The 60,948-nt window shown below is 37.2% G+C and overlaps 16 protein-coding genes across 21 annotated transcripts; 9 read left to right on the top strand and 7 right to left on the bottom strand.

Moving 5' to 3' along the window:
• Positions 1-354: 354 nt before the first annotated feature.
• LOC17890274 (polyamine-modulated factor 1-binding protein 1) lies at positions 355-5,169 on the bottom strand. 2 transcript variants are annotated; one of them, XM_006296168.2, is made up of 19 exons: positions 4,849-5,169; positions 4,518-4,754; positions 4,333-4,428; positions 4,140-4,192; positions 3,942-4,038; positions 3,681-3,754; positions 3,426-3,546; positions 2,982-3,092; positions 2,738-2,814; positions 2,589-2,655; positions 2,409-2,474; positions 2,205-2,312; positions 1,981-2,111; positions 1,800-1,866; positions 1,636-1,700; positions 1,440-1,533; positions 1,199-1,269; positions 704-1,074; positions 355-577 (listed from the first exon to the last, which is right to left on the bottom strand). In XM_006296168.2, exons 1-18 carry the CDS (start codon positions 4,996-4,998, stop codon positions 720-722), a joined length of 2,040 nt encoding a protein of 679 aa, XP_006296230.1. In that variant the 5' UTR covers positions 4,999-5,169; the 3' UTR covers positions 355-577; positions 704-719. The 2 variants fall into 2 exon arrangements, with proteins under 2 accessions (XP_006296230.1, XP_023640448.1); XM_023784680.1 differs by lacking the exons at positions 355-577; positions 704-1,074 and having other exon boundaries at positions 1,195-1,278.
• A 3,244-nt stretch (positions 5,170-8,413) lies between these two features.
• On the top strand, positions 8,414-11,230 carry LOC17889347 (ABC transporter G family member 2). Its single transcript, XM_006295525.2, has one exon. It carries the CDS (start codon positions 8,798-8,800, stop codon positions 11,057-11,059), a length of 2,262 nt encoding a protein of 753 aa, XP_006295587.1. The 5' UTR covers positions 8,414-8,797; the 3' UTR covers positions 11,060-11,230.
• Positions 11,231-11,500: 270 nt separating this feature from the next.
• On the top strand, positions 11,501-13,966 carry LOC17887938 (serine/arginine-rich splicing factor RS2Z33). 2 transcript variants are annotated; one of them, XM_006293444.2, is made up of 7 exons: positions 11,501-11,608; positions 11,904-12,017; positions 12,518-12,557; positions 12,697-12,792; positions 12,886-13,073; positions 13,152-13,244; positions 13,418-13,966. In XM_006293444.2, exons 2-7 carry the CDS (start codon positions 11,911-11,913, stop codon positions 13,767-13,769), a joined length of 876 nt encoding a protein of 291 aa, XP_006293506.1. In that variant the 5' UTR covers positions 11,501-11,608; positions 11,904-11,910; the 3' UTR covers positions 13,770-13,966. The 2 variants fall into 2 exon arrangements, with proteins under 2 accessions (XP_006293506.1, XP_023640087.1); XM_023784319.1 differs by lacking the exon at positions 11,501-11,608 and adding an exon at positions 11,768-11,787.
• On the bottom strand, positions 13,911-15,183 carry LOC17888417 (protein ALUMINUM SENSITIVE 3). The gene is made up of 3 exons (XM_006294577.2): positions 14,699-15,183; positions 14,377-14,622; positions 13,911-14,298 (listed from the first exon to the last, which is right to left on the bottom strand). Exons 1-3 carry the CDS (start codon positions 14,957-14,959, stop codon positions 13,984-13,986), a joined length of 822 nt encoding a protein of 273 aa, XP_006294639.2. The 5' UTR covers positions 14,960-15,183; the 3' UTR covers positions 13,911-13,983.
• Positions 15,184-15,395: 212 nt separating this feature from the next.
• Positions 15,396-17,010, bottom strand: LOC17887917 (pentatricopeptide repeat-containing protein At2g37320). The gene has a single exon (XM_006293968.2). It carries the CDS (start codon positions 17,008-17,010, stop codon positions 15,493-15,495), a length of 1,518 nt encoding a protein of 505 aa, XP_006294030.2. The 3' UTR covers positions 15,396-15,492.
• Positions 17,011-17,182: 172 nt separating this feature from the next.
• Positions 17,183-19,604, top strand: LOC17888306 (pentatricopeptide repeat-containing protein At2g37310). The gene is made up of 2 exons (XM_006293395.2): positions 17,183-19,243; positions 19,331-19,604. Exon 1 carries the CDS (start codon positions 17,210-17,212, stop codon positions 19,178-19,180), a length of 1,971 nt encoding a protein of 656 aa, XP_006293457.1. The 5' UTR covers positions 17,183-17,209; the 3' UTR covers positions 19,181-19,243; positions 19,331-19,604.
• Positions 19,605-19,687: 83 nt separating this feature from the next.
• LOC17888535 lies at positions 19,688-22,111 on the top strand. Its single transcript, XM_006294980.2, has 4 exons — positions 19,688-20,466; positions 20,572-20,646; positions 20,757-20,898; positions 21,129-22,111. The coding sequence occupies exons 2-4, from the start codon at positions 20,603-20,605 to the stop codon at positions 21,525-21,527; spliced, it is 585 nt and encodes a 194-aa protein (XP_006295042.1). The 5' UTR covers positions 19,688-20,466; positions 20,572-20,602; the 3' UTR covers positions 21,528-22,111.
• A 694-nt stretch (positions 22,112-22,805) lies between these two features.
• LOC17887575 (TBC1 domain family member 8B) lies at positions 22,806-28,585 on the top strand. The gene is made up of 19 exons (XM_006295802.2): positions 22,806-22,909; positions 22,990-23,059; positions 23,225-24,100; positions 24,188-24,319; positions 24,410-24,523; positions 24,813-24,871; positions 24,964-25,030; positions 25,117-25,168; positions 25,278-25,370; positions 25,457-25,540; positions 25,643-26,052; positions 26,263-26,324; positions 26,466-26,535; positions 26,827-26,907; positions 26,997-27,098; positions 27,268-27,392; positions 27,680-27,761; positions 27,951-28,099; positions 28,271-28,585. The coding sequence occupies exons 1-18, from the start codon at positions 22,863-22,865 to the stop codon at positions 28,065-28,067; spliced, it is 2,643 nt and encodes an 880-aa protein (XP_006295864.1). The 5' UTR covers positions 22,806-22,862; the 3' UTR covers positions 28,068-28,099; positions 28,271-28,585.
• LOC17887725 (ABC transporter G family member 33) lies at positions 28,548-34,787 on the bottom strand. Its single transcript, XM_006293379.2, has 23 exons — positions 34,415-34,787; positions 34,221-34,344; positions 34,045-34,130; positions 33,883-33,967; positions 33,633-33,792; positions 33,472-33,548; positions 33,333-33,386; positions 33,164-33,254; positions 32,780-33,081; positions 32,426-32,707; positions 32,002-32,315; positions 31,745-31,905; positions 31,559-31,662; positions 31,310-31,463; positions 31,120-31,233; positions 30,959-31,032; positions 30,535-30,867; positions 30,163-30,453; positions 29,983-30,066; positions 29,756-29,889; positions 29,435-29,662; positions 28,918-29,344; positions 28,548-28,837 (listed from the first exon to the last, which is right to left on the bottom strand). The coding sequence occupies exons 1-23, from the start codon at positions 34,768-34,770 to the stop codon at positions 28,571-28,573; spliced, it is 4,302 nt and encodes a 1,433-aa protein (XP_006293441.1). The 5' UTR covers positions 34,771-34,787; the 3' UTR covers positions 28,548-28,570.
• Positions 34,788-36,565: 1,778 nt separating this feature from the next.
• On the top strand, positions 36,566-38,164 carry LOC17889637 (40S ribosomal protein S5-1). Its single transcript, XM_006294836.2, has 4 exons — positions 36,566-36,738; positions 37,265-37,536; positions 37,636-37,839; positions 37,928-38,164. Exons 1-4 carry the CDS (start codon positions 36,646-36,648, stop codon positions 37,980-37,982), a joined length of 624 nt encoding a protein of 207 aa, XP_006294898.2. The 5' UTR covers positions 36,566-36,645; the 3' UTR covers positions 37,983-38,164.
• Positions 38,165-38,820: 656 nt separating this feature from the next.
• LOC17889803 (WRKY transcription factor 44) lies at positions 38,821-41,272 on the bottom strand. 4 transcript variants are annotated; one of them, XM_023784377.1, is made up of 5 exons: positions 41,059-41,272; positions 40,473-40,739; positions 40,256-40,378; positions 39,527-40,173; positions 38,821-39,441 (listed from the first exon to the last, which is right to left on the bottom strand). In XM_023784377.1, the coding sequence occupies exons 2-5, from the start codon at positions 40,674-40,676 to the stop codon at positions 39,141-39,143; spliced, it is 1,275 nt and encodes a 424-aa protein (XP_023640145.1). In that variant the 5' UTR covers positions 40,677-40,739; positions 41,059-41,272; the 3' UTR covers positions 38,821-39,140. The 4 variants fall into 4 exon arrangements, with proteins under 4 accessions (XP_023640145.1, XP_006294277.1, XP_023640144.1 ...); XM_006294215.2 differs by having other exon boundaries at positions 39,527-40,179; positions 40,473-40,735; positions 41,059-41,271; XM_023784376.1 differs by having other exon boundaries at positions 39,527-40,179; positions 41,099-41,271.
• A 1,314-nt stretch (positions 41,273-42,586) lies between these two features.
• LOC17890363 (adenylate kinase 1, chloroplastic) lies at positions 42,587-44,334 on the bottom strand. Its single transcript, XM_006294681.2, has 4 exons — positions 43,971-44,334; positions 43,460-43,600; positions 43,086-43,358; positions 42,587-42,992 (listed from the first exon to the last, which is right to left on the bottom strand). Exons 1-4 carry the CDS (start codon positions 44,268-44,270, stop codon positions 42,849-42,851), a joined length of 858 nt encoding a protein of 285 aa, XP_006294743.1. The 5' UTR covers positions 44,271-44,334; the 3' UTR covers positions 42,587-42,848.
• Positions 44,335-44,509: 175 nt separating this feature from the next.
• Positions 44,510-46,266, top strand: LOC17888083 (thioredoxin-like protein AAED1, chloroplastic). Its single transcript, XM_006294808.2, has 9 exons — positions 44,510-44,751; positions 44,848-44,980; positions 45,068-45,113; positions 45,199-45,258; positions 45,343-45,379; positions 45,482-45,561; positions 45,651-45,742; positions 45,835-45,895; positions 46,080-46,266. The coding sequence occupies exons 1-9, from the start codon at positions 44,574-44,576 to the stop codon at positions 46,137-46,139; spliced, it is 747 nt and encodes a 248-aa protein (XP_006294870.1). The 5' UTR covers positions 44,510-44,573; the 3' UTR covers positions 46,140-46,266.
• On the bottom strand, positions 46,157-48,053 carry LOC17887601 (flavonol synthase/flavanone 3-hydroxylase). Its single transcript, XM_006294622.2, has 3 exons — positions 47,627-48,053; positions 46,661-46,979; positions 46,157-46,586 (listed from the first exon to the last, which is right to left on the bottom strand). The coding sequence occupies exons 1-3, from the start codon at positions 48,010-48,012 to the stop codon at positions 46,359-46,361; spliced, it is 933 nt and encodes a 310-aa protein (XP_006294684.2). The 5' UTR covers positions 48,013-48,053; the 3' UTR covers positions 46,157-46,358.
• Positions 48,054-48,387: 334 nt separating this feature from the next.
• Positions 48,388-50,977, top strand: LOC17889874 (pentatricopeptide repeat-containing protein At2g37230). Its single transcript, XM_006296134.2, has one exon. It carries the CDS (start codon positions 48,496-48,498, stop codon positions 50,767-50,769), a length of 2,274 nt encoding a protein of 757 aa, XP_006296196.1. The 5' UTR covers positions 48,388-48,495; the 3' UTR covers positions 50,770-50,977.
• Positions 50,978-51,644: 667 nt separating this feature from the next.
• LOC17888774 (RNA-binding protein CP29B, chloroplastic) lies at positions 51,645-53,530 on the top strand. The gene is made up of 5 exons (XM_006294683.2): positions 51,645-52,060; positions 52,234-52,335; positions 52,658-52,984; positions 53,085-53,196; positions 53,275-53,530. Exons 1-4 carry the CDS (start codon positions 51,701-51,703, stop codon positions 53,148-53,150), a joined length of 855 nt encoding a protein of 284 aa, XP_006294745.1. The 5' UTR covers positions 51,645-51,700; the 3' UTR covers positions 53,151-53,196; positions 53,275-53,530.
• Positions 53,531-60,948: the final 7,418 nt, after the last annotated feature.

The following is a 60,948-nucleotide window of genomic DNA, read 5'->3' as shown; positions in this document are numbered from 1 at the left end:
CAAAAAAAAAAAAGTGTTGAAACTTTTTTGTTAGTGCGTTCAATAAGAAGCAATAAACACATTGTTTTGTGTGAGGTAACAAAATGCATTTATATCCCATTGAACGTACTGACACGGTGAATGCATTTCCCATTCAAATTTCGAACCAATATATGCCAAGAACACTTACACTTGCACTCATATTTTTTTTCTTTCTTTCTAGTAAAATATTTCAAGGCAAAACATGAATCACCGTCATCATGCATTGATATCCTTTACTTATAAATTATTGTATCAAATAGGAAAATAATTTTAGAAAATGAATATATATAATATGTAATTCTAGTCTCCGGCGAAACGAAAAAAACCAAAAAAAAAAAAACAAAATGTGCCAGAAAAAAGAGTATTTACAAAACTTATTGGGGGGCTATGATATCATTTATCTACACTTGATCATATATCAAATTAGAAATTCGAAAAGAAGGAATGAAACTTACATTGTCCTTTTTTATGGTTTATACTCTCGAAGTTATGGATTCATTTTTGTTTAGATAGTAATTAATTAGATATACTCTCCTCTTCCTCTCTCCATCAGCTCCTACAACAACAACATTATATTATTAAGTTGACATATAATATCCGTGATCAACTGTAATTTATCTTCTGACATATCCACAAATGTATATTTGCATCTTGTAGCTAAGCATGAGCTCATGTGGCTTACCTTTGCAAAATTTGGGTCAGCTACTTGTTTTTGAAGTCAGAGTGTCATCAAGAGCGTCGAATTCCCAGTCATTGATTTCATCTGCCAAGAACTCTTCTCCATCGTCTAGTTCCAGCTCCAGTTGTTTCTTTGCCGGGTCTTCTTCCTTCACTGGGGATCCTTTTTTACTGTCTGGCAAATCATCATCACCAGATTGTTTCAGGACTATATTGGAAAGTGGAGTCTCCTGCGTCATCTTTAGGGACGGTGAGCGTGAAGCAGAAGTTCTAGAAGGAGACTCAATATCCAAGAGCGGACGTTCGATAGCCTCAAACTCTTCTTTCGTTTTGTCTAATGCATCAAATAGTTCTTTAACTCTTTTATCGTCTTTCCTGGGATCCAAAGAACGCCAAGCCAGGTAAGAGTAATGTTTGTTACTTATAACACAAGTACAGTCATAATCTCAACTATAGTTTCTAAGAAAACGAGCGAGCATGTTTTTTTTTGTAACTTTACCTGGAGATACCTTCCGTCTGTGAATAGAATGGCTTTTTCATCGCATCCACCACACTTAGTGTTGTCACAAACTGCTAAAGCTAATAAATAATCAGAAGAGATGTTATGGAAAAGGACAGGCAGAGTAGAAACTTGTGCCACAATTTTCAGGTCTCTGCAGTTGGAATCAAGCTTAGGAATGTTCTGTTTTATTAGGAACGTTCTAGATGTCTAGATGTCTCTATTTAATAAAGCCATTTACCTTAGCTTCGAGGTCCAAATACTCCTTCTCAAGCTGTTTTCTAGTATCCATTGGCTTGGTGTCCTTATTGTCTGTGATTTTCTCTGCTTCTAACCTAATATATTTCCCCATAAGCAGATCAACTAGAGCTATTAGCCTAACTTAGTGTTAAATAAAATTTACAAGAACAGAGAAGTGATCAAACTAGAGCTATTACCCTTTACTTGGCTCCAAGCTTTCCACGACTCTACGGATCTTGGGTATAGAAGGATCCAATTGTTCCTGAATTGATATTAAAAATTTATGATTATGAGATATTTTTACTCTTTGGATTTTTTTAGGCAATTACTGTATCATAAGAAAGTAAAAAATTTGAATTACCTTGTAGAAAGAGAGGAGTTGAACAATCAGGTCGATGAAATGGTCACTATATCTCTCCATCTCACCACTTGAGTATTGAACCATGGTGGAAGGAATGACAACAGACGGATCAAATGCAAAGTAATTAGGGAAGCAACATATATAATTGCTGAGATCTTAGCATAGTTGAGAGAAGACATACCTCACTTGTTTTTCTTTTTGTTGAGAAAATTTAGACTGGAGAATATAGGTATCTTCCAAAAATTTGATCCACTTATTTACAACCTCTGCTTCTACTCGGCATGAGGTTATGGAACGAGTCAGCTCTTCTTCCTACAACGTATGCCATCCAAACATCACAAAACTATGCCCCTGCTTACGTTCCATCGAGCTAATGCAAGGTGGGAAGGACAAGTAGTTAGTTACCTTTGACTTCAGGTGCATAAGAATTTCATTACTTGCATTATCAAACTGCTCTCTTTCTTCTTGAGCATTGCGAAGGCGAGCCCGGGCAGATGTTATTGAGGTGTTGACCTTCAAAATATATGTGAACTCTGTAATATGACCCATAAATCTAAATATCTACCAGTTCAGTAAATTTCTTTGAAATAAACTTCTTGTGAAAGTTACCCTTTTCAGCTCAGCTTCAAGATCATCCTTCAGAATCTCAAGTTTCTTTAGTTCTCCCGCTACATCCTGGGAATCACATTTGTGCTCAGCCCATGATAAGAAATATTGAAACATAAGTCCAAAGTACTGAGCTAGTATCTAATAAAGGCAGACAAAGAGATTTGATTATGGGATGCAAACCTTTTCCAGCTGACTAACTTCATTAGTTTTTGAAACCCTGTAGCTAAGAGCTTCTTCTTTTTGGCTTCTACTTTGTCATATGGAAAAAGATAGGTGTGAACTATGGTAGTAAAGATAACAGATCAAATTTTCATGTTACATTTTCTCACCTATGATCCACGATTCGTTTTTCGGCTTTCGAGGTAGAATTGAGTAAGGATTCCGACAGAACTTTCAGTTTATCGATCTGCAAGAATTAGCGTAGTTAGGTTTTGTGATATAGATCTCTGTATTTCCAACATTTCGAGAAAACAAGATGCTAATAATCTTATATACTGCAAGACAGAATCTAGGAAACTCTTAAGAACAAACCAATAAAAAAGGTGAATGTTCTGGATTGCTGCAGTTTCTCACCTTGTCACTGTGGCTTTGAAGGGAATCACCATTCCCTAATGATTTCTTCCTAAACAAGAGTGCTTCTAGCTTTGAAAAAGTGCGAACTTGCTCAAGAATTTCTCGGAGAGCCTGTAGAGACCCAAGCCTTTCAGTACATCTCATCATAGGGATTGATCCAGGGATGATGTGTCAACAAATTATGAAAATACTGGGAAAACTAAACAATGCAATAGAAGATATCCTAGAAACCTCATGGTACTTCCTTCCAGTGATCATATTCGTAAAATCTAATCTGTGAGTATTACAGCTTAAGAACTCTTCTATACAAGATTAATTGAAACAAAAGTTGGAAGGTTTACAAAAAAAAAAAAAAACAATAGTTTGAAATCTAAGACCAAATCTAATGTGACAAAGGCCTTGAGTGAGAAATATGGCAGTGGAGAGCAGGAGAGAATATCTCACCTCTGTTGATGCAGCAGTGCTTCCACTGGTTTTTAAAGCATCTTCACTTGAAGCCTTCTCCAGAACCTTGAGCTTCGTCTTATCGAGTTTCTCTATCAAAGTATGGGCTTCAGTGTCTATTCTGAGCCAGTTACAAACGAGAACCAAAACAACAGAAGTAAAATTTTAAGACTGAAACATTCTTAAACGACCATAAAAAGCTTCAACAAATGAACATTTGTGTAGCTTATAAAAAAAGGTTCTGCATTAGAATACCTAGCAAGATCAGCACTGATTTTTAGTCCTCCAATAGCACCTTGAACATATTGAAGAAGTTCCTCTCGCTTTGCCTAGAAAAAGACAGAAAAAGGCATTACAAGGTGCAAGACCTTCAACAATCCATTGAGCTTGCTCATCATCTTGCAAGACAAGAATATGTGTGCTATGAGATTATCTGGTCTAATAATCCAAGACTGAAAGAAACAGAGTCTATAGGAGACAGAACACTTTATTTTGCACAATTCAGCACATCCTTACCAGAACTTCATCCTTGTATTTTGAAAACACTGTTGCTAAGTCCTGCACATTTTGAATCACAGCTTCGTGAGCTTCCTTCTCTCCTGACAAACAAAGCCTGTACGTATAAACCATGAACATTTTGAGTTGAGATTCAAAGGTTTCACGTTCAGTCTAAAATAAACTGATACAAAGCTTCAACGGTAGGGAAAACATCACCCAAACAGTTCAAGAAGCAGCTGGACTTCTTCCTCATTAGGTGCTTCCAAAATCTAATTCACACAAAAAGAATTAAACCTGCGGTTAAACTCAGTGTATCAGGAATAAAAAGTCTTTATGATCATTATTACAATGCTAAAACAGCAGAAGCAATACAATGTAGCTTGCCTTACACTGCATAATTCTAACTTACCATAGATAATACCATCCCTTCAAGTGCCTCACTATGAAGAAACACATCACGAAAAGTCATTGGCTCACCAGATAGACCAGGATCAACGTAATAAACCTATCCAGTTTCAAAAAACCAAACATCAATGAACAAAAACTGATGAGCCTTGAGAGGTCAATGAAACAAAGTGCATTATTATAACTCACGGTGCTGAAATTTTTGGGAGAATCCTTGGCTTCTTCAGAAAAAGATTGATTGTGATCATCAGTTTTGTGAACGTTACGTTCGCTATGCTCGAAACAAGAATAAGACAATCTCTCGATCTCTTTGAGAGCAACAAGCCATCTTCTCAACAACTGCACTCTCTCGCCGCCTCTCGAAGAAACCGAAACCTCTTCTAACCTCTTCACCGCGAGACTAAAGCTCTTCACGTTCCTCGATCCCTGAGTGCGATCAAACACAAACAAAACACATCATCTGAGATTAGAATCATCGCAATCTTAAAAATTTTGGAAAACGAGAAATTTAACAACGTACGATGCGATCTTGGATAAGTTTGGCGCCTTCGGAAACGGCATTGCCGGCGGTAAGGACGACGGAATCGGCGTAATTGCGAACGGTGCGGGTGAGATTGTTCTTCCCGCCGACTTCTACTGCTTTGTTCACCGCCGATCTCAACCACGACATCGCCGACAGGTTCTTATTTTGAATTCCGTTTCTTTCTTCCGACAAAATTTCGATCAATGATCGGATTTTCTTTTGAATTTGGCTAAAATTAGGGTCTCCTTCTGGTTTCTAACGATATATATTTTTACTTGGTTGGAGCAAAAAATAAGATCGCATGGAAGAAAAAAAAAGAAAAAAACAAAACAAAACAGAGTGCAACGGAAGAGAGATTGAGAGAACAAGTCAAGACGTGCGTGTTCTTTTCCACATTCTTAATTGGGGGTCTTTTATTTTTATTTAGGACTAAATTTTATAATTATTCACTTACCATATATTTGTTTTTTTTGATAAATACATTTTCTTTCATTTTTTTAAAATAGTTAAAGCAAAATATACAAAATCTGAAGACAAATTAAACCCATCAAAAAATTTCTCAGACAAATAAACTTTATAGTTTTGTTTTCCAACAAAAAAATCCCAAGTATTCTACTTACTAATTACAACAAAACTCATCATGGTTAATTATATTTTGGTGGCCGGCTTTTGTTTGTCATGCATGGCTATAGATGTAGGTTGTGTATGTTATTCACGAATGATCACATACTATACCTTACGTGTTGATATCTAACCACGAAACTATATGTGGGATATAGCACCCAAAAAAAAAAATGCTATAACTCCTCACATGGTTTGATCGATGTCGACCGATGTAGTCGTCAAAGAGTATTTAAGTATTTCGTAGTCATTGAACGTAAAGTCCACCTAAATTAAATTAGAAGAATCAAGCAAGTTTGTCGTACTCATAGCACAAGTAATATATATGTTTCTACGTACGTCTGCGTTCTCATTACACGTACAATTCGAAAGTCTGATAAAAAATTATAGCCTCCATATTATAATTGTCTACCGTAACATGTCTGTGTATTGTATATTGATGTTGGAAGCTTTAAAAAATGAGACATATAGATTGGTGTTGGTCTGTTGGAGATTAGCTATATCGTTCCAATGTTATTAGATGTCGTCGAAGAGAGATCACAGTATTAGTAATGTATTTGTTTAAGGTATATATTTCCGCCAATTAATTATTTTGTAGCATATCGAACCGGTATATGAATTATGATACATTGCATAATGACAAGTCTCTAGCTCTAATCGTATTGTCTTAGTCTTGTCTTAGGCTCTTAGCAACGCTTAGAAGTAACTGTAAATGAAGGAAAAAAAAAGGAAGTAACTGTAATGCATGCATGTGGTTTGGTCTTGACTCGTGAAAATTTGTAGTACCACTTGAAAATTAGAATTTGGGTCGAGAGAAGACTGAAGACCAATCAAAAGAGATAAACTAAATAAAGTCGAAAAATGTTTGCGTACGTGTAGGTGTATTGTTTTGTAAGGTTGATAACCCTTGTCTCTTGATAAAGTTCTAGATCTATTCTATCCCTCGTAAGTCAAAATGACAATATCAAAAATTCGATCAGTTTCTAAATAAAAGACTCAAGCATGTACACACAAACACTTTGCTAAGTAGAATGGTTATCACATGTTTGTCTTTTCGGTAATTGTGTGATTGATCCAACTTCTTAGCATAATTGACTTTTAACTTAAACATCCAATTCTAGAAACTCGCATGAAGAGACCGATCGTATATCTCTGATTTTTTCATATCGAGAGAATATATCAAAATCTTTTTATCAAACTGAACTTTTTCCTTGAGCTTTTATAACATCAACGTACGATTTTAACTTTTATCAAACCTGGATTACAATAATCTTGCAGCCTCAATCTTTCTAATTAAGAACATTACAGTTCGACGACCAACGCATTGACTCTCATTTGAAACATTTGTTCATAAGAATCCATTCAACAACTAGTACATAAGAAAATGGAACGGGACAAGCGTCATAAATAAAACAAATAATGTATAGTATCATCAGATATTTAGTTTTACGTGGGTCATGATGAGATTTCTTGTAAGAATAGGTAAATGAAATCATGTATGTACTCATCGTTTAGGTCAATATATGAATGAAGCGTATAGTATAAAGTCTTGGAAAAACAGATATAACAGCCATACCAAACGTAATTATATGCCTACTTCTCCACGTTAGGCTTATATTACGCATTTTTTTTGGGGGTTATTAACTTATTATTCTAATGCCTAACTTCGTCACATTAGAACTTATATTATGTTTATAACTAGAATTTTGGGGTTTTCGTGTAGCCCACTTCATCATACATACTATTGAAGTCGTATCCACATTTTTGTACCAATGACTTTTTTTTTTCTTTTTCTTTTTGAGTCCTTTTTGGTATCTTCTCAAATAATACTGATGACTATGCCCATGTTACAGATGAGGGCACCTACTGTAATATTGTTAGACATTAAGCTTACTGTTTTTTTTTTTTTGAGAATCCTCTCATAATTTTAGTTGTATTGGCATGTTTTTTAATGTCTAAATCGACCTGGTATACGTAAAATTTTATGGAATTTTCATATACAGCCGACTAGTAACGACTAATGAGAAGAGTATCCATATTTGGTTAAATCCAGTTTTGACTTGTAAATTTTGTTGCTTTTAAATCAGTTTTTTTCCTCACTCTTTGGAACATTTTTAAATTTGAAGGACATGTCTAATTTTTTTTTTTTTTGCCTTCTTTAATAAAATATCTTGCCACGCATGTTTGCGATCGAAACTGAACATGTAATGAAATACATAGATTTTAATACAATAAATGTTACCTTATTACAAAACTAAACTAAAAATAAGTAATGATAGTATTTTATGTTTCAAAAATAAAATAGGTCAAGCAAATTATAACATGTTATTATACGGTCTTTTGATTGAGAAAAGGAATGTGACTTTGGCTAAAATAAAAAACAAAATGAACCAATTTCTCATATCTCAAATATATGATATAGTTTTCGAATGTCAGCTAAAAAGGAGAACATAAGACAGTTTTCTAGAACATAAGATAAAATGAAGCAATACAATTTTTAAATCGTTATTAACATAAGATAGGTACAAGGGTTTGCCTGTTAAACACGATTTGGACATCTACTAACTTATTAACTAGCAGTTAATTTAAAAATGTCCGTGTACATAATTCTCAACCATCAACAACACCATATGTTCTATCTTTTTCCTTTCAATCACATGAAACCCGTGTAACTAAAACCCAAATTGTCAAATAAACTTTAAAATCAATTCTCTAGCTAAAATACAACAAAATCATGTAGATATTTTGAGTAACAGTGGATTTTATCATGAGTTTAAATACACCATTTTTTTTGTTTGGACCACAAATAAATACACCTAATTCTACTAATATATACAATATCCAACACCATATAAAATCCCAAAATCAAATGGATATTTAATAACATTAGATTGTATTTTATCAAATACATAACTAAATTATGATAGATTTCACCGTGACTTTAAACTACATCTAATTCCCACTAAAATACACTCACTGTTCAATATATAACTCCAACTAAAAATAGCAAATTTTTCAAAGTACCTTAAGCTAATAGACATAAACACAATGAGGACGAAAAGTTAAGAAGGGGTTTTCGCACAACTTCTCACCAACCCAAATACTTTTAGATTAACACATTACATCAAAATATACAAAAACCAAAAAGCCTTCGTTAGATACTTAGAGATTACCAACTTAATTGACAATTTCGCATCTCTTTCCATTCTTCTAACGAAAGTTATTGCCTTATATAGTCTCTTCTCATTCATATTCCTTATCTTCTTTGTGGGATGTAAAACCCATTTAACCCGATAAGAAAAAGAAGAAACCAAAAACATAGAAAATGTCTGGCTTGCTTGGTAAATTATCTCCAGCCAAACGTGTAGCTGGCAACAATGATCTTCCTCTGTTTTATGTGAACCAGACGTCCATGGAGCCTCAAAGATGTCCACGAGACACGCCTAGAGCCTCTGTCACATTCGCCGAGCTTCTTATGAATGTGGAGGATGCAAGGAATGACCAAAGTACAACTCGCCGGGGACTGGAAATGGTCTCACCTATCACTTCTTCTGCATCATCTTTCGATACATGGACCTCGGCTCCCGCTTCTTCAATATCATCTTCCCCGTTTGTTCTTTCTTTCAACGACTTGACCTACAGCGTGAAGATCCAAAAGAAGTTTAATCCCCTCGCTTGCTGCGGGAAGTCACGAAATGGTTCCTCGGTGAACACTAAGATACTACTGAATAGTATTTCAGGTGAAGCCCATGAAGGGGAGATGATGGCAGTTCTTGGAGCTAGTGGGTCTGGTAAATCAACACTGATCGATGCATTAGCCAACCGGATCGCTAAAGATAGCCTCAGAGGCTCTATCACCTTGAACGGAGAAGTTCTTGAATCGAGGCTGCAGAAAGTCATATCGGCTTACGTGATGCAAGATGACCTTCTCTTCCCGATGCTTACCGTAGAGGAAACTTTAATGTTCTCTGCAGAGTTCAGGCTCCCGCGTTCTCTCTCCAAGAAGAAAAAAAAGACAAGAGTTCAAGCTCTGATTGACCAACTGGGCCTGAGAAGTGCTGCAAAAACCGTGATTGGTGACGAAGGCCACAGAGGCGTGTCTGGAGGAGAAAGGAGACGGGTTTCAATTGGAATAGACATAATCCATGACCCGATTATCCTCTTTCTCGACGAGCCTACCTCGGGGCTTGACTCTACGAGTGCCTACATGGTTATCAAAGTGCTTCAGAGAATCGCACAGAGTGGCAGCATAGTTATTATGTCAATCCATCAGCCTAGTTACAGAATCATGGGTTTGCTAGATCGGTTAATCTTCCTTTCCAGAGGAAACACGGTCTACAGCGGCTCCCCAGCACATCTCCCACAGTTCTTCTCAGAATTCGAGCACCCGATTCCTGAAAACGAGAACAAAACAGAGTTTGCGCTGGATCTCATCCGGGAGCTTGAAAATTCAGCAGAAGGAACCAAGTCGCTCGTCGAGTTCCACAAGCAATGGCGAGCAAAGCAAGCACCAAGAAACAACAATGGTAACAACAGAAACACAAACGTATCCCTCAAAGAAGCGATAACCGCAAGTATCTCCAGAGGGAAACTGGTCTCCGGAGCAACAAACAACTCATCAAACCTAACAAACTCATTCCAAACTTTCGCCAACCCTTTCTGGATCGAAATGATCGTCATAGGCAAACGTGCTATACTAAACTCAAGAAGACAACCAGAGCTCCTGGGAATGCGACTAGGAGCAGTAATGGTCACAGGAATCATCCTAGCAACAATGTTCACTAACCTAGACAATTCCCCAAAAGGAGTCCAAGAGCGCCTAGGATTCTTCGCATTCGCAATGTCCACAACATTCTACACATGTGCAGAAGCAATCCCAGTGTTTCTACAAGAACGCTACATATTCATGAGAGAAACAGCTTACAACGCTTACCGAAGATCCTCCTACGTCCTCTCCCAATCCATAATCTCAATCCCAGCCTTAATCTTCCTCTCCGCAAGCTTCGCCGCCACAACATTCTGGGCCGTTGGTCTCGCCGGTGGCTCCAGCGGTTTCCTCTTCTTCTTCCTCACAATCCTCGCCTCATTCTGGGCCGGAAGCTCCTTCGTAACATTCCTCTCCGGCGTAGTCTCCAACGTAATGCTCGGATTCACAGTCGTAGTCGCGATCCTCGCCTACTTCCTCCTCTTCTCCGGATTCTTCATCTCCAGAGATCGGATCCCACTCTACTGGATCTGGTTCCATTACCTCTCCTTAGTGAAATACCCTTACGAAGGAGTGTTGCAGAACGAATTCGAAGATCCGACGAAATGCTTCGTCAGAGGAGTTCAGATATTTGACAACTCGCCGTTGGGGCAAGTACCGGAGGCGATGAAACTGACTTTGTTGAAGAGTATGAGCGGTGTTTTAGGGATCAATGTGACGGCGGAGACGTGTGTGACGACGGGGATTGATATATTGAAGCAGCAAGGGATTACGGATATTAGTAAATGGAATTGCTTGTGGATCACTGTTGCTTGGGGTTTCTTCTTTAGGGTTTTGTTTTATTTTACACTCTTGATTGGGAGCAAGAACAAACGGAGGTGATTTTACACAGTTTTTTTTTTTTTTTTGGCCGGGTTGTTTGTGAAAATTCGGAAAGAAAAGACAAGAGGTATGTTGTATCTGTTTTCTTTTTACCAGCTAAATATTTGTATTTCTTCGTATAAAATTTGTAATGAATATGAATAATAACTTATTTTATGTTCTTTCTGTTTATTACTATTCTTATGTTCCTCATTTTTTGATTCAGCCTTTGTACAATGATAACATTTGATTTTCAATAAAGCTTTATGTGTTAAAAAAAAAAAAAAAACTTATTTTATGATTTCAGAAAATTATTATTCTATATGGGCTTAATGCAAGTTTAGGCCCAATATATAGTAAAATGGTAAATATCGGTTAACACCTTTACCGTTGGTGGTTACCATAGAAAAGTTCACGACCGTTGTTGGATCCTAGTCGGTTCTGTCGGAAGCCCATTAATAAACTCTTATGCAAACCAGACTTTTAGTTTGCTTACCAAAAGCTGTTCTTCCCCCTTTCGTTTCGAAATTAGGGTTTCCGGGTTACGCAGTGCTCTCCTTCAATCCCCAGGTATCCAAAATCTGTGTTGAATTTGATGATTCGAATTGAGATTTAGTGATTTCTGAGCTCGATTTTTACGTTTTATTTTTGGTTTGATGAATCTGCGGTGAATGGTTCTATCTTTCCGATTAAATTTCTTCACTGTTCCAGAAAAGAAAAAAAATAATCTTCTCATTCTGAGCGTTTTGGTATTGAGTTATTGAATACGTTCTTTTCATATAGTGGTTATGATAAAAATTTATGGCGTCTTAAATTCAAAAAAAAAAAAAAAATTTATGGCGTCTTTGTCCTTTATGTTTTGTAGTTTGAAAATGCCTCGCTACGATGATCGCTATGGGAACACTCGTCTCTATGTTGGCCGCTTATCATCTCGAACTCGTACCCGAGACCTTGAACGTCTTTTCAACAGATATGGAAGGTAATTATTGACTCTTCTTTATCACTATTTATTATTATAAATGTTATGCATTGTGAAAATTCTCTGTGTTGGGGGTTCAATGAGGGTGTGATTTTTCTAGTTTTCTTCGCAAATAATGAGAATTTGTTTGCTATTGCGTGAGGAACGAAATGCAGAAAGTTGAACGCCTTAAGTATCCAGTGAGATATGATTTGCTGTAACTTGGCATTTGAATCTTTGAGGGGAGATTGTGAATCTAGGTTTAGTGTATGTTTTTAACCTGAATGATCTTATTGAAGGTCTCTGGGATTTTGCCTAACCTGGAGGTGTTTGATGAATGGGTGGACTTGGTGGAATTTCTCGCCAAGTGTATAGGGGGCGGGGGCGCCTCGGTGATTCTGTTTGTTGAATTTTTTGTGTGTGTTGTTTTGATGGAAATGGAGACTCAGTCTCAAAATGGTGTTTACAAGTACCTTAAAGTTATGATGGCCTTACTTTTCTGCCAACAATTTCTTCCGCAGAGTTCGGGATGTGGATATGAAGCGAGATTATGCTTTCGTTGTAAGTGAAATCTCTTTTTACCCTGAGGTTTTCGTTGGTTAAAAAAAAGTTGTGCTGCTTGTTTATTACTGTGAACTATGTATTATTTGGGAAAAGTCACGCTGTGGATGCGGTTTTCGTCCTCACGAATTTGAAACAGGAATTTAGTGATCCCCGTGATGCTGATGATGCGAGACATTACTTGGACGGACGTGACTTTGATGGAAGTCGCATCACTGTGGAGTTTTCAAGAGGGGTGAGTATTTTTGGCTCTCTATGGTCAGGATTTATTGTTTGGTTTATATGTATGATGAATGCTAATGTCATGGATATCATGTTTGTGTGATAGGCACCTCGTGGTTCTCGGGAGTATGATAGCAGAGGCCCACCTCCTGGATCTGGTCGCTGTTTTAACTGTGGTGTTGACGGTCATTGGGCTCGAGATTGCACAGCCGGGGACTGGAAGAACAAGTGTTACCGTTGTGGAGAGAGAGGACACATTGAGAGAAACTGCAAAAACAGCCCCAAGAAGCTAAGGTACTTAATATTGCTTATAAAAAGATGAAATTTTTTTACCCTTCCAGTTTCTCATCACTCTTTCTGGATTGTATGCAGGCGGAGTGGAAGCTACTCCAGGTCACCTGTAAGATCCCGTTCTCCTCCGCGTCGTAGAAGAAGCCCAAGCCGGAGTCTTAGCAGAAGCTACAGGTTAGTGTTTTCCCTCATAAATGCTTGTTATTGTCAACTTCTTAGTGTGTTTAGATGTTTGCAGGCACTAGATTTTTTAATAGTATGTATCCAAATAACTGCTATTCTCTAGCTTCGTGTATGGTTTAAATTTTTTAGCACTCTGATTGACTTCTTATTTTCTCTATGCTCAGCCGATCAAGATCCCCAGTGAGAAGAAGAGAGAGGAGTGTCGAGGAGAGATCACGCAGTCCAAAGCGAATGGATGACTCTCTATCACCAAGAGGCAGAGATCGTAGTCCGATTGTTGATGAAGAAGGCAGCCCAAAGATCATTGATGGGAGCCCGCCACAATCTCCAAAGCTTCAAAAGGAAGATGGATCAGACCGTGATGGTGGTAGCCCCCAAGACAATGGGAATGGCAGAAACTCTGTTGTCAGTCCCGCTGTAGGAGCTGGCGGTGACAGCCCGAGAGAGGACCGTAGCCCCGTTGAAGATGATTACGAGCCAAACCGCTCTTCCCCTAGAGGAAGTGAGTCCCCATAACTTTGATGGCTCGCTCATGGACTCAGGTTGCAGGCGTTGTAGCATGTGTACTATTGAATCGACTGCTGGATACTTCCTTTCTCGTTTAAGTGTGTTTGCTTTGGACCCGTTTAAGTTCATGTTATCGAGAGTTTTTCTATATAGGACACATGTTGACTCTTCTGTTTCAAACGAGTTTTCGAAGATAGTTAAAAATATGGATATTTATAACATTTCAATCTGAGGAGAAGACAGGAGTTTGTAACTGGTAAGCTTTAGTGAAGAAAGCTGGCCAACAAAGATACGTAGACGTGATGCTACTAACCGTGGCTGCTCCAACCATCATGTTCATGACTACGATCTGAAGCTGAATAGCTTCAAGAGGCGACGCACCACCCATTATCATACCAGTCATTGCACCTGGTAGAGAAATTAACCCAACGGTTTTGCAGCTATCCAAAACCGGTGATAGAGAGATCACCAATGCTCTCTTCACCTGTTGCAACGTCGCTTGTCTTGGCGTTGCTCCTAGTGCCAATGCCGTCTCCACCTACGGTTTACGATAAAATCCAATTAAACAGAGAATTTTGGTTCGGTTTAAGTTGTAAAATGATTTTTTTTTTATTACCAGGTTGAGTTGCATCTTGATGTCATCTCGTAGCTGTTTCATTGTAACTCCGGTGACCGTCATGGCGTTTCCGACCATCATTCCAGCAACTGGGATCATATACCTCGGAGTGAAAGGAAACACGTTGAGGACAACGAGCAAGAACATTGTGATCGAAGTTCCGGCGAGGATAGATACTCCGGCCACGTATTTTCCACGTGGCACGTGCTTAGCACGTTGTCCGGCAGTGTAACCGGCGACAGAGACCTGTACGGAATCTACAACATTTAAAATAAACAAAAAAAAAAGATCGAAAAACATAGGAGATCCTGAATTTGCTGACCATGAAGAGGTAAGCGAGGATGATCCAGCCGGAGTTTTCTTGGTTGAAGATGAACTGAAGAACAAATCCGATAACAGAGAGCTGAAGAAACGATCTGAAAACAGAGTATATCATTTCTCCTTCCAAGGAGAGGTTCTGCGAGTAGGAAAGGACCACAGCCAATAGCACAACCGCGAGCGCCGCGGCAGGCTTCACCATGCCTTTCAGAAACACGATGAGCCATTCGTAATCCTTGAAAAAATCTTCCCAGTCCAGATCCATCTCTCTCTGTTGTGTCCCTCTACTTTTGTTTTGTCGTCGTCTTATGAGTGCGGTACTAGTGGAGAAGGGGTATTTAAAAGAGGACCAGTTTGGAAGGAGTATCACTTTTTTCTTTATTTCTTCAGCTCATGTTCAAGATTCATTTTTTCTATATTCCTTTATCAATCGTGCAGACTCATACCATATAAATTTAATTCTAAACGAAAGAAAGTTTTAAGAAACTCATATCTTCTTATTATAATAATTCAAGAAAACACGTCTTGTAGAACAAAGTCAAAGAGTTGAGAGGGTTTAAGATGTAGAGAACTCTTAGGTGCATTTTACCGCATTATACAGCTATATTCATTTCATTACCTAGTTGGTTAATTAACTAACGTGAGCTCACTACTTAACTTTTAAAGTCTTTGTACTAGGTTTTCTTGGAAAAGTTCAAAGCAAAAATGAATGTAAAAATATATCTGGATCTGGTATACCCTACAAAACAATGTAAGGCTAACTATGAGAGAACCTTAAAACAAAAAAGTAAAATCTAGTTAGAGGATGTCCATGTGATCTACGAGACAATGAAGAACATGAACAATCTCTGGCATTCTACAGTTGCTACCATCTTCGGCTTTAAACATGAAAACATTGTTATTGATTTCTATCCAACTACGACCTGGATTTGTCCTCAGTCCTTTATCTTTCATCAGTTTCCTCACAGTCGCCGCCTCTTTCCAGTATTGGACACTGGCGTAAAGATTCGCCAGCTGAACGTGCGTGGCTGCACATTCAGGTTCAAGCATCAACCGTTCCTCTGCAGCTCTGATTCCGGTCCACACGTCGCCGTGAACACGGCAAGAGAAAAGCAGAGATCCCCATATGACTGAGTTTGGTTCCATTGGCATGCCCTCGATCAGCTTCAGGGCTTCTTGCAACAGACCAAATCTGCCGAGAAGATCTACCAGACAAGAGTAATGGTTGAGTTCTGGTTTCAGCCCTTGTTCCTCCATCAAATTGAAGAACTTTCTTCCTTCTTTCACAAGACCCGCATGTCTGCACGATGACAGGACTCCTAGATACGTGATTGCATCAGGCTTTGTTCCGCTTTTGGGCATCATTATTTCAAAGAGTTCGAATGCTTGAGTTGCAAGGCCGTGCTGCGCGTAACCAGCAATCATAGAGTTCCAAGAGACAACATCTTTGTTCGTAAACTGGTCAAAGATACGGAGAGCATCCTTCAAATCACCGCTTTTGCAGTACATCGATATGAGAGCATTTGATATATGAAGATACGTCTTGAAACCCGTTTGGAGTGTCTGGCAATGAACGCTTCTTCCTTGCCCTAGAGCTCCACTTCCCGTACAAGCGCTCAAGAGAGCAGTGAATGTATAATCATTCGGATCAGAGTTTGAATTTCTCATCTTCGAATAAAGCTTCAAACAGAAATCAACACGCCATTTCTGCGCAAACCCTGAAATCATAGCCGCCCATGAAACCACGTCCTTCTCAGGCATTTCTTCAAACACTTTATGTGCACTGTCTAAGTCACCAGAATCCCTGTATAACACAACCAAAGAATTTCCAACGTAGACATCTGAGATATGCCCACCTTTAAACGCCAAACAGTGAAACCCAGAACCTGTTCTAAAGTCTCCACTCGACCCACATGATCTCACGGCGGACGATAAACCATAAGCATCGAAACTCCACCCATCACGCTGATGCATACCACCATTCACAAAGCTTGTAAAATCCTCCAACAGAACTTCTTCCAGAACGCTTGAAACGCCATTTTTTGTTCTTGAAAGATCAAAATCATTGGAAATTGCTGAACCTATGAATTGCCTCGAATCTGTTTGTAGAAATTCCTGAACGAAACCAAAATGATTCTGGCGATTCGACGCTCCACCAGATTTCGAAGATATGATATCTAAAACTCTCAGAGCACGAGCTCGTCTCTCGAGTTCAGTTGCTTCGTTAGTTATATCAGGATTCAGTGATCGACTATAGCTAGATCGCGATTGAATATAACTGAAAGCTCTACAATGATATTTTCTCAGACAAGACATGAAGCTGAAAAAGACAGTAGATTCCATCGGTCAATATGTATGGAACACTTCTAAGGCTATATATGGGCTTAAGTCCCATTAATAGGCCCATTAACTTGTTTTGAGATATTCATAATGTTGATGACAAAAAAAAAAAAAAAGAATATTACTATAATGTTTATTTTTCCGGTTAAGCTTTTGGTTAGATATGAAATTATGAATGAAGCTGGGATTCGAAATTCAACGAGCCTTGCTAGGCTTGCTAAACAAAGCGGCGGTCGACGGCGGCGCGTACGGTCACCTCATTCAGCACTTCACTCGTCACCGACTACCTCTCCACGCGCTTCAGCTCCATGCGCGCATTGTCGTGTTCTCTATCACGCCTGACAACTTCCTCGCTTCCAAGCTCATCAACTTTTACACCAGGGAGAATCGCTTCCGCCAAGCACTCCATGTGTTCGACGAAATTGCCGTTAGAAATGCCTTCTCTTACAACGCACTTCTCATCGCGTACACTTCCCGTGAGATGTATTTCGATGCCTTTTCGTTGTTCTTGTCTTGGATTGGCTCTTCTTCTTCTTCCGGTGCCGCCAGACCAGATTCTGTTAGTATCTCTTGTGTGTTGAAGGCCCTGTCGGGTTATGATGATTTTTTGTTTGGTTCACTGGCTCGACAAGTTCACGGGTTTGTTTTTAGAGGTGGGTTTGATTCCGATGTCTTCGTGGGCAATGGGATGATCACGTACTATACAAAGTGTGATAACATCGAATCTGCGAGGAAAGTGTTTGATGAAATGTCTGAGAGAGATGTCGTTTCATGGAATTCTATGATTTCGGGGTATTCTCAAAGTGGGTCTTTTGAGGACTGTAAAGAGATGTATAAAGCGATGTTGGTTTGCCCTGAGTTGAAGCCTAATGGAGTCACTGTAATAAGCGTATTGCAGGCCTGCGGACAATCAAGTGATCTTGTTTTCGGGATGGAAGTTCACAAGCAAATGCTTGAGAATCATATTCAGATGGATTTATCCTTGTGTAATGCTCTGATTGGTTTTTACGCTAAATGTGGTAGCTTGGATTATGCAAGAGCATTGTTTGATGAGATGAATGAGAAAGATTCTGTTACATACGGGGCTATTATCTCAGGCTATATGTCTCACGGACTTGTTAAAGAAGCAATGGCTTTATTTAGTGAAATGGAAAGCATTGGTCTGAGTACGTGGAATGCTGTGATTTCGGGTCTTATGCAGAATAATCACCATGAGGAGGTTATTAGCTCATTTAGGGAGATGATAAGATGTGGCTCGAGGCCAAATACAGTGACTCTTTCAAGCCTTCTTCCTTCGTTGACATATAGTTCAAATCTGAAAGGGGGTAAGGAAATCCACGCTTTTGCTATCCGTAATGGCGCTGACAGCAATATTTATGTTACCACCTCCATCATAGATAACTATGCCAAATTAGGATTTATTTTAGGAGCTCAAAAGGTTTTCGATAACTGTAAAGAGAGGAGCTTGATCGTTTTGACTGCAATTATAACAGCATATGCTGTTCATGGGGACTCTGATTCTGCCTGTAGACTGTTTGACCAAATGCAATGTCTTGGAACTAGGCCAGACAATGTTACACTAACAGCTGTTCTTTCAGCTTTTGCACACTCTGGAGAATCTGATAAGGCGCAGCACATATTTGATTCTATGGTAACAAAGTATGACATCGAGCCTGGAGTTGAGCACTATGCTTGTATGGTTAGTGTTCTTAGCCGGGCTGGGAAACTTTCGGATGCAATGGAGTACATTGCTAGGATGCCAATCGAACCAATTGCTAAAGTGTGGGGTGCATTGTTGAATGGAGCTTCAGTTCTTGGTGATGTGGAGATTGCTAAGTTTGCTTGTGATCGCTTGTTTGAGATGGAACCTGAAAATACTGGGAATTACACTATCATGGCGAATTTGTACACTCAAGCAGGGAAATGGGAAGAAGCTGAGTTTGTAAGGGATAAGATGACCAGAATCGGATTGAAGAAAATCCCCGGAACTAGCTGGATCGAAACAGATAAAGGACTACGTAGTTTCATTGCGAAAGACAGTTCATGTGAGAGAAGCAAAGAGATGTATGATGTGATAGAGGGTTTGCTTGAGTCAATGAGCGACAAAGAGTATATCATGAAACAAGAGCTTGATGAAGCTTATTGATAACATCTCCTATGCATTTTCTTGCCATGAAGTTCAAAGTTTATATTTTGGGGGGCTTCTACAGTAAGTGATGATTTGTTATGTTTTTGGGTGCTTTTCAAAGAGTTAATTATTTAATGATTTTGTTTTCCATGTTCCCTTTTTGTGTAGTTGTGATTGAACGAACATGGCGTTGAATAAATGATGGAAGCAGCGTAAGCCCAAGCTTCAACTACAGAGTAAATGAAGTGATTTTGATTGAAGTGGTGGGGTTGCAAATAAGATAAGAATCTCTTTTTTTTTATATGATTCATTATAGTTTGGTTCACAAAGTAACGCATTATATGATTAATGGTGTGTTCTGGTAGTTAATTTTTTGGTCTCGGAGTAAAGTACACGCATGCTCTATGCTAACTTACTAATCAGTAATCACTCAATTTGTCTTTGCGTGTTGATAACTGCTAAGCATATCTAATTCTAAAAGTAAACCAAACAAATCATATAGTGTGAGGTTGGGAGCATTAATATTTCAGCGTGACCACCTCTAATGGTTACTCTAGATCTATGGAGGGTCACAAGAATTTTCCCATATCCTTAATTTTATTCGATTACAGTACTGTCTTAGTTATTTTATATTTCCTTTATACTAGTATATTTTACATCAACAAATAGTGCAATGCCGCACACAACACAAGAAGTGGTATGCAAATATAAATGCAACCGATGAAAGCAAGTTTCATGAAAAACAAAAACAAAAAAAAGTTATTTTTATTTATTCTGACAAAGAGTTTTTGCAACACTTGGGAAAACCAGAATCGTGTCACCAAAACAGTGAAGACTTTTATAAATGATATGTGATTTGTTTTTTCTTTGGAATTAACGTCAAAGAACAAGATTATGGTGATTTATGGATTTATATAATCTTTATCAGGATTGATTCCTCTTGTGCAATGTGCACATGTAAGATAATATATGCAGTGAAAAATGTATAACAAATACAGTGATATATTTTTAAAAAGGGGTATTGGAGTGAGAGAGAGATTTTACGAACTCACGGGGGAACTGCACAGGCAACAAAAGTCCAAAGCCCACAGTGTCGTTTTGTTTACAAATCAACTTATTTATTTGTCCCTACACGACAGGTTCTGTTTTTGTAATTCAAACTAAAAGTTCAAAAGTTTAAAAGTCCCTCCTCCTCCTCCCTTCAATCAAGTCTCAGGGTGGATTTGGTTTTGAATCTGGATCTGTTTATTTCATTCTTTAATTTGAACTTGGAAACACTTTCCTTCGGAGAGTGTGTCGTCGGGGTAAGTTGATTTTAAAAAGTATGATGTTGATTTGTTCCTTATTGAATGAATGAAACATTAAATGACATGATCTAACAACAAATTGGTCTTCTTCTTTTCTTGCAGTTAGTTGTGAAGTTGAACTCTTTAAAACAGTATGAGTATTACCACCGATCCCTCCAGTTACAACTTAAAATGCAGGTGAGTCTCTCTCTCTCTCTTTCTACTTCTATAGATATGTGATTTAAGAACTTTTATATAGAGATTGAGGAATTTGCTTTTGTGCTTTTTTACTTTTCTTTTCGGTTTAGAACAAGTTTTGCGAGTAAGAAAATGGAAGAAGAAGAAGATAAGGAAGGTCTCAGAACTGTGGAGTGTTTAAGAGGGAGACTACTTGCAGAGAGGCAAGTTTCAAGATCTGCTAAAGAAGAAGCTGAGCTTATTACTAAAAAGGTAACTTCATAGAATCCTAAGTCTCATTCCTTTTTAAAGATAATCTGGGTTTGATCAAGAATCAAGAAAGAGTCATTCTAGTTACTCAAACTACCAAGAGAGTATTATCACTAGTTTACTCTGTTCTAGTTTTAAGGACCAAAAAAGGTGTTGTTTAAATGTGGTTAGGTTTGATCTGGCTTTTGTTAAAAGCTGTTTTTTTCTTTGTTTACTGATCTCTTGGAAAACAGATGGAAGAGTTGGAGCGTAATCTGAAAGAAGAGATCAGATTAAGGGAAAAAGCAGAAAAGAGACTAAAGTATCTGGTGAAGAAACTTAAATTCATTAAAGGGTCAGGCAGTTCGGAGGGATCAGATCAGCAATTGAGTTCATCTGAAGTTTCTTGTGTGTCATCTGTTTGCACTTCAGCATCCAAGGAAGAAGAAGAAGAAACTCATGAAAAGGGAGCTGTGGAGGAAAAGAAAAATAATCATGCAACTGAAAGTGTTGCCTCTATGGAAGAGGATTCAGCATGTTCAAAGCTCAAAGATGTTTCTTTTGGTGAAGCCAGTGTTGTTACTTCAACCTCAAGTCGTGAAGAAGAACCACAGGCTGGTAATGAGTTCTCTTGGTGCTCAGATGCAACTTAAGAGTTCAAGAATCAAGAATATCCATTTCTCCACCCCTAAACAACTTTGAATCAGAACCGTTTCTCATGGTGGATCATAAAGTTACTAAATACTATAGTATATACTACACCAGTACAAGAACGAGCTCAATAGAGGAGATTGGTGGTAATGGAGATAGTAATTAACAGGAAAAAGAAGAGAGAAGCCAAGATCAAAGACAAATTGATGGATAGAAGAGGCAATGGAAAGAGAGAGAGGCCATGTGAATAAAGGGATTGATTAGGCTTTCGGACACATTTTGAGTTCTATAGTAATAAATTCTCAGTGTTAGTAGAGATGGGAAGGACGACACGACACACATGACATAATGTTCTGTCTCTTTCCTTCTTGTTTGGTGTTTTTGTTACCAAAGAACGAAAGTGACGTTTCTTGGAAACTAGTGATCATGAGACCGAACGAAGGAAGCAGTATATCTTTTTGCATTGCAATTGCAGGGATTGACCTTGTCCTTTTATCTTTTTTTTTTTCTTCATTTCGGTTCTAAAACTCGGACTATAGTATGTAAAAATTTCTCAATGGTCAAAGCAAAAATGAGTTCAAATTAAGGTCTAATCTATCATCATCTGCAATCAAAATCCACATCATGCATAATTGCATATTGTTCATAATTTTATGGATTTACATTATTCTTTTTCTACATTGTCCACGTTATTTTTTTTTTTGAAAAAAAAACATTGTCCGCGTTCTTTGTAAGTGGACTTACAAACTTAACTAAAATCCAATAATAATACGCCACGTAGATAAAAGTAAATATTACTGCCTAATTAAAGAACAGACAGAAAACTTTGTTTGAAATTAAATATGGAATTAACGTTTTGATATTACTGCATTATGAAGATTTATTTCTATAATCGTTTAGAAAATTCATCTTTTTATTTTATTTTCTTGTAAATTTTTTTTTTTTGTGTTTTTGCTGGAAAACAAAAAAAATAAAACAACAATTTGATCGTGCATGACCGATCATGACGGAGCAACACTTGTTTGTAGTCCACAACTATATAGCAAGAGACAGGTGAATTATTTAAATCCATATATTTGTTTTATTAATAATCCCCTGATTAATCGGTAATCTCTCGTTGACGTTTTCTCGATCTCAGTACAAAACAAACCGATGAGATCATCCTAGCTCTTCTTTTCAGTTTCTTTTGATCTTTATCCATCGTTTAATGTTGTTGTTAATCTTTAGAATTAACCATTAAAACCATGTGTATGGATTTGAGAGTTGTGAGTGTGCGGTGTTGTAATGTTAAGTAAAGCTATGGGAATTAGAAATAGGCTTCTTTGTGAAATATTATTATGTTGTTATCTTTGGTGAGCAAGCGCTCACTGGAGGTAGATTCCAGGTAAATTTTTCTTATATCATTTTCGTGGTTTTGTGATTTAGATGATACGTTTGTTTGAAGAGTTTTTATTGGTGCTGCAGGGACGCCTATGGATTTGCCTTGAGACCTCAACACGTTCAGAGATATCAAGAATACGTTAGCATTTATACAGTTGGGTTCCTTCTTCTTCCTCATGCTTCATTTGCTTTCTCAGATCATTAATTAGTAGTTGAAATTTTGTTCATTTACTAGAATTCTTGTGTGTCATTTGTATCAAATCAAATGTATTGGGACTTTTTGTGTTGACCTTCACTAAATTGAGTACTACTGTAATAGGAGGAAGAGACAGAGAGGGCAGAGAAATGGCAAAACTTTCTTGACAGGCAAGAGAGCGTCGCTGAGCCTTGTTCCTCAGAAGAGGAGTTTCAGGATACATTTCAGGCTGATGGTTCGGACTCTGGAGAGGAGAGTGCTTCAGAAGAGGATTCAAGAAATGAAAAACAAGACTCTGGTTCTAGTAAACTTGATGGTTTAGAAGTGCAGCATCTTGAAAAAGATAGCAATGAGACTGTTGGTGAGCTTTCAAAAGAGAAAGAAGTAGCTGAGGAGGCACATGTTCTTGACGAGCACCAAATTTTGAGGGAGACGAGTCTTGGAGAAAAGAGTGAATCTGTGAAAGATGAGGCTGAGCAATCTGACACTGATAAAGAGAAGGAGTCTTCAGTTGAAAGTGAATCTGATGAAGAGAAACAATCTCAACCAGTAAAAGAAGCTATTGATCTTAATCATGTAGAGATTCAACAAGAAAATGAGACAGAAGAGCCTGTGCCAGAAGCAGAAAAATGTGGAGTAGATGATGAAAAAACACAAAAAGAAACGAAGTCCCGTTCAGTTATCGAATGGGCTCATATTAGACCTTGTCTTAAGTCCATAGAGGCTATGATGTGTTCTCGTGTTAAGAATGTCAAGTATATGCAAAACAAGCAGCAGACTATAGCAGGGGACCATGCTTCGTCATTAGCTTCCATTGAAGAATCTGAGCAAAACTCTATGGAAAATGACCGCGACAGTGAAACTTTCACGAGTAGATCCCATTCAATAAAGGAAGAACATGATGCTCAGAGTAATGTTTCTCCAGAGCCATTTTTCCCTTGGTATGAAGAACTTGAGGTACTTGTTCGTTTGGGAGTGCCAAAGGATCTCAGAGGGGAGGTAAAGTTTATACTAACCATCTCATTCATTTTGACCATCTCATTAATATTAATGTTTACTTTTCTTTCTTAACTTTTACACTCACAGGTCTGGCAAGCCTTTGTAGGTGTAAAAGCAAGACGAGTTGAGAGGTACTATCAGGATTTGTTGGCACAAATAACTGACTCTGATGAAAGCTCATCTGATGTCCAAAGAAAGTGGAAAAAACAAATTGAAAAGGTTTGGTTAGATAAATCCATATTGGACTTTGGCTACTCAGTCTTTTGAATATCTAGAAGTTTTCTTATCTTCATCATGATCACTATACAGGATATACCTCGGACATTCCCAGGCCACCCTGCTTTGAATGAAAACGGTCGAGATTCCTTAAGGCGGATACTTCTAGCTTATGCTTGTCACAACCCATCTGTTGGCTACTGTCAGGTGACTTGAGCTAGGAAAGCATATCTGAGTACATAATTTGAAAAATAAGTTTTAGTTCTAGTCATTTTTACTCTAATATCCTCTTTCTTTTGGTTGCTTTGGCATCTAGCTTTTATACAGTGGATGAATTTAAATGCTTATAAAACAGTTATGTAACACATTTTGCTTTGTTGGGTCATAAAAGAACAATGAATCTGTGGTGGTGGAATTGTGCATAATAACATTTGTTCATTATTAGTTGTTACAGTTGTTTCTAGGCTAAGCTAACAATGATCCAGTAAAATTGCAGGCTATGAACTTTTTTGCTGGACTGTTGCTTCTACTGATGCCAGAAGAAAATGCATTTTGGTAGAGTGATAAAGATTTTTTCTCTGTATTTGAATCCTGGCATGCATTGGTATGAATGATTTTTGATGGGCTACTATACTAAAAAATTTCAGGACTTTGGTTGGGATTATTGATGATTATTTTGATGGCTACTATACAGAAGAGATGATAGAATCTCAGGTTTCATCCAAAAGGCTTTTGAATATGTCTTCTTACAACATCTCTAGAAAGTATATTTATTTTGACCATCGTGAATCTACTCTTAGGTTGACCAATTAGTCTTTGAAGAGTTGATGCGAGAAAGATTTCCAAAACTCGGTTCGTTTTCTCATCTTATATTCAAATTTCTCTTCATATATCTTTTTATTTCCACCTTATACAGAGCAATGTGATCGTTTCTTCTATTCCAATACTCCTCCTGATGCAGTTAATCATCTGGATTACTTGGGAGTGCAGGTAGCTTGGATCTCTGGGCCATGGTTTCTATCTATTTTTGTGAATATAATCCCATGGGAATGTGGTGAGTTCTTTATAGAAAAGTTTCTGCTTTCATGTTATGTCAAAGGAATGAAGTTGTATTTCATCTTTAATGTTTTTTGGTCCCAGTTCTGCGGATGTGGGATGTGCTTCTCTTTGAAGGAAACCGTGTAGTGTTGTTTCGAACAGCGTTTGCTTTAATGGAACTTTATGGTATGGCTGGTATACTTTTTTATGTATCAATTTGTGATGTGATGATTGAACTAGTTCTATGTTTGAAGGAAATAAGTTTCAGTCACTGTTTGTTTTCCTTAGGTCCTGCAATTGTTGCCACACAAGATGCAGGAGATGCTATTACTTCACTACAAAGCCTTGCTAGTTCAACATTTGATAGCAGCCAACTTGTTTTGACTGCATGCATGGGTTATATATCGACAAATGAAGCTAGACTAGAAGAGCTGAGGAAAATACATAGACCGGCAGTACTAGAGATTGTGGAGGAAAGAATACAGAAGGGTCGAGTCTGGAAGGATAAAAAAGGATTGGCTTCTAAACTATATAGTTTTAAACATGAAGGTTCTATACTAGATGAACAGAAGCCTCCTCAAAGGACTGATGGTGAGAATCCAGATGATGATGAATCTCGTTCGCCTAACTTTTCTATGAATCTTGATGGCGCAAATGTTGATTCTGAAGTAGACTCTTTACCAGATCTTCAAGAACAGGTGACCTTTTGGTAACATGCTTTTTTTTTTTTAATGTTTTGTGGATAATAACTACTGTCATTGATATTTTCCTTTAGAGCCAATCATCGAAATTCATGATAATCATAGCTTCATACATATACTATTTCTTGTTCTTGGTAGTAAACTTCTAGGGAAGTATGAACAATATGCAACTCCTTTTAAATTTCATCCATAACAGTTATTGTGCAGGTGGTATGGATGAAGGTTGAACTATGCAGACTATTGGAGGAGAAAAGATCAGCTGTGATGAGGTTATTTTCACTCTACTTCACATTCTCTTTCTCGTTATTCAAGGAGTTTAAACTTAGTTTTCTTTGTTACTAGTTGGTTTTAGAAATTTTTGCTGTTTGCTCTTAAGAACCAATCCTAATATGTATTGCATATATCTCCAGAGCTGAGGAACTAGAGATAGCTTTGATGGAGATGGTCAAAGAAGATAACAGACTGGAATTAAGTGCAAAGGTAAAATTTAGACTTCCTTAAAACAGTGCTATTAATAAGAGCTAGAGGAAGTATCACTGATTGTTTTACTGTATCTTGAGAATATTGTTTCATTTGTCCTATATTGCATTCAGTATGAAACTGTAGGTTCCAGACATTAGGCTCTATATGATCTTAAGTTGATGAATATCAAATACTGACAAATATGTTTCTCGGTCAGTGAAAAGACTGGAATGCTATTTTGGGATCTAATGAGTGGGGACTGTATCTCTTAAAACCGATTGAACTAAAACGTACACCTTAATTTTACAGATTGAACAACTTGAAAAAGAAGTGAGAGAACTAAAGCAAGTCCTTTCTGACAAAAAAGAACAAGAAACAGCAATGCTTCAGGTCTGTTTAATTCATATATTTGGTTTTCTGCGAGTGGCAAAGCGCTGCACTTGTCGGTTTTTTAATCTAACTTGTGATGTGTGCTTCAGGTCTTGATGAAAGTTGAGCAAGACCAAAAACTTACAGAAGATGCTCGGATAAGTGCAGAGCAGGATGCAGCTGCACAAAGATACGCAGCACACGTGCTTCAGGTGCTTGCTTTGGTCATCTCACTTTGTATCTTCTAAAATGTTTCCTTTTCATGAAATAATAAGATTTAAAAAATTAATCAAAAGTACATCATCTTTTATCTTAGCTTGATGATTATTTGTATACCCCAACAAAGAATCTTATATGCACAATGTCTTCATGGAAATGTAGGAAAAAAATGAAAAGCTTGTGACTCAACTAGCTCAAATGGAGAAGAAACTAGTTACTGCAGAAACAACTCTAGAAGCTACTCTGCAATATGAATCAGGTCAAAATAAAGCATTATCTTCTCCAAGGTACTTCAAACATCAGCTTCCTATCTGTTTTTTTTGGCTGCTTTGATCTGTTAAAATTTTTCTAAAACTTGGCAACATACTGAAAACAGATTCTACCCGTTTCTATAGATACACATTACTCAGTTTTACATTTGTTTTGAATTTAGTGTGGGGAAACCACACAATGACACAACTCTTTCTTTTTCCTTCTTCTATTTATAACATTTTTGATGTGTTCGGTACTACTTCTCAAGTCATGCTGTTTAAGAAGACTGTTCTTACATTGTTACCTCTTCAACGTTGTATAGGTTTCCTCGTCCTGCACCGGAGAGCCCTAAAAAGAAGACAGGCTTCTTATCATTTGGGTTAGGCTGGCGCGACAGGAACAAGGTGAAGTACTTAATGCTATGGAGCTGATGAAATATTATGCTTATACTTAGCATTTTTTTTCCTCTCTATCTTTACATTTCCACAAATTTAGGGAATATGCATGATATTATATCATTTTGATATATATATGTTACGTTCTTTAGTGAAATGAACTAAGCTTACTATCAATGTAATGTTTTTTGGTAACAGGCAAAACAGCCTGAAGAATCAAATAGTATTAACACTAGTAATGCAACATCTGAAGTCAAATCTCCATCAAAAGAAAGCAAAACTGAAGATCTTTTAAATCCGGAGACAAGACGCTAACCGAGAAAGAGTCATAACTGCAAAACATTTAGGTAATTTTCAAAGCTTTCTAGCATCACATCCACATCCCTATGAGTTCTCTGCAACTAGCCATAGGGCGTCTATAGAGTCTTAAACCGCCTTTCCAGATTGATGAAAAATGTATCGATGGTCTTAGTATCTTGAAGCTGCTAAAGATTTCTCATTGTCTCTCTGTCATAAAGAAAAGCTGGGGGATCGAACTACAGAGTAAGAGGCTAAGGCTTTGTTTTTCTCAAGGCTTTCATCTTCAGGAGCTTGATACCTGCAAACTCTGAAACAATCAAGTAAAGTTTTGCTCAATTTTCTTGATCAGTTATAAGTAGAAATAGTTTAAAACTGTTACAAAAGGCCAATTCATATTTAAGTACATTTTACAATTAACTCAATTGAATTCATGTTAAAAACATTTGATATATCTTTTCTTGTGGTTGTTACGTACATTGTTTATCATAGCTTGTGGTCTTGGATATACAAGTTTTTGATCATCGTTTTTGAAAGTTGAGTTTGGCAACAAAGAAAGCAAACATAGTAGCCAATGCAACTGGAAATGCAATGAGAACAATGGCTGTAATCATCAAACGATCATGATGGAATCCAAAATAGTCCTCTAAGAATATCGCAACCGTCGTGGTTTTCCCAAATGCATTGATTTCTTCATGAATATCGCCATACTGAGACGAGAAAAACAGGTTGAGTGTCCAAGAAGTCGGGGTTATATAGTATAACCAGACCCACCACTTTGGGATTTGCTGCATTTTTCAACATGAAGAAAACACTATTAAATAAGGTAAAGATCGAAGATTATGTCAATCAGGACAAAAGATCTTACTGTTTTTGGGATCAAGAATCCTGCGAAAAGGTTGAAAGTAACGAAGAAAAGTGACTGGAGAACAGCTGCGACCATAAAGTTTGGAGTGATGGAGATGAGGAGCAATGCAAGGTAATTGAAGCAGAGTAAGTTGCAGAACATTGCATAGAGACTCCAAAACATTTTAGAGAAAGACGCATAGAAACCAATCATAGGATATATTATGATCACAAACTCTGCGCTTTGGATGAATATGTAAGGTATCTCAGTCACAACTTGAGCTAATGCATAGGCAAACGCAGAGTACATTCCTGCAAATCTTTCTCGGTACATAACATTACGCTCTGTCTCAAAATACTGCAAAGCTGAAGTGCAGTTGTTTATCCCCACGAAGAGGACTAGACCATAAATCGCACCTAGAACTGTGAACAGGTTCTGTTGAGTGTCTCTGCCAAAACATACAAAAAGAAAGTGAATTACTAAAACACTAGTATAGTGAAACTTGGAATGATTTCAAAGGGATTTTTATTTAACTTACATCTTTTTCCCTTGATTCAAGAAGAGTAAACCAAAGATGAGAGAAGAGATTAAAGTGTGACCGATACGCATCAAATTGTAAGAAGGGCTTCTCCAGTAAGACAAACTCATCTTCCATAGACAAGATTTAAACTGCCCCCACCAGTTTTGTGCAAAAGTTCTATTGAAATGCAAATCGCTTGATCCAAGATCAGGTTTGCTCAGCTCTTTAGCAAGCTCAGAGTTTCTCCTATAGAAACAATAACACCATGAGCTCATTAATTAGTCACATCTAAGGAAACAAAAATCTAGGCGCCATAACTGGGATCTATACTCTACTCACTTGGAAAGATCCGATTCATTGTAGATTTTTGCGAAATCAATGTCGAGTTCAGTCTCTACAGACTGTGAAGTGACCTCTAGCATCCATGTTGCTGGATTGTACTTGTCTTTAATCTTAGCAACTCCAGGGATACTCTGTTTATTTACCCCCAAAAAAACTGAAAAGATTACTTACAAACAACCAAAATCTAGATTAATTTACTTTTGTTACTTGTGCAGAAAGCAAACCTGAAAATACTCAATGACCGAAGATGAATGTTGTCCTAGAGGTCCAGTGTATATCATGCGACCACCTGTCTTCAGAAGAACCAACTGAACGTAGAAAATTATAAAAATTAGCAAAAAAAGGTAAAAAGACTTATTAGTTATTACAAGCTTTAACACACAAAAAAAATTAGAAACATTGACCTCGTCGAAGGCTTCAAAGATGTGGATGCTAGGCTGATGAATAGTGCAAACAATGGTTCGTCCAGTCTCAGCTACGTTCTTCACAGCTCTCATTACAATGGCGGCTGCTCTTGCGTCCAGCCCCGTTGTCGGCTCGTCCATGAATATGATCGACGGATTCGCCACCAACTCCACCGCTACAGTCAACCGCTTCCTCTGCTCCGTCGACAACCCGCTAACTCCAGCCACTCCCACCAACGCATCCTTGATCTCCTCAAGCTCGATTGTCTCCAGAACTTGCTTCACAAATCTCTGCACAATTTTCAGGTGATTTGTTTATTTCGATTTCTAGGTCACAAATGTGTGTTGATGCCCTGTAAAATTAGGGCTTACGATTTTGGTTTTGGGATTGATGTCAGGAACTAGACGGAGCCAAGCTGAGTAAATTAGGGATTCCTCGACTGTGATGTTTGGTGAGTGTATATCTGTTTGTTCACAGTAGCCTGAGACTCTTGCGAACGTTTCTTGGACTTTAAGGTAACCGCTGATTTTGATCTCTCCTTCGATGTATCCGCTTGTTTTTCTTCCAGCTAGAACGTCAAGTAAAGTGGTTTTTCCAGCTCCGCTGACTCCCATCAACGCTGTCAGAACGCCGGGCCTGAAAGCTCCGGTAATGTCTGAGAGAAGCTGTAACTTCTTCTCACTGTACCCTTGACCTTTCATCTCCTGAGATGCAAACATCCATGGATTATTCTCTTTGATGATCGCTGGAGTTGATTTTATTATTAGTAACTAAAAAGTGAACAGAAGCTTTTACCACAGGGACATCGACGTAATAGTTCAAGTCTTGAAATGTTATGGTGAGGGGCTTAAAAGGTAAGATCATATTCTCTGTTGGTATCAACAAAGGCATTATTAGGTTGATGGAAATGGAAAAAAAAAAGTTTGTGCGAGTTGAAAGAAGAAGACGTAAAACACCTGAATCCTCATTTGGTTTTACTATCGCCTTGTTCTTCTTGACTGATGAATCTTTGGTACCTTGCAGCTCATAAAGCTTGTCTTGGGAAATCATGGCACGAGATGATGTGGGAGCTGTCATGTATTAAAGAAAGCAGTTCAGATTTAGTTGGTCTTGTCCGTGGCAATCTATGGATATTTTGAAACTTACATTTCAAGAAAGTCAGAGCCAGAGTGAAAATGGTGTTGAAGATAACAGTGAGACCAAACAAGGCACATAATGAGACCCAATACATGTAATCATCATAGTTCAGTCCTCTGCTTTCAAGTATGGTTCTACCCAAGGTGACATTCGTAGGTTGCATCTACAAACATAACAGGAAAGCCTATTTAAGTCTTGGAGATCAAATGAAGAGATATTGGATGATTAAGAGAAAAGAGTAAGGGTAGAGAGAATCACTTGCTGCCACCGCGGTGCAAGAAACTCGTTTACAGAGAGTCCAATCTCGGCGTAGCTTATAGGATTTACCCAAAAACCCCATTTCAGCCACCCCGGCATATCGGCTGCACCAACCAACGTCATGTACATTGTAAACGGAAGTTTGGAAACAGGATTGAAAATAAATAAAGAGAGTAAAAATCTTACTATAGGGAATGGCGAAACCGGCGAATACAAAGGTCATTAACATGACAAAGCTACCAGCTGTCATTGAAGCAACTCCTGTCTGAAAGATTGCAGCTATACACCGAAACATAGAAACCGATGTGAAGTGAACAGCAAAGAGCATAATGAATTGTCGGAAGAACCTGAAACATCAAAAAATCATTACATTACATTTGTGTGTCATTCTCAGGCTTGGATGTGACTAGGGAACAAGCAAAGAGAGGATATCAAGCTCTCACCGGTAGGCTTCAGGAGTGTATCCGATGACATAGTAAGTGAGACAGGTCCAAACAAGAGATTCAATGAACGATAGTGGCACTTTTAATACAGTTGCAGGGATTGCATAAGCCCAAGCTGGATAGAAACACAGTTGCTTCTGCTTGTAGAACACGGAAAGGCGTTGAACAGTCATAGACAGCTCTGGAACACCATCAACCAGAAGCACAACAGTTGCAAAAAAGAGACAACTCAGGTAAGAATTCCCATGTATGACGTCTATGTCCATCCGTGTTCGAATAAACACAGTCATGGTGAGGATTGCCGATACAACAAGCTGTACAACAACATAAGAAAAAAGACATAAGGATTCTTCAGAATTTAACAGTATAGGATCTTGAAAGAAAACAAAAGGAGAGAAACATCTGCAGAAAGAAAGAATGTAACCTGAAATGTTTTGAAGAGGTAGACGAAATAGTTTCTCTTCATGAGAAGAAACTCTCTTGAGATGCATGCTTTGAACAGCTCCCATTTTGGGAGAGAATACACACTGACTGAAAAATCATCCTTGTGAGTTTTTGATTTATCATATGGCTTAGAGAGGGATTCCTCAATTTTTCTTCCAGTCCCTAAGTCCTTGAATCTTCTTAAAAATGTGTCTACTGAGACAAAACTATGGGGTAAGTCATGGTGCAGCCAGTACTGTCCTTGGTCCTTCCTAGATATAACCTGCAAAGCAAAACAAGTCAGGACCATGGGAACAAAGGTTCAATGTCAAGGATCATAGTTTTGGCTTTTTACCTCCTGGAGAAAGTCTGAAACACCTTTCCTTTCTGGACACTGAAATCCACATTCCTCAAAGAATTTCAATACCTCATCTCGTGGACCTTGGTACACAATTTTTCCTTCAGCCATCAGCACAATATCGTCAAAGAGGTCATATGATTCTGGAGCAGGTTGTAGAAGGGAAACAAACACAGTTGCGTTGGTAATGTGAGCTAGTTGCTGAAGAGACTTGACAATTTGGAATGCCGTGGAACTATCTAGGCCGTTTGTTATTTCATCCATAAACAGAGCTTTGGTTGGACCAACCATCATCTCAGCTGTAAACACTGATTCTCTTAGAAAACATGCCATGCCAACAAAAAGATGACTGTTTTTGCAGGATCTTAGCTATGAACTGACCTGTGGTAAGACGCTTCTTTTGCCCGCCGGAGATGCCTCTTTTCATCGCATTTCCAACTAATGTTTCTGCACAAATGTCAAGCCCGAGGATCTGAAGATTTCATACAAGACATAATTAATTAGCTAATCAAGGACTAGAAATCTGAACAGTATCATAGAAAACAACTACCTTCAAAATGTAATCTGTTTGGAGGCTTCTTTTAATTCCTTTAACAGATATTGCCTGCACAATGAGATTACCAAACGAATTAAAATAAGAAACTAAAGTTCAAAGATCAGTTTCAACATTAGCCTCAGGAGTAAGCTACCTTCATGTAAGCATCTATATCTGCATCAGGAATGATTCCACCATCCTTTTCTCTTTTACTGACCTCCATCATGATATCTGTTTCAGCAGAGAAGATATGTGTTACGCTAAACTGTTTAGAGATATGTTTCGAAAAGACCGTTGGTTCATGACGATGTCTACCTGTTCGGCCACCGACATCTTGACAACGAGCTGAGAAGTCAATTGTTTCCCTCACAGTCATCTCTGCTATGTGCAGATCATGCTGACTTATGTACGCTGATGTCTTCTGAGGAACAATGTCGTTTAGTCCATGTTCATTGTATGAGATTTCACCATAAACCTATGGAAGATAAAAGGAGAAAAAAAAAAAGAGACAGGAGTTCACACATTTGCAGCAAAAGCATCCAAAGAGGAAAAAAAAATCTGAAACCTTTAGATTCTTTTCTAAATTTCCAGACAAGGCCTTAAGAAAAGTAGTTTTTCCACATCCAGGAGGACCAAGCAACAATGTTAACCTTGAGAAACAAAAAGAGACATTTAGTTGAGTGCATTACACAATTCTCATCAAAAGAAAGCTCCTCCTGCAACTAACCTTCCTGGTTTAATGATGCCACTAACATCGTTAAGTATGTTTATCTTGGCTTCACGTGTTCTTACGCCAGTCAACTTCAACAAGTCCTGAAGGAAAAAAAAAAGTATAATTCAACCCCAGCCACTACAATAGTTGAATTCTGCATTAGTGCATTACATTCTTGAATGTATACTCACTAAGAAAATGCGCTTCAAGGAGTTCCATAAAGTCGGAAGAGCCTTCCCTTCAACAACCTCACATTCTGCTTCTACACCTAAATGCTCATACCTCACCTCTATGGTCGGAAACTTCACACCGACCCTGCAGGTTTTTTAAGCTCAAGTCTCATACTTTCAAAAAGCATATTCATAATCATATAAATATATTTTACTTGTCCATTCTTGTTCTGATTTTGTTGAGCAGCTTGAGATTATCATTCTCAATGTGTTTGATCATCTTCTCAATCATCAGATGACGTTCCAAGGCTCCAAGCTTGGTGACATCAACAACCTTTTTTCCTTTCTCCCCAAACTCGCCATGGTTGTCCAGCAGAGACGATCGCAGCCGTTTAAAAGTGGGCAATCTCTGGATTTCACCCCACTGCAGAGCATGCTCTGCCTCATCAACACCATCATCATGCTCATTTCTTGAAGAGCTGCTCTTAGAACTCGTTCCGTTGCTTTTTCCAGTCTCTGCAAGCTCTATTCTCCGTGACTCTTCCTCTGGTTCTCCACCCAGCTGAGTCATGCCTCAACCTAGATTCTCTGGTGGGACGCTCAACAAATAAATTATGAGATATGCATTTGTCTTCTTTAAATGTACGTGTATAATATATGATTATGTAAAATGTGTTTTGTTTTTTTTTTTCAAAAAGTTAGGTGGTAGAAGGTAAAAGATTACATACTCAAAAATTCTCCACAACATTATCGTGTTTTCTTTGGGAATTTTCTTTTTAAAGATTTGTATATGTCTGAACAATTCAGCAAGTTTGATTTGTAGTCCAAAGAAAATAAAAGTGGAAGAAAAAAAACTCGAGTTAGTTAAAGGGCCACATGACATTAATTAGAAATCAACCAAATGAGTTAGTATATTTAAAAAGTAGGGTAACAAAGTGGAAATGTGTATATACTTTGTGACTTAATGGTCACTTTTGTTGAAGAAAAATAAACAATCACTTTATTTTATTACTTTGTAGTATTATATTGTGTGTTCACACATTTTGCTTAGGGAGACAAAATAATATATAATAGATTATAAGACTATGGCTGTAGAGAATGAGTGCTGTGTTGTGGAGTAATTGTAGTGACTGGTTTGTGTTTCAAGTGTTGAGTTCTAGATATTGTTAGGTAGAGAGGTTCTTTGGTCATCAAAATTAAAATTAAGGATATGTTGTAACCCACTTGATAACACATGTACGTACTCTTTAGTCTCTATACAAGTATTTGATATCGTTCAGGTCAAAGAAATTTTATTGATCAAGTGGTTTTATCAATAGTTGATTCTTGGACTTTTCTTCTACTTTACCAAGTTTTTTTTTTTTAACAAATTACATTGAATCATAAACGACGATTGCTTTAGTCTAAAGGTTAGGGAGATGTGACCTCGCATACTAGTCGTAATATTAGTAGGTAGAAGATGTGTATCACATTTTAGTTTCCTTTGGATAGACATGCTGGGCGAATAGATTTGATAAAATTAGTTTATAAAAATTTAGAGTAAAAAAGTTACTACTACGTACTAATAGTTAAGGAGTATCAATAATTATCATAAACATGATCATGCTTTGACTTGTCGCTAATACACTCACGTCAAAAGCCAATATGGCAAATATATATGGCTTAAATGATGCATCTTTTTTGACGACAAAAAAAAAAAAAAAATGATGCATCTTTTTTTTCTTTCTGCCGATGGTAATATAAAAATTAGTGCTAATAAGATATGATGTATGGTAAGACAAAAGGCAAAAGAAGATTACAATTTGTATGAATGGGTCATCACTCATCATTACAAATAAGAAGAATGTATTGTTCGTATCAAAGAATAATAATTTTAAAACTTATAAACTTGGTTGGTGGGCAATTGTGAGAACTTATTCAATGCAACCTATGATGGATGATCAAGTAGACAAGAATAAAACTGTTCAAGAAAAGAGCTCTTTAAATTAGCATAAAAAAGGAGCTTTTAAACTTTAGATTAGTGGATCAACCTTAACTAGTTGGTATCTTTACACAATTATATTAGACATTCTAGATTTTATTCTTATTATCCCATCTATAATTTATATTCAAAATTGTGAATTATATATATGACTAACGAAATATTATATAGTAATTATATATGCTAGGCTTTTCTGGTTAGGCTTAACATCTCCATCTAACTTAACATCAAAGCTAAATCTTCTAAACTCTCTCTGCTTCACCAAAAGAAACTTATTAAAGTAAAAAGAAACCCAATAGGCCAACATCAGAACAAGTCTAGGCCCAATAAAACCCATTTTATAAACAGACACATTACTATCACTCGTATCTAGGGTTTTTCATTCGTGTGAGCTTCCTTCCTCTTCTTCTTCAAGCCGCGGCTAAAAAAGATCCCTACTTGTCTCCTCCTCCTACACTTGCAGCCATGGCCGCCACCGCAGAAATCGACGCTGAGATTCAACAACAGCTTACTAACGAGGTCAAGCTCTTCAACCGTTGGAGCTTTGATGACGTTTCGGTACTTTTTCCTCATCGATCCTTTCTCTTTTTATTCCTCTTACCATTTCTCTCTTTTGAACTCGTTGATTGTGCTACTCTTTGGTTCTGTTCCAACCGATCTGCTCATTTGTTCTTTCTTCTGAAATCTAAATCACTTTAGTTCCTCACTTTCACTTACTAGATTTAGCTGTAATCTAGCCTTGTTGATGTCGAAATGTGATAGGCATTGAAATGACTGCTCTATTGTGATATGAGGCTTTACATTGGCTTCATTGTGTTAATTAGTTCAAACTGTTTCCAATCCGGCCGTCTCGTACTGTCTGAAAATTGTTCAATCACTGTCTTTGTCCATCTTTCACTATATGTCATGTTGTCTTGACATAGTGTTTGTTTTGATAATAAAACTCATTTGGGACTTGCGATGTTGGTTGTTTTTTTTGTATTAACACTTTTGGATCTCTAAATTGACTTTAAAGTTCATGTTTTTATTTGTGTGTTGCATTAGTCAAATATTTGTTGTTTGATCTGCGTATTTGTGGATGTAGGTCACAGACATTAGTCTTGTTGACTACATTGGGGTTCAGCCAGCGAAACACGCAACCTTTGTTCCCCACACTGCTGGAAGATACTCTGTGAAGAGGTTCAGAAAGGCTCAGTGCCCAATTGTTGAGAGGCTTACAAACTCTCTCATGATGCACGGAAGGAACAACGGTAAGAAGTTGATGGCTGTCAGGATTGTCAAGCATGCCATGGAGATCATCCACCTCTTGTCTGACTTGAACCCGATTCAAGTTATCATTGATGCCATTGTCAACAGGTAAATGAAGATTCTGATATTGAACAACCTGTATTTTCTTGTTTGTGCGCTACTATTGAACGTCTTTTCTGATGAGGTATGTTATTTTGTGTGAACCAGTGGTCCACGTGAAGATGCTACCAGGATTGGATCTGCTGGTGTGGTTAGGAGGCAGGCCGTTGATATCTCTCCTTTAAGACGTGTGAACCAAGCGATCTTCTTGCTCACCACAGGTGCACGTGAAGCTGCCTTTAGAAACATCAAGACAATCGCTGAGTGCCTTGCTGATGAACTCATCAATGCTGCAAAGGGATCTTCCAACAGGTAAACATCTACATTGTCTGTCTCTTCATGGCTTTGCATTTGTATGATTAGTTAGAAGCTAATATTAGTATCTGCTCTTGTCTTGCAGCTATGCCATCAAGAAGAAAGATGAGATTGAGAGAGTTGCCAAGGCCAATCGTTAAGGGATGTTCCTTTCCTTTATGTTTGCATTATATCAAAGAGTTTTTGTGCTGTTTCCATTAGCTTTGGATATGTTTCAGATGATCTCTCTATCTTTAATGAAGTTTTGACGCTTGAAACGACTTGGGATCTTGATCAGTTAAACAGTTTTATATTTAATATTATTTCATCTATATATTTCTGATTTTAAAGTTCTATAAATTATGATATTTTTATGGTATCCAATATCCATCACCTCTATTCTTCAAAATAGAGAATGTTAATGGTGCCATGAAATTTCTTCTGAACACTCCGTGCAGATTAGTTGTAATTTCATACCCAACAAAAGATCTTTATTGTGTCTCGACCAATATTTCGAAGATAATGGAGATGTTTCTTGATCTGTTGCTGCTTGACTAGATGTAAGGACTTCTTAATTCGGATGGTGTCAATCATGTGTTACGAATCAAACTCATGGCTGTGAGAATGTTATGTATCAGACTCAGTGAGGCGGTTAAGGGCTTCTTAATTCAGAGACATGGCCGACCTCTCAATCCTCCATCGGCAAGGTATACAAGGAATGATCTCGGTATTTGTTTATTACTCTCTCTCTTCAAATCAGGCCGTGTAAAAAATACAATCATCTAGCAGATATGTTCAACTAATCAATCTTATGAGCTTATCTTTTGTTCCTTGGATAAGTAGTACGATACCAACGTTATAAATCACCAATGTAAAGGTGCATTGTGTTTAGCAAAAAGAGAGCAGAAAAGAAATGGTCTTATGAAACTCAAGTCCAATAAACCAATTAACCATATAGAAAGTTAAAACATCAATTTCCTGATTCTATCATGAGTACACTTAAGAATATAACACTCCTTTTTTTATTTGGTTTTGTCAAATAACATCAGTCTCCTTATCCTTACAATCTTGATGTAAACAAAATAAATTCACACGATTAATTAATTAATTAATTAATGTGGTATAAAAATTGAAGAACAAGACACCAATGGATCAAATGCCTTTCTTAGAGAGCTGTGGTGATCTTAAGGAAGTTGGTAGGGGTAAAAGAGCTAATGGTGATTGTGTTTAGTGTTTTACCATTTGCTTTCTCTTTTTTTCTCTTTCTTAACAAATAAGAAATTGAAAAAAAGAGAAAGCAAGAAGGGATCAAAATGGTCTTACTTAGAAAGCTGTTGGGAGTTAAAAGGAAGAGTAGAGGAAGCTGGAGGGTTCAAGATCAAATGATGATTATGTTTACCCTCGTAGGTTGTAATGAATGCTCTTGGATCATCACTCGCTCTTTCAACATGTTTCCTTGCTCTGCAATTAGCACTCGTGCATCTGTAATAACTTCTTGGATACGCATTGCCTCCCACCACTTTTTGTCCGTACTTCCTCCACCTGAATCCATCTTCAAGACTGTCTGATTCAACTGAGCCTTGCGATACTCCTGCTTCACTTGATTGCTTCTCGTTCTTCCTGTTGTCAAACACAACAAAGTCGATACAAGAAATGCAAACACACACGCATAGATTAGAGTTTGAAACAATCCCTAGTCTTTTACCTTCTTTTGGTTCTGTTTGGATCATCAAGCTCTCCTCCGATGCTGCCTTCATCACATTGGCTACTTCTGCAACCCGAATCTGAAGTTCCGGCATTTGAATTTGTCGATCTTGGAACAGCAAACTCAAAAGGTGTAATAACGCAACCCTCGTTCATCTTCTCTGTTCTGGTTTTAGAAGAGTCATTGCTTTGGTTGCTCCAAAGAGGACGGTAGAGGTTATTGTTATGGTCTTGTCCCATTGATCCTTCAGAAGCAAGCCCTTTTGGTGGTTTCTGAAACCCTGAAGAGGTTGATGATGAAGCGCGCCGTGGAAGAGGACATGATGGCTTTGAGTGATTATGCTCACCTTGATACACAATCTCTGAAACTTGACCTTCCGCTGATCTCTCTACTTTCTTCTTCACCGGACATTTAGGATGTGTGCATTTGTAGTAACTCCTTGGACACTCACTTCCTTTAACTTGCTTCTGTCCGTATTTCCTCCAGTTGTATCCGTCTACTGAAGATCTATCCCCAATAGATGATTCTGATTCCGAAAAGGATGGAACTTTCTGGATTGGATTAGGACCCGCTCGATATGTACCTTGGCTCACACTCTTCCCGTAGCCTACTGCTTCCGTTTGTCTCCAAATCTGTTGCCGGTTCCCCTGAAGCTTAAGAAGGAAAGAGTGTTAAAACGACTTCTAAAAGTCTGTTGTCAGTGATATTTTAGCTTTGAAAGCAACTTACCATATTAGCCAATGCAGAGACTGTTGCTTTGGAGACAAGCTTTGCTTTCGGTTTATAAACGACGTAGCTTCTGCTATCTGAATCATCACAAGACTTTCCATTTCCATTACTATTTCCTTCAACCTATGATTATCAGAAAGAGTTGAGTCAAGACCACGATGCAGAAGATTTCAGAAAGAAGATAGCAATGCCAAATTTTAAATAGACAACTCCATACCCGTGGACATGAGACCGAAGCTGCAACAGGCTGGTTGAATCTCAAAGTCTTTGGTCTAATAGCAGCGTCAACAATGTCATGGCAATTAGATTGAGGAGATACGGTAACTGTATCAGTGAGAAGCTCAGTGAATGTCCTGAAGCTAGAACTTGAAGAAGGCCTTGAGGCCACCGGTTTAGCTATTACCACTCTTTCACCCTCCATTACTCGACCTTAATCAGTGCCAAAGTCAAAAATCTTGCAAAGGCACCGTTTCTATCAGCCTGACTGAAAAAACATGTATTCCACATTACAATCAATTCTGTATGAGATGTTTCTCAGATTCTAGGTCACGATGAACAACTAAGATAATCTAAAATAGACAAAACTCATTTGCCCAATTTAGGAAAAGATAAAAGGTGGAGAAAGATCAAACAAAATGATTGGAGAAACAATATCAACTATATCCAAATAAGATATCTCGATCTACAAAATCTTGAAAAGTAGTTGCAAACTATAGCATAAATAAATAAAAAGAAACTTGTTGATACACATGTGCCACATAAAATAAACACTATCGTGAAATCATCAGACCAAGAACACAAACCTCAAAGGAGAGAGAGGAATCGAAGTAGTAAGGTACTCACGGTAAATGCAAACAAACACTGATCAACCTTGTGAAAAGGACTAAGAGGAAACCCTTTTTTAGGAGTTTAGGATCCAAGAAGCTTATCCGAATCCGGTTTTGATGATTGCACCATGATATACATATCGGATGAGAGTTCGTTGAGCTTTGGCCGACACTGTAACGGATACACGTGTCACTTTAGGGAACGTCGGATGGATCAAGGTCTGTTTAGTCTATACTGATGTAGAAGCTGATGAAAAGGAAAGAGAGATAGAGAGGAGAAGGATGGTCACGAGTCACCACGACTCACTCGTTGAACGTTAGTTGAGTTTGGAAAGTTAGTTGGAAACGCGGCCTGAAGTAAACGACGTCGTTTCCGTATTTAGTTGAAAGCTCCAGCGACCAGAAAAGGTCTTTTATTGGTTGTTGGCACGCGCGCCAGCTTGTTTTGTTCCAAGCAAACACGTGAACAGAAGAACCATACTAGTTTCTCTTATTTTTTATGTTAAATTAAACCGAACCAAATCAAATCCGGTTTATTTCGGTTTCACCTCTAGACTCAGGGATGAGGTAAATTCACCAACCTATATGGAACTGCAACTAAAATATTATTATTTACTTATCATTAAATACCACTACCCAATGATCATTTAAATAAATATATTTATGTAAAACCACCCATTGTTGTTTACTTTGTTAGCTTGCAATTTTCCAACAATATTGGAGTTTCAACAAATATTAGAGTTGATATTATTAATTGTCTAACTAATTTGTTAGGTTAGTGAAGACGATTGTTGATGCTTAATCATCAATGTAGTATGTATGTATACAAACACACTTGTGCACAGTTTCAGTTATAGAGAATTCTCTTTTCATATTAACTCTCTTCTCTACTTCTTCAAATTGTCTTGCTGTATGATTCACTGATTCTCCTCCATAGTTATTTTTCTATATGAGTTTCAACTCTTCAATGATTTTAAAGTGAAATTAATATAATTATTTCGTTCATGTTATTTAACCAAGTTCTCAATCCCTACAGTTAAAAAGAGTTTGAACACGGTTTGCGTGTATTCATTGTGATTTAACTGCAACGAGCTGAGTATTTCTGTTGAACAAAGTACACCTTTGTCCTAGTGTTTTAAAATGCAACGAGCCAGGACTGGTTTAGCTTTTTCAACTGAATCTGATTTCATCGTCCATCAGAATAATTTGTACTGACGTCGGAAGAATTTAAAGACCCTTCCAAAATTTCCAAAAGACAGCAGCCCCGTACAGTAAAAGAGTAAATAATAGACAAATTAGGCATCAAATCCAAGATGTAAGGAACATTTCTATCCCGCACCGCCAATTCTAGGACAGCCAAGAGCTGGTTATAAGTTCCCGTTTACTGTATGCGGCTGTTTTACTTTACTGTCTGGTTGAGTTCTTTAACCAGCCAGCTCGGCCAGCCGCAATATCATCACATCCGCCAACAAACATATCACAAGGGCATAAAGGTTAAACAAGATGCATAACAAGTAGAGTAAATGTATTGATACATTCCTGTATAGTGTCACTAGCAAGCTCAAACAATCATTGATACAGAAAATTTCTCTCATGCAGCGCCAGGCTCATGGAAAGATAATAGTTTGCAAGTGTGTATGATTATTCTATTGAGAGTAAAAACAAACAATCTACGGTTTTTCTTGTACTTTTATTTCCAACACAAAATTGATTAGGCATATGTCTTCCACATGCAAAGAATTTAAATACCGGGATTCGATTGTGAACTATGCCACAGCAGACTGTTTCTCTTCGTAGTCGTCAAGCCTTAAGGCTTCTAATAGCCTTGGCCAAGACTCCGGGATGCCTCCAGGTAAGTCAAACTCCATTAGCTTTCCCTTGCTACGGTAGTATTCTTCAAGTGGCTGGCTCTGCATATAGAAAGAAAAAGACAATAATCAACACTTGAAAGTTCATCAAGTAGATACACCAGAAATGGAAAGGACAATAGACGGTCTACTTACCGTTTCACTGTATATACGAAGCCTTGCTTTCACCACCTCTTCAGTATCATCTGCTCGAGTGATGAGCTTTGACATACACTGAGGTGGAGGGAGAAGTGGATCCATGCTAATTGCAGGTCTTCCATTCTCACCCTTTAAGTTGATGTGAGCGATATTAAAACCCTTGCCACACTGATTACAGGTTCTCCTCCCAAGGCATTTCTCAACCAAAACTTCCTCAGGTAGCTTTAAATTCACCACCAAATCGATGTCAGTTACATCTCCCAGTATTTCCTGAAACAAAAGCCAATCCAGGGTGTTAGAAATATTTGATGGACGTTGATAATCAAACTCGATCAAATATGCTTTAAAGAAGTAAAACAAATGACACTTACAGCTTGTCTCATGGTCCTCGGAAAGCCATCAAGAATAAACCCTGATTCACCTTTGGCTTCACCAGCCTCAAGTCTCTTGGACAATAAGTCTACAATAATCTCATCCGAAACCAATTTTCCCTGGTTTACAATCTCCGATAGCTGCATCAAGTAACACAAAACTCAGAAAAACATCCAAATGATCATTACAAGAGATTCTTTAATTCTCAATGCATACGGATTACAAAGCCATTGACTTTAATGTATACGAAAGGATCCATTATAATACTGATCAAATGTAATCAGAAACACTTTAAAAATGGAGTTAATTCACTAGATCTGTCAAGAGATAGATTAAGTTCTTCAGATCCAATGAAAGATAAGAAAAAAATGAAAGTCTGATTTGATTAAAAAAAAAAAGACGTTAGTTTCAAACTATTTGGATTCAAACTCGAACATAGAAGAGATCCTTCATCACAATCTCAATCACACCAATAAGAAAAGTAAAAGCAAAAAGAAAGAAAGGTCGCACCTTTTGAGAGAGAGGTCCAGACGAAGCTAGCTCCTCGCGGACGAGATCACCGGTGGCGATATGAGGAACGCCGAGAAGGGTCGACAGTCGACTAGCGTAAGTGCCTTTTCCGACACCAGGACACCCCAGAAACACCCACTGAACATTTCTATCTTTCGCAGCAACCCTGCTAGCTCCGCCGCCGTGAAATAACGGCGAAGGCGATGACGACGCGTGGCTGGCTTCGGCGGAGGTGGAGTAGAATCGGTTACCGAAGCCAAAGAGGGAGGAGGATCTTGCCACACGCACTATTCTCGCCATTGCTAAAAGAGAAATGTAGAGAGATAGAAGCGGCTCGAGCTTGAGATTTGAGCTTTACCCTAAACAAGAACGTGCACGAACATATATGCTCTTTAAAAGGATCTTTAGATGCTTTTCCCATTTTGCCCTAAACTTATCTGACGTGGCACAGGACTTTTTCTAACAGACCAAGCTTACGTCACTCCCAACGTGTAATAACTCAACTCCACGAGATTAACCAACGGTACGAGAAAATCCGAAATCGATTAAAATTTGCGATTTTTTTTTTGTCCTCTCAGCTTTCTCCAGGAAGCATTAGAAACAATGGCGCTGTCTCTCTCGTCATCGTCGTCGACGATCAATTCCATAACTCTGCAGCCAAAACTGAAGACGATTCATGGGTTAGGAACAGTACTTCCTGGTTACTCGGTCAAATCTCGCTTTCGTAGTGTCTCTCTACGGCGTAACACCGTGGTTGTGTCGGCCATTACTGGCGCTTCGGGTGAGCTTTAAAGTGCTTCTCTTTCAATTATATTCCGATGAAACTGAGTCTCTAGATTCTAGCTTTCTCACTGTGTGATGACGATTTATCCAACAGGAGCTGGAATAGGGAAAGATACAGCTGATTTGTTAAAAACAGTGAAAGTCTTGGATTTGAGTGGAAATGAGATTCCGATTTCTGATTTATGGAAGGATAGGATGGCTGTTGTTGCATTTGCTCGTCATTTTGGGTTTGATTAGTGTTTGAACTTTCTTATTAGATTTGATGAATTTGGTTTTCATTAACTATCTAAGATTTGATTGTTTAATGTCTTCAGATGCGTGCTCTGTCGGAAACGAGCAGCTTATCTTGCAGAAAAGAAGGTAACTGCTTGATCTTTGTTTCTAATAGATTGGTCATTTGTGAAATTGAAGTCATTGAGTTATATACATTTGAGGTTTTTGTTAGGATGTGATGGATGCATCTGGTGTTGCTCTTGTTCTGATTGGACCGGGAAGTATCGATCAGGTAACACTTTCTTTTGAATACACAATTCTTTGAAGCAGTTTTTTCAGCTGCTGATTCTTACGTTTATAACCACCATTTATGCAGGCTAACACTTTTGTGGAACAGACCAAGTTTAAAGGAGGTATGTTTTCTCATTTAGTACCCTCTGATTGCTAAAAAGAATCAGGTGCATTCTTTTTTTCTTTAAGAGAATCATCTAATCTGTAATCATATTGTCTCTCAGAGGTCTATGCAGATCCAAACCATGCATCATACGAGGCGCTAGAATTTGTTTCAGGAGTTTCTGTGACATTCACCCCCAAAGTAGAGTGTCTTCTACTTAGCATTAGGTAACCAAAATGTTATGGTTTTGTGGTCTCAGACTCTCAGTAGCTTCTGTGGTATTGTTATAGGCTGCTATGAAGATAATGGAGTCTTACATGGAAGGATACCGCCAAGACTGGAAACTCTCGTTTATGAAAGATACAGTAGAAAGAGGCGGCTGGTAAGTTAAAGAGAGTATTGAATCATTCCTACTCTGGTTAGAGATGAGATCACTTTCCAACTTTCTTAACAATGTGTTTAAACCTTGTGCAGGCAACAAGGCGGAATCCTAGTTGCTGGCCCTGGAAAAGATAGCATCTCTTACATACGCAAGGTACATCTCTTCTTATTGTTATGATTACTTTAATTTTGGGGCGTTAATATTTAAATCATGAACACTGATCTTAGTGATTACACCGTGGGATGTATTACTGATTGTGAAACTAGCCTCAAGTTTGCGAAACTGATCTCTTTTCAAACACCATTGTCGTTCTCAACAATTTATTTGCGGATTTCAGGACAAAGAAGCTGGAGATGATCCGCCTGTTGAAGAGATCCTCAAAGCGTGTTGCGCTTGAAGGAACCACAATCAAAATGTAGATACGTAGTCTTTTTTTTTATTTATGAAAAAACCGTACAAGTTGAGAAACAAAACGTTCTATGCCCGGATACTCATTAAAATCCATAAAACACCATTATAGCAAAAGACAAGTAGCAGACCGAAAGAAAATAAAAGCCAGTCGTCAGTTCAACGAAGAAGCAATTGATGAGGATTGCTCCAGGATTTTTGATGATCATTATGAGTCGTGATCAGCGAAGGATAAGTGGCGGAGCTTGCGGTATATGTAGTCCTTGTATGAGATAGGCTTAAACTTGGGAGGATCGTTGTGGCCGGTAATCTCCGGGAAAGGTCCTACGACCATATCGCTCGTAGGCATCACAAGAACTGGCCAAGACATTCTTGTTCTCTCCTTATCCACTATCGTTTTATGCAACACGCTCTTGTACCTTCCATTGCTCAGCCTCTGCAAATACATTACAAATAAATTATAAACAAATCAAGTGTTTTATGATACAAACACATAAAGTGACAACATACTAGGATCTGATCGCCGATGATGACTATAACCGCAGATGCAATACTCTCGAGGTCGAACCAGTGATCGTCCTTGAACACTTGAAGTCCGGGAATCTCATTGGGTACGATGAGTGTGATTCCACTAATATCGGTGTGTGCATCCAGTCCCTCGATCAAATCGGCAAGTGGACAAGGGTGATAGTAGTTGACAATAATCATATACTCACTGCCAGTAACTTCCTTAATAGCCTCACCCCTTAATCCTAATCCTTTTGATAACCACTCCATGATCTTCTCAGATAGCAGCTTCACATGTCCTGTGTATTCCTCGTTTGCTTCCCTATATCAAAAGTTTTTGAAACCAATTGACAATTATTTAATTCATACAGTATTGTCACATATTAGCTCTACTGTCGTGCTTATTCTTGCATAGGCATAGGATGAATGACTCTTGATTCATAGAGTATAAATTGATGATAAAAATGAGAATATCAAAAAATTTGAAAGTATGATTTATTTTTATCAATTTTAACTTCCAATAAGCGATCCCAGAGTTTTGGTTAACAAATTTCCATTGTGTTTGAAAGATTAATTAAAAACACTTCAATTAGTCTCTTGGCAAAACCTCTCTCTTGGATTTGAAATTCTAGTTAAAAAAAATGTTTTTATGTCATTAAAAAGTATACCTTGTTAGTTACTATATATAGTATGATAAAAAAAAAAGGTCAAGACATGTGGAGAAATATATTCATAGAAATAAAAGGTGTCATAAAATATTAATATCATGTAGTTTTAAAATAGAAGACCTTTCAAACTAAATACATAATATATAAGCCTAATTTAAAAAAATAGCAAAGTGTTCTTGTAATTAATTTTGTATGGCTTTGGGCAAATACCCTTCTCAATTCTCACAAACAAACGAGCATGCCATGAGTAGCTCAAAGCTCACGAAATGATCATGAATGGATTGATAAGTAAATATAGTACCTGTAATCTAGAGGATTCTTAGGCCAAAATTTGTAGTTCACGGACATGGGTGGCCAGATATTGTGAAAGAGTTGATCAACCGTACCTGTTTTGGTCTCTAGATTCAATTCGTACCTCCTCTTGTATCCTTCACGGGAGTCAACAGCTGGCTTCGCTACGGCTTTCTTCTCTTCTTCGGATAGTTCAAAGAATTGCCTACCAACATTCTTCAAACGTTGTATCACCTCCGTGGGTATCCCATGATTGACCACCTGAAAGACCCCCCACTCTTCGCTCGCCTTCACCACTGCTCGCGCTACTAGCTCTTGATCCGGATCGCTTAAGTCAACCACGGGTATGTTTTGGTCTCTCTCAAGCACCATGTTGTTGGTAACTATGGCAGACATTTGTTGATAAAAGGTTCACTATGGGGATTGGGGACATATGATATGGGAGAGTATGTGGTGGGAGATAAAAGGTTCACTATGTGTATATAATCATTTAGGCAATCCTGCTTTGAAGTTTGTTTCCTTAATCAAGACTTTAAGCTTCTATTAATAGTGTGCATGTGAGTGCGTCGCTAACCAAAATCAAATTTCATAATTTTGTTTTTTCGTTCACTCCAAAGTGTTAAGGGCCCATTAATTGTGCGCCAAAACCGGGCTTAACAGGCCGGGTAGGAAATACCAGACCCGACCCGGAAAAAGATCTTGGATCCAGGACTCTCCCATTTCGTCGTCCCTAAACCCTACTCATCACTAAAACACTCTTGCTGTCTTCTTCCTTCGAAGCTCTTTCTTTCATTTCATGGTGGATTGTAATTTTCAGAAACATTAGATTTCTATAATCGAAGGTTCCCATTTCAGATTACGGGAATTTCATCTCCTGTAATGGCTTTCATTTCCAGATCGAAACCCTATCAGGCAAGAGCAAGGGTTTATCTCTCGCTTCCCAGATCGTCTGACTCGTCTCTCTTCTCACTCCCCCGTTTGTTCAGCTCAGTCGAAGACATCCAAACTTCAGGAGACGCAAACCCAGAAACCCAATCCGCAGATGCAAAGCCCGAGACTAAGAATCTGGGTTCTTCAACGGAGACGAGGCCGCTCAGGGAGAGATTCCAACGAGGTAAGCGTCAAAACCATGAAAAGCTAGAGGATACAATTTGTAGAATGATGGATAATCGTGCTTGGACGACACGTTTACAGAACTCGATTCGAGATCTTGTACCCGAATGGGATCATTCTTTAGTGTATAATGTGTTGCACGGTGCTAAGAAGCTTGAGCACGCTCTTCAGTTTTTCCGGTGGACGGAGAGGTCTGGATTGATTCGTCATGATAGAGATACGCATATGAAAATGATTAAGATGCTTGGCGAGGTTCAGAAGGTTAATTACGCTCGGTGTATTTTATTGGATATGCCTGAAAAGGGTGTTCCTTGGGATGAGGATATGTTTGTGGTGCTCATTGAGAGTTATGGCAAAGCTGGGATTGTGCAAGAGTCTGTTAAGATCTTTCAGAAAATGAAGGATTTGGGTGTGGAGAGGACGATTAAGTCATATAATACTCTGTTTAAGGTGATTATGAGGCGTGGTCGGTATATGATGGCGAAACGGTATTTCAATAAGATGGTAAGTGAAGGTGTAGAGCCAACTAGGCACACTTATAATCTAATGCTGTGGGGGTTCTTTTTGTCGTTGAGGTTAGAGACTGCTTTGAGGTTCTTTGAAGATATGAAAACTCGAGGGATCTCACCTGATGCTGTTACGTACAATACTATGATCAATGGGTATTGTCGGTTTAAGAAGATGGACGAGGCAGAGAAGTTATTTGTAGAGATGAAAGGGAATAACATTGAGCCTAGTGTTGTGAGTTACACCACGATGATTAAAGGATATCTTTCAGTAGACCGAGTTGATGATGGTCTGAGAATCTTTGAGGAGATGAGATCTTCTGGTATTGAGCCCAATGCGACTACATATTCGACGGTGTTACCAGGTCTGTGTGATGCAGGGAAAATGGTGGAGGCAAAGAACATTTTAAAGAATATGATGGCGAAACACATTGCTCCAAAAGATAACTCGATCTTCCTTAAGCTTTTGGTTTCTCAGAGCAAAGCTGGGGATATGGCAGCAGCCACTGAGGTGCTCAAAGCCATGGCTACACTGAATGTTCCAGCAGAAGCAGGACATTACGGTGTCTTAATTGAGAATCAATGCAAGGCTAATGCATACAATCGTGCTATTAAGCTTTTAGACACGCTACTTGAGAAAGAAATCATATTGAGGCATCAGGATACTCTGGAAATGGAGCCCAGTGCTTATAATCCAATCATCGAGTATTTGTGCAACAATGGCCAAACGTCGAAAGCAGAAGTGCTTTTCAGGCAGCTGATGAAAAGAGGTGTTCAAGACCAAGATGCCTTAAACAATCTAATCAGTGGGCATGCAAAGGAAGGAAACCCGGATTCTAGTTACGAGATTCTGAAGATTATGTCGAGGAGAGGTGTCCCTAGAGAAGCAAACGCATATGAGCTGCTCATCAAGAGCTACATGAGCAAAGGTGAGCCTGGAGACGCAAAAACCGCACTAGACAGCATGGTCGAAGACGGGCATGTCCCAGATTCATCTCTTTTCAGGTCAGTTATTGAGAGTTTGTTTGAGGATGGTAGAGTGCAGACAGCAAGCCGTGTGATGATGATCATGATAGATAAAAACGTTGGCATTGAAGAAAACATGGATTTGATTGCCAAGATCTTGGAAGCTCTGTTAATGAGAGGACATGTAGAAGAAGCCCTTGGACGTATAGATCTTCTGAACCAAAACGGACACGCAGCAGATCTGGATAGCCTCTTATCTGTCCTTAGTGAGAAAGGAAAGACGATTGCAGCATTGAAGCTGTTAGATTTCGGGTTGGAGAGGGATCTCAGCTTAGATTTTTCGAGCTATGAAAAAGTCTTGGATGCGCTTTTAGGAGCAGGGAAGACACTGAATGCGTACTCGGTTCTGTGTAAGATCATGGAGAAAGGAAGTGCAACAGACTGGAAGAGCTCTGATGAACTTATCAAGAGCTTGAACCAAGAAGGGAACACAAAGCAAGCTGATGTTCTTTCTAGAATGATCAAAAAGGGACAAGGAATCAAGAAACAAAACACTGCTTCTTTATAGAGACGTAACAAGTGATTGATTCTTTCTTTAGCTCTTCTTTTTTTTTTGTGTTTGTTCAAGAACTTACAGTCTTCTGTTATCCAAATAAATCCTTTTCTGAAACTTGAGTTTTGAAGGAGACGTTTGTATAATCAGTTCTTTTTGGTAGAACTGTATTGTTTTTGTTTTCTGGTTTTATTTTTGGTAGGATCTTACAGTCTTCTGTGAATCTTCTTTTTTTTTTTCCTGAAATCGTTTAAATACGTGAAAGAGATTTTTCAATTTTTTTCCTCTGGACCAAGTTGAAAGATCTGAGCTGGAGCAAGAGTTGCTTCTTCCATTGGCTTTTAGTAAAAGTATCTTATCTTCTCATAGATTTTTTTTTTGCCTTAGCACGAGACGTGCCATCTCCACTGTCCATCCAAAATTCGACGGTCCAGATTTCATCTCATCCAGCCTCATACTTCAAATTATGACAAGTAGTTAGTAGACTGTCCCAATAAAACCACAACCAAACACATACTTTAATTGAGGAAAATCACATAAACTCCAAAATTATTTGGAAAAGTAAATACCAAAAGCATACTGAAATAAATAAAATTTTAACATGTATTAAAAAATAAATTACATGAATAAATAATGATAAATATATATTCCTGTAATTTATGTGAAACTAGTTGATTTATTAGAACTTTATAGTGAGTACAATTCAAAGAAATATCATTTTTAATCAAAGAAAATAAAATTCTTGCAGAAAGTAGAAATATGACTTTTTGGCACCAAAATAAGTTTGAGGTGAAAATGAAAAAAGAAAATAAGTTTGAGATATTTGTGCAAAACCTTAATAATTTTTCATTTGCCCATAAATATCAAACACACTGCATCTTATCTCCACTCTCAAACCTTCTTTTCCCGAAAACCCCTAAAAAAACCTTATCTCTCCCGAGTTCCCATGGCTGCTTCAGCTTCTTCTCTCGCTCTCTCTTCCTTCAACCCTAAATCCCTTCCTTTCTGTGTCTCCAGACCAGCCTCCGTTTCTCTCTTACCTCCTTCCCTCTCCTTTAAACTCAATTCCGACTCCGTTTCGGTCTCCATCGCCGCCAAATGGAGCTCTCCCGCTTCTCGCTTTGTCCGTAACGTCGCCACGTCTGAATTCGAGGTGGAAGAGGACGGTTTCTCTGACGACGCGGCACCACAGGAGCAATCCTTCTCTGCTGACCTCAAACTCTTCGTTGGTAACCTTCCTTTCAACGTTGATAGTGCTCAGCTCGCTCAGCTCTTCGAGAGCGCCGGAAATGTTGAGATGGTTGAGGTATGAATTCTGGGTTTTGCCCAATTTTTTTAGATATAGAAGAAAGAACTGTTCTTTAGGGTTCTACTCAATTTTTGAATAATGTGTGGTAACACTGAGAACCTGAGAAGAGATGAAGATAGTTAGTTTTGTGTTGTTGAGATTAATCGTTTTTGAATCTTTGTGTTTTGTAGGTAATTTATGACAAAGTCACAGGACGAAGCAGGGGTTTCGGATTCGTGACTATGTCTTCAGCCTCTGAAGTTGAGGCAGCTGCTCAGCAGTTCAATGGCTATGTAAGAAGATTCTTCTATTCACCTTACTCTAATCTTTGATTGTAGAATATGAATTCTCTGAGGAATTGCTTTTATCATTTCTTGTTTGGTATGCGTTTGTGTTTTGGTTTGTAGTTAATTGTTTTTCGATATACCTGTGGTAAGCAGTGTAACACTGCCAGTGTTAGTGTTTTGGAAATTAAAACTTTTTCTTAGTTGAATTGAATGTAATCTTCAAACTTGTGGCTTCTAAAGATAAAATCTGAACCTTAGTGTTGTTGTTCACATTGCTACAACTACAACTTCTGGTTCTTTAGTTAATCCTGTTTATGTTAAACTGCAGGAGTTGGATGGTAGACCTTTGAGAGTTAACGCAGGTCCCCCTCCACCAAAGAGGGAAGATGGTTTCTCCAGAGGTCCAAGAAGCAGCTTTGGAGGTTCTGGATATGGAGGAGGTTCTGGTGCTGGCTCAGGAAACCGTGTTTACGTGGGAAATCTCTCCTGGGGAGTTGACGACATGGCTCTTGAGAGTTTGTTCGCAGAGCAAGGAAAGGTTGTTGAGGCCAGAGTCATCTATGACAGGGATAGTGGTCGATCCAAGGGTTTTGGGTTCGTGACATACAACTCTTCTCAAGAGGTGCAAAATGCCATCAATTCCTTGAATGGAGCTGTAAGTATCGTTTACTCTTTCTTATACCAATATATGCACTTACAGTGTGATCAAATCAGACAACTTATGAGTGTTGATATACTTTTACTGTGGCCTACAGGATTTGGACGGCAGACAAATTAGAGTCTCAGAAGCTGAGGCTAGGCCTCCAAGGCGCCAGTTTTGAGCACCGATCTATGGCTTCCTATTCTCAAAAACGCATATTCTGGAGGGTATGACTCAACACTATTGTATTCATAGACGGGCTATTTACGTGATGACTGATTTATCTGAGTTCTGAAATGCAACAGGTTCTTCGAAGCAGAGAGGGTTTGTGAGATGATGGCAGTTTCAGACGGTACTAAGCTCTTCGCCTATGTTTGTTGCCTTGGATGCACGAAGGTCGTAAAGGAATGGTCTACTTTTTTTTTGTTGAGAAACCTATAATTAAGATATAACCTGAGAGACCGTGTTCTTGTCTGTCTGAATGCTGCCATTGACTGCTTCGCTTTGGTTTTGATTCAATTTTTCTCTCTATTTAGTGTTCTTCGTAATGCTTCTCAGTTATTTGATCCTCTACGTAAATGAATATGAACACCGGTAAAACACTAGAATCAAAGCAGATTGAAGTGGAAGTGGAATGAGCAAGTATCTCCAGAGTTTAGCCGGATAAGTCAATTGATCAAATAACAAAGCCCAAAAGTTGAAATGGAGAGTAAATGCGGTTGAATACTAAAAGCCCATTTGGGATTAGTTCAATTGGTCCATTTTGCATCTGATCCATTTAGGTTGAGTGTTCTTCAATTAGTCTGTCCCTCTGAATTTTGTAATCAGAGTTATGACTTAAAATTCAAAATGCATTATAGATTTAGATGTTGCTCTTTTGGTAAAAAAAAAAACTCAAAATAGTATTTGAGTTTGGTTAGTACGTGTGATTACAAAGGGTTTTGCATTAAAAGAATAAGAATACTAAATTTTTCAAAACATTGAAATGTATTGGCAAATTCATAATAAAACTATATTTAATATCCAAATGTCTTATTTTATGTTAATGTGATTCACAATTTGATGTCAAATATAGATTTTTGTTGTTGCTGTTGTTGTTGCAGAAACGTGAAAGATACATTTTGGAAGCAGTTTAAGAATTATGATGATGAGAATTGAGAATGGCATCACTTGCTTCCATTGCCGATAGACGTACGTAGTACTGTTGGTAATGATGCTACCCACAAAACGTTAATGTCCTCCCAATATCGTGATTCCATAAGTACAAATCTTTTACTCTTGCAACAAAACATAATTTTTTTTGTTATTTTACATTTTCATTGTTTAGTTTGATTAAATCAACTAAAAAGGATATATAGTTTTTACAAAGCTACCAATGATCATATATTGACTATCGGGGCCACTGTCTTGGACGCCTTAGCATGAAACATTTTACGTAGGATTCCTACTTTATGCGGCTCCACTAGTTTAAAGACATTACTCATTTGAATCATCAAAAGTTTAAAAAAAAAAAAAAAAAAAAAAAAAAAAAAAAAAAAAACATATTTTAATTTGGTATAATAATAAGAAGGCAAAAAAAAAGTGAGATCCTTTAAATTGTAATAGTAAAAATAAAATAATATATATATATATAAATCTGAGGTAAAGGAATTAAATAGTAAAAAGTAGTTATAGAAACATTACGTAAACAGTTTAATTTTTATGAATTCTTTTTACCTTTTTTTTTTGGTGGTTCTTGTTCTTTACCACTATGGTTTGATTTCGTTTTGTGTTTCGTATGGAATCTTTGACTATATCTCATAAGTGTCCATGAGGATTATACTTATACAGTTATACATATGTATAACACTAATATGAATTCTAAGTCTTCTTATTCAAACTGAAGCATGCAAAACAGAAAGCACAAAGGAGTTGAACTCCTATGACAAACGAAAGCCTAACAAGAAAAGCAAAGCCGAAAGCCCAAATAAATAAAGAAAGCAAATATATGTGATTGTAGGCAACAACAGGCAGCTTTTGTCTCTTATAGCTTTTGTGTTTGATAGATTTGCTTAACGTCGGAGATTAAATCTTACAACCTAAACAAATCAGTTTACGTTTGCCCGATTTATTTGAAATATTGAAAAAAAAACTCCGGTGTAGTCCAGTCGAGCAAATAAAATATCTTCAGTTTAATGTCTATAAAGAATATTTATTTGGTCTACATTGAAGGGAAGATATAGACAACTTGTTACAAAAAGAAAAAAACTATATAAGAGTGATGTAGAATTTTGTAAAACGTTTCTATCTAGAAAATTAAAAGAGTATGCTGAAGTAATTTAGGGTTTGGAATATGCGAAGCCGTGAGTTATGGGCCACAGAGCTTTGTAACTGGTCAGCGCAAGTAAGTGAATAGACCCTCTTTGACTTGTAAACCTCTCATACATTGGACATGATCATGTTCAATGTTTTTGCTGAATCCTATATATGAAAAATATATTACATTGTGGGTTTCCAACCTAAAACCAATTGGCAATGAGTGGAGAGGCCCATATCTTATATATATCATTTAAGATCCTACTCAATTTCCAATGTGGGATATTGTTATCCCTAATAAAATATTCATTATTCATTCATCCCCTTACAAGGCACTTTTAACCATATATACGTAGCAAACTGATGTCGATGCTTTTCTAATTATTTGTCGTTATTTCTCATCAATCAATTTCCATCTACGAATTATTATATTCTCCACGTTTTTGTTTTTATTAACTATTTCAACATTTCAGAAATAGGGACTTGACATGCAATGTTAGGAATATAGGAATCAATATTAATTTACACTATTTGATTTACTGTATAACACGAATCAATCTTTCATAAAATATAAACAAGATGTATAATTATGTCATTCAATTTATTTTTCTTTTCTTTTTTCTTCTAGGAAAAAAAAAAGAAAAGTATGTGATTCACATGTGTATACAGGGACTAAATATTTGGAATTGTAGGCGCTCAAATATGAATGAAAACAAAATAAATGTGTAAAAAACAAATGGGGCATAGAGACGACCGAAAGGTTGAGGGAATTGAAATCAATGTAAGAAAATGTCCCCAAAAACAATGGACAAAAATTAATTAAATCCTCCGAAAAAGAGAAGATAAAAAAACAAATGAATGTCTCTTTGCTTCTTCTCCATCATACATACACTTTGCACCACTCTTCTTGCCTGCAAATTAGCTCTCACTAATCCTCCTTTTGTCTTCATTTATATTACACACTTCTTTTGTTGATTTTACATTACTCATACATGTTGCGTAACACAAATATGTTGGTTTCAATACAAATAAAAGTATATGGCTCTTTTCATTCAATACGATTGGACTATTTCTTTCGGGAAAAATGGTTTGATTGATTGAGTTAAAGGGGTTAGTAAATTAAGTTGTTTTAGCAATTAGTGTGATAAGTGAAAAAATTAATTTACAGATTTGACTTTTTAAGCAACGGTATTAACTAACTGTCCGACACTTTTATGATAACTACTAAACAAACGGATATGTTCCTTTTCTAAAACCTTTGACTGGTCCCTTTTGACCAATTTATAAACCCATGTTCATCTTTTTCTTTCTTGTTTTGTTGTCTCTTTTTTTTTTCTCTCAACTTTATAATTCCTTAATTTATGGATTTAGCGTCGGTCCGTAGGGAAAAAAACAATGTTGAGAGGTTCTATTTTCGGTTCATGGCGGTAAATGTTTTATTTTTAATTTTGTTTTTGTAAAAAGCCATAATTCAAAAATATTGTCGGAGTGATCATATTCTTCATATCAACCTTTATTTTCATTTTTTTAGTGGTTTAGCATTGAGTTTGACGTCTTGTGCATTCAAGAATTTTACCCCGGGTGTAATCATAGTCTCTCCTACAGATTTTTACGTGGGATGTCCTTTCAAAAGATTTTCTAATTTTTAACTATATATAAACTACATAAACAAAAACTAGGTATCATATTTATCCCAAAATATTCCAATCTCCAAAATAAGTTGTTTAATTTAGAGTTATACATAGGATATTTAAGATTAGAATACATAAATACCAGGATAAGCTGAAACACTAGTAATACTTTTTAAAAAATATATTTAGCATTAAAACGCATACAAGGCTCATGGTTCACAGAACAACAAGAGGATCTAGTGATGCCATTATGCGCTAACAAGACCTTACAAGATCCAATCCATCATTCAGTACCCGAATTAGCGTGAGACATTTTAGTACCGGGTCAATCTTGATGTTCATGATAAAACAAAGTACAAGTCTTTAATTTAGAGAAAACTCCCATAATTAGAGGTTAGATCATCAAGATTGTAACTGTCTTTGACCCGATACATAGTAAGCCTTAAAACCTTTTCCGATAGACATTCTCTAACCAGTTATACAATGTCTTTTCCGATACATAGTAAGCCTTAAAACCTTTTCCGATAGAAATTAAACTGAAAGAACAAATTCATTAAGACATTATCATCAAAACAAAAGCTATTTCCATCAATAGTCTAAATATATCGCATTTTCTCTTAAAAACTAATCAGCTTTTATTTTAACACTAAAGCTAAAACTGAAAGAAGATAGTCATCAATATACTAATATATTTCTTCTTCATATTACTTAAGCATTCAATCAAAATAAAATAAACATTCCTATTTGTCAGGGATGAATACTTTTAACAAAAAATAAATATCATGTCAGATAGAAAGTGTGGAAGCTTTCCATCCTTCGTAATGTACTTACTATATACAATAATAATAGTACAATGCATAAAATTAATATATGAGCTTGTATTATATACTAATTCCTTGGTGCCTCTTTGTCGGTAATATAATTTTAATTACTCGCTTTTTTGACAATGTTACTCGTATATTCGAACTTTATTATTCGTTTAAATATGAAATGAATGTTCGTTATACATATTCAAAGTCTCAACTGAAAGCAATCATAATAACGGTCAACGTTACACACAAATTTTTTAAACTAGCTTTGAATTAAAGTTTCAGCTTTCGGAACTTTTTATAAGTTTAACTGATCACTCCTTCTCCTTTTCTTAAAAAAAAAAAAAATCAAAAATGTTAAAAACGAATGCTGACCATTCCAAGAACATTTCAGAATACTTTATAATGAAACTTATAGCCACTTTTTAAAAACAAAATGAACTACATCTATGACAACTAGTACATTCTTTTGAAACAACAACCAAAAATCAAAGTGTCTTTTTAAAGTACTTTAGAATTCCGTTAATGCTTTTTGACATCATAAAAATCGGTTAAAAAGACACAACATATTAAGCCTTTTGTGCTAATAAAGTGGAGAATTTGGTCTTCAAATTATCCACTTTTCGAAGTTCTGTTTTTTCTTTGTTTCCTTTACAAGACTTGTAAAAAAGATTCGACTATATATGAAACTTCATGAAACCAATCTTCATACAACCTTTCAGTTTAACTAGAATGCAAGTATATATTATCGAATGTGATATCACTGCATCGTCATGGTTACTATGATAAAATAAAATTTGGGTCGGAAGTGACAACCCCAAGAAGAATGTGGAGAGAAACTAGAGCCGGTAAAAAAAAATGCGCATGCAAGCATGCATATAATAAAACACACTAATCTACAAACTTACTTAATTATGTGTTTGTAATCTCTATAACCCTACATAGAAGGAATGGGCAGCATCTACTCAGATATTGGGATTGCAAATAATCTTATTTTCCAATAGTTAAATATTCACACGCTTAATTAAACTTATATTATAAACAATTAAGTACATGATTTGTATATTGTAATTGTCTAAAGTATAAGAATGTGGGGGTTAGGTTACTGCCATTCCAAGCCAACAATTCAATAGGCTTTGAATGATCTATTATTTCTTATGAGTCCAAACTTTTAAAACCAACTAAAATATGTGACAAGCTAAGCTAGATATGTTTTAATGATGATTGATTTTTACGTTAGTAAATTTAGAGTTTTGATTATATGACTAGCATAAAAGGTTTTTGATTGATGTTATGTTTCATCCTTCGATCGCGTTCACGTTACATCCACTTCTAACGTTTTTAACTAGCAATGTTCATTTTTTGCTGCCCCAAATTTGGAGGGATTATTTTTTACGTATATGTTTGTTAATTTTTCTTATATATTTAATATAGGAATTTTAACATTTTACCCACCAATACTATTAATAACGTTAAAACATGATCACCTGTCGAAACTATATATATGCGTTGTCTGTCTCACAGCACAATAAAACGTGGAACGATAATACCAAGTGGAATTAGATAAGACAAGTGAGGTACACAAGAAGATGGGGCAATGCTAAGAAGTGTTTTTAGTAAAAGTATATAAAGGTTAAAATGAGTAGAGGGAGAATAAAAAATAGAAGAAATGTTTCCTATGCAAAGAACAAGAAGAAGGTTGTCTACATAGGGAGGGTGAATTGGGCTACATTGGTAATAAAAGCCATAACTCACTTTGTGTTTCTTATTTCAATCACAATCATCAATTGGCACATTGCTCCATTTCTCAGACATCATCATCTCATTAACTTCCTTCATTCTTGATATATACTATACATATACACATACATATATAGATAAATAAATGAATATATATATATATATATATATATATGTGTCTGGTTATTCTATTGGTGTACCCATAACATTTCCATAGTCTCATTGAGTTATATTTTAGTGGGTTATTCTTGTTTGCGTGAGTATCAGTAAAATAACGTTTGTACCCATCTCACATTGTCCACATATAAACTGTCCATTGTGTTTTCTCTAAATTGTTTTATTGAAAATGAATTATTTGTCCTATTCTTGATAAAGGGAATAAAAGTGAGTGAACTTTATCACTGATCAAACAATTTTTAAAAATCTAAAATGTCTCTTTTGTTTCATTGAGAGCTCTCTCTAAGAAAAAAAATAGCAAGAAGGCTTTACTATATATATATATGCATGAAAGAAAATTACTGCATAACATATTAACATTATAGCGAGCATATATATTAGTGAAGGAAATTTACATTTTTGGTATCTTGTTCTTATTCATTTGGACATATTTTTAGAAAGAACTTAAAAATTGATTGATGGTGAAATTGATGAGCATGTGATGTGATCGGTAAATACAACTAGTTGCGTATCTATTATTTTACCAACGCTAGCTAGCTTCGAGTCTTCGACTATTTAACATGTGTACGACAATATCATGCGATCTGATTATAAATGTGTATATATTACGGTTTTACCAACGAAATAGATTAAACGAAAACATAAACATTCGTATTCTTGTCATTTATAATTTGATGAAAAGTCAAGTTTGATGTATCAAAGCAATTGTGAATAATTATTTATAAGATCTTATATTATACACACACCCTAGCTATATTATGAATATTTACCACACGCATAGGTTTTATATATATACACATATAGTTTACAACAAGATCTCTATATTACGTTGATGTAATCATTCATGAAGTAGTCGTATAGTAAATTTTGTTTTACCTAGATGTATTATACGCGCAAATTGCATCGTTTCTTGGAACATTCAATCATAATACAGTGTGGTACATGCTAATGTTTATCTCATCTAATGACCACATCGAAATTACAAGCCTACTATGAATCAAGCTTATGTGTCACAATCTCAACTACTTTAAAATAAAGGACTAATTCATTGATAACAGATTTTTCAATTCTGTTCGTGACTCCTCTCAGAGGCTCCGACGTGAATTCAAGTGTTTCATGGTCAACATTACATACATGAGATTGTCCTGGCCATAAGCAAAGTTTTTTCATTTCAATCACAATGAAGGATTTTGGTACTAGCTATTGTGTTTTACGTTTAGTTGTTTCAAGTTTGAAACATAAACACGAGGAAAGAGTATGGTCACGCGTGCCAAGATGAGCTGTATGTGCGGTTGGGGAAAGACGCGCGTGCTTTAATCTCTCACGT

Source organism: Capsella rubella, unplaced genomic scaffold, assembly GCF_000375325.1.
Source record: "Capsella rubella cultivar Monte Gargano unplaced genomic scaffold, Caprub1_0 scaffold_4, whole genome shotgun sequence".
Taxonomy (NCBI): Eukaryota; Viridiplantae; Streptophyta; class Magnoliopsida; order Brassicales; family Brassicaceae; genus Capsella; species Capsella rubella.
Note: the sequence above shows the minus strand (reverse complement) of the source record. Positions and strands in the feature narration are given on the sequence as shown.

What these genes read in the sequence shown, in the direction of transcription:
- LOC17889874 (XM_006296134.2), top strand. Translation starts at nt 48,496, where the DNA reads ATGGCTTTCATTTCCAGATCGAAACCCTATCAGGCAAGAGCAAGGGTT.
- LOC17888774 (XM_006294683.2), top strand. Translation starts at nt 51,701, where the DNA reads ATGGCTGCTTCAGCTTCTTCTCTCGCTCTCTCTTCCTTCAACCCTAAA. An exon ending in GAAATGTTGAGATGGTTGAG is followed by an intron (nt 52,061 to 52,233) that starts GTATGAATTCTG and finishes TGTGTTTTGTAG; the next exon opens with GTAATTTATGACAAAGTCAC. An exon ending in CTCAGCAGTTCAATGGCTAT is followed by an intron (nt 52,336 to 52,657) that starts GTAAGAAGATTC and finishes GTTAAACTGCAG; the next exon opens with GAGTTGGATGGTAGACCTTT.
- LOC17889347 (XM_006295525.2), top strand. Translation starts at nt 8,798, where the DNA reads ATGTCTGGCTTGCTTGGTAAATTATCTCCAGCCAAACGTGTAGCTGGC.
- LOC17889637 (XM_006294836.2), top strand. Translation starts at nt 36,646, where the DNA reads ATGGCCGCCACCGCAGAAATCGACGCTGAGATTCAACAACAGCTTACT. An exon ending in GGAGCTTTGATGACGTTTCG is followed by an intron (nt 36,739 to 37,264) that starts GTACTTTTTCCT and finishes TTGTGGATGTAG; the next exon opens with GTCACAGACATTAGTCTTGT. An exon ending in GCAAAGGGATCTTCCAACAG is followed by an intron (nt 37,840 to 37,927) that starts GTAAACATCTAC and finishes CTTGTCTTGCAG; the next exon opens with CTATGCCATCAAGAAGAAAG.
- LOC17887938 (XM_006293444.2), top strand. Translation starts at nt 11,911, where the DNA reads ATGCCTCGCTACGATGATCGCTATGGGAACACTCGTCTCTATGTTGGC. An exon ending in CTTTTCAACAGATATGGAAG is followed by an intron (nt 12,018 to 12,517) that starts GTAATTATTGAC and finishes TTTCTTCCGCAG; the next exon opens with AGTTCGGGATGTGGATATGA. An exon ending in CTGTGGAGTTTTCAAGAGGG is followed by an intron (nt 12,793 to 12,885) that starts GTGAGTATTTTT and finishes TTTGTGTGATAG; the next exon opens with GCACCTCGTGGTTCTCGGGA.
- LOC17889803 (XM_006294215.2), bottom strand. Translation starts at nt 40,676, where the DNA reads ATGGAGGGTGAAAGAGTGGTAATAGCTAAACCGGTGGCCTCAAGGCCT. An exon ending in CTTCGGTCTCATGTCCACGG is followed by an intron (nt 40,379 to 40,472) that starts GTATGGAGTTGT and finishes TGATAATCATAG; the next exon opens with GTTGAAGGAAATAGTAATGG. An exon ending in TCTCTGCATTGGCTAATATG is followed by an intron (nt 40,180 to 40,255) that starts GTAAGTTGCTTT and finishes TTCCTTCTTAAG; the next exon opens with CTTCAGGGGAACCGGCAACA.
- LOC17888083 (XM_006294808.2), top strand. Translation starts at nt 44,574, where the DNA reads ATGGCGCTGTCTCTCTCGTCATCGTCGTCGACGATCAATTCCATAACT. An exon ending in GGCCATTACTGGCGCTTCGG is followed by an intron (nt 44,752 to 44,847) that starts GTGAGCTTTAAA and finishes TTTATCCAACAG; the next exon opens with GAGCTGGAATAGGGAAAGAT. An exon ending in ACAGACCAAGTTTAAAGGAG is followed by an intron (nt 45,380 to 45,481) that starts GTATGTTTTCTC and finishes ATTGTCTCTCAG; the next exon opens with AGGTCTATGCAGATCCAAAC.
- LOC17887725 (XM_006293379.2), bottom strand. Translation starts at nt 34,770, where the DNA reads ATGACTCAGCTGGGTGGAGAACCAGAGGAAGAGTCACGGAGAATAGAG. An exon ending in AAAACCAAATGAGGATTCAG is followed by an intron (nt 31,033 to 31,119) that starts GTGTTTTACGTC and finishes TGATACCAACAG; the next exon opens with AGAATATGATCTTACCTTTT. An exon ending in ATTACGTCGATGTCCCTGTG is followed by an intron (nt 30,868 to 30,958) that starts GTAAAAGCTTCT and finishes TTTGCATCTCAG; the next exon opens with GAGATGAAAGGTCAAGGGTA.
- LOC17887575 (XM_006295802.2), top strand. Translation starts at nt 22,863, where the DNA reads ATGTTGTTATCTTTGGTGAGCAAGCGCTCACTGGAGGTAGATTCCAG. An exon ending in GGAAAAAACAAATTGAAAAG is followed by an intron (nt 24,320 to 24,409) that starts GTTTGGTTAGAT and finishes ATCACTATACAG; the next exon opens with GATATACCTCGGACATTCCC. An exon ending in AGAAAGATTTCCAAAACTCG is followed by an intron (nt 25,169 to 25,277) that starts GTTCGTTTTCTC and finishes CTCCTGATGCAG; the next exon opens with TTAATCATCTGGATTACTTG.
- LOC17890363 (XM_006294681.2), bottom strand. Translation starts at nt 44,270, where the DNA reads ATGGCGAGAATAGTGCGTGTGGCAAGATCCTCCTCCCTCTTTGGCTTC. An exon ending in CTGGACCTCTCTCTCAAAAG is followed by an intron (nt 43,601 to 43,970) that starts GTGCGACCTTTC and finishes TACTTGATGCAG; the next exon opens with CTATCGGAGATTGTAAACCA. An exon ending in CGAGGACCATGAGACAAGCT is followed by an intron (nt 43,359 to 43,459) that starts GTAAGTGTCATT and finishes CTTTTGTTTCAG; the next exon opens with GAAATACTGGGAGATGTAAC.
- LOC17887917 (XM_006293968.2), bottom strand. Translation starts at nt 17,010, where the DNA reads ATGTCTTGTCTGAGAAAATATCATTGTAGAGCTTTCAGTTATATTCAA.
- LOC17888306 (XM_006293395.2), top strand. Translation starts at nt 17,210, where the DNA reads ATGAAGCTGGGATTCGAAATTCAACGAGCCTTGCTAGGCTTGCTAAAC.
- LOC17887601 (XM_006294622.2), bottom strand. Translation starts at nt 48,012, where the DNA reads ATGTCTGCCATAGTTACCAACAACATGGTGCTTGAGAGAGACCAAAAC. An exon ending in AAGAATCCTCTAGATTACAG is followed by an intron (nt 46,980 to 47,626) that starts GTACTATATTTA and finishes CTTTTGATATAG; the next exon opens with GGAAGCAAACGAGGAATACA. An exon ending in TCATCGGCGATCAGATCCTA is followed by an intron (nt 46,587 to 46,660) that starts GTATGTTGTCAC and finishes ATGTATTTGCAG; the next exon opens with AGGCTGAGCAATGGAAGGTA.
- LOC17890274 (XM_006296168.2), bottom strand. Translation starts at nt 4,998, where the DNA reads ATGTCGTGGTTGAGATCGGCGGTGAACAAAGCAGTAGAAGTCGGCGGG. An exon ending in AACTTATCCAAGATCGCATC is followed by an intron (nt 4,755 to 4,848) that starts GTACGTTGTTAA and finishes GATCGCACTCAG; the next exon opens with GGATCGAGGAACGTGAAGAG. An exon ending in AAACGAATCGTGGATCATAG is followed by an intron (nt 2,656 to 2,737) that starts GTGAGAAAATGT and finishes ATGACAAAGTAG; the next exon opens with AAGCCAAAAAGAAGAAGCTC.
- LOC17888417 (XM_006294577.2), bottom strand. Translation starts at nt 14,959, where the DNA reads ATGGATCTGGACTGGGAAGATTTTTTCAAGGATTACGAATGGCTCATC. An exon ending in TCCTCGCTTACCTCTTCATG is followed by an intron (nt 14,623 to 14,698) that starts GTCAGCAAATTC and finishes GATTCCGTACAG; the next exon opens with GTCTCTGTCGCCGGTTACAC. An exon ending in TCAAGATGCAACTCAACCTG is followed by an intron (nt 14,299 to 14,376) that starts GTAATAAAAAAA and finishes CGTAAACCGTAG; the next exon opens with GTGGAGACGGCATTGGCACT.
- LOC17888535 (XM_006294980.2), top strand. Translation starts at nt 20,603, where the DNA reads ATGAGTATTACCACCGATCCCTCCAGTTACAACTTAAAATGCAG. An exon ending in AGTTACAACTTAAAATGCAG is followed by an intron (nt 20,647 to 20,756) that starts GTGAGTCTCTCT and finishes TTTTCGGTTTAG; the next exon opens with AACAAGTTTTGCGAGTAAGA. An exon ending in CTGAGCTTATTACTAAAAAG is followed by an intron (nt 20,899 to 21,128) that starts GTAACTTCATAG and finishes CTTGGAAAACAG; the next exon opens with ATGGAAGAGTTGGAGCGTAA.